We start from the raw sequence: 72,089 nt of genomic DNA on the forward strand, positions 1-72,089 counted from the left end.
ATCAGGATGCATATAAAGGGTAGAATTGGAAATAAAGTTTGAAATTAGTCTACATTTTTGAAAAAAAAATACTGGTTCATGAACCTCATAAAACTGTTGGTGAAATAAAGATAACTTGTATAACTATTAGTTAAAGCGGTACAATAGGTTGCTAATTATTAGGATAGAATAATATTGCGTGCATTTTGGTAGAAAAACAGTACAAAATGCAGATAAACTTGACAGGTTATACACAAGTCCCTTTAACAAATCTGGGCCAAAATGGGGCTACTAGGAGCACATTGGCCCGGTCCTGCCTGATTTCCTGCAGGTCACACGATGGAGACTGGGACACTGTCAATAGGCGGGCGCAGTTCAATTCAGAAAAACCCTGCTGTTGAACCAGGCCTGCAGAGGGCGCATGTGCAGGAGACCCAACAGAAAGGTCTGGGAAGCTACTGCCATCAGGCCCAGAAGTTAAATGGCAAGACACAGAACTCTGTTCCCTGAAAGGCGAACCACAGGTACTTCCTGTGCGCTGCTTTTATGAGGATGTGGAAATAGGCCCCTTTGAGGTCCACCATGTTGAACCAGTCACCTAGCCTGATTGACTGCAACAGCTGCTGCATTGTCAACATTTTGAACCTCCTTCAGCTCAGATACAGGTTGACCTGTCTGAGGTCGAGGATTAGTCTGATCATGCAAATAGCCTATTTTTGCAGCAGGGCTTCTACTTCCTGAGACACCAGAGCAGCACGCTGTGGGTCCCTGACTGATGTTGTCGTCATGACCTGAAAAGGAGGGGACCATACTTGAATTGCAGCGACTAGCCGGTTTGAACAGTGGTAAGCACCCAGATGTCTGTGGTGCACTGACACCACAATAGTCCACATGGCCCCCTGAGAAGGGGCCCTGGGCCACTGACACCACAATAGTCCACATGGCCCCCTGAGAAGGGGCCCTGGGCCTGTGGCAGCAAAATCCTAGGGCTGCTGCTTAGCCTGTGGCTTCTGTCTGTGCACAGGGTGGCGGAACCTATTACAGCCTCTGCGGCGAGGAGCCACGGGCCGGTTCTGAACATCACCTCTGGCAGCGGGCGCAGCCGGCTGTGCCAGTCTTTGAGGCTGCTGGGACTTAGGGCGCCAGTTTGCCGCTGACTTACGTACTGGAGGTGGTTGCTTAGTGGATTCCTGCACACGGTGAGAGCGCTGCGGCATGTCATCCACCGCGGGGCCGAACTCATGCCCTGGAGGTCAGGGTCGGCCTCAAGGCAAGGCGAGCGAGGCAGCCGCCTAGGGCCCCCACACTCAACTGGACTGCCGTGAGATTTAATGTTCTGCGTGATTTAGTGCTTGTTACGTGTGCTCAAAACACTTTAGCTGCAGCTCATCATGTCGGCACCTCACAAGTATGAGTCCTATGAAAATGCTGCAGTACGTGCATGAAAACATATTAGCCGACATCTTCCCCAACACCTTAACCACATTGCGTATACTTCTGATCATTCCAACGACGGTTGCTTCTGGTGAGCGCAGCTTTTCCACTTGATCAAGACATATTATTATTATTAATTAGCATACACCCTTATCCAGGGCGACTTACAATTGTTACAAGATATCACATTATTTTTAGATACAATGACATTATTTTTTACACATTATTTTTACATACAATTACCCATTTATACAGTTGGGTTTTTACTGGAGCAATCTAGGTAAAGTACCTTGTCCAAGGGTACAGCAGCAGTGTCCCCCACCTGGGATTGAACCCACGACCCTCTGGTCAAGAGTCCAGAGCCCTAACCACTACTCCACACTGCTGCCCTACAGTGGCTCTCAAAAGTATTCACCCCCCTTGGACTTTTCAATATTTTATTGTGTTACAACATGTTACAATCTAAATTGATTTAATTAGGAGTTTTTGCCACTGATCAACACAAAAAAGTCCATAATGTCAAAGTGAAAAATAAAATCTACAAATTGTTCTAAATTAATTACAAATATAAAACAGAAAATAATTGATTGTATAAGTATTCACCCCCTTTGCTATGACACACCTAAATACGCTCTGGTGCAACCAATTGTTTTTAGAAGTCATATAATTAGTTGAATGGAGTCCACCTGTGTGCAATTAAGGTGTTTCACATGATTTCAGGTTAAATACACCTGTCTCTGGGAGGTCCCTCAGTTGGTTAGTACATTTCCTAACAAAAACTACATCATAAAGATTGACTCAAAAAAAGCGAAGTTCCCAAGAACTTAGAATACTCCAATTTGATAAAGGACTTTGCTGCCGCTAAAGATAGAAAAATGTATTTGTAATTTATGTTGTTACGTAATTTAGAACGTAAAATAAAAAATAAAGAAAAAGTATTTGATAATGCCCAGGGGTTCATTTGAAAAATGTTTTTGTAAAAACTGATATTGCACACAGAGGGCCTGATTTTCAGAAGGCACATTTTTTGAGAGAAAATAGAGGTTGCAATGCATTTGCACAGCAATTTTTTTTGCCACCTAATTGTACGTCTTTATTTTCTACAGGGGCAGGTTAATTTATCCTACTCGCAAATTGCCTTTTGTGACTTCTGCTTATGACTGATTCAGTTGAAACGGCAATTGATTTTCAAGTTCCTTAACGAGCCAATTAGTGACATTTCAATAGTCTGGACTTCCATTTAAGTGGAAAACAACGAGGCAGCACACATGTCGTCTCAACAATGGGAAAAAAAGAAAGGAAAAATAAATTCTTAGCCACTCAAGTTGAGCTTTTGCACGATGAGATTTTAGCACATCAAACAGTTCTTTTTGACAAAAGGAGCCACTGCTAAATTTAAAATACAGAAGGATATAACTGAAAAAATAAATGCAACCTTTTCCTTAAAAAGGTAAAATAAAGAAGTCCAAAAAAGATTCTGGGACCTAAAGCACAGAACAGCAGTTGTGATGCAGAGTTCAACTTCTAGTCTCTGTAAGTTGCTTTGGATAAAAGCGTCTGCTAAATGACTAAACAATAATAATAATAATAATAATAATAATAATAATAATAATACAGCGTGCCAATAGAAAAAAAAAATCCTTAGTTTATTGCAATATAACAATGTATGTTTCTGTATGTTTGTGACCAATCATAATACAAATGTTAAACATTAATATGCGTTTGTTACATATGTTTTAGAATGGTCATATGTTAATTATGTATTTAATATAAAATTAGCCAGCCTCCACTTAGAAGCCCATTCGAATTTTCTGAACAAGGCACTGTTCTCCACGATAAATGAGTTGTGGCATGAGCCAGGGTACTCGGCAACTACATCAGTGATAATACATTGAGCACAGAACTTGCACAGTTAAAGAATGATGATGTTTTCTGTTTTAGAAAGCAATTAATTCCTTGAATCAGGGGATATTGCAACATGTTTAATCACCTAGCACATTTGGGAAGCCAGACAACTGATAACATTTGTGTTTGGTTCTTTTTTGTTCCACATCTCCAATTGGAAATATTATATTCTCCCTTGCCCTATGGAAAAGTGCATCTGTGACATCAGTCAGTATCTTTGACATAGAAGACTGACAGATGCCTGATCTGTCTCCAGCTGTTGTCTGGATGGCACCCTTTGCATGAAAATTAAGGGCTGTTGTAACCTTTCCAGGTACAGGTATGGTGTGACTGCGAGCTGTTTGTGATTCTAAATCAGACAGCTCATACAGCTCTGTTATTGTGCCTATATCCATTCTGTATCTATGCATTGTATTGGAGTTAGATCTAGAAATGTCTGATGGGGACGAACTATTCTGAGTTTAGGGTAGGGTCATTTTTTCCTCCTCCCTTCCCTCTCGTGGTGCAGTCTCAGTTTAAATAAGACACAAGAGGGGTTGTGTCTTAGTTAGCGAGTGTATTTTGGTGTACTATGTGGGCACATCAGCGTTTTGCTCCTTTTGAAAATAAGACGGGATTTGCAAAATAGAACTAATTACGGACTTCAATTGCTTAACAAGCTGTAATGCGAGTGCATTTTCATAGTGCACACCCTGAAATGCCATTGTCAAAAAATGATTTTTTTTGTTATTATTTTTATTTATTTATGCCATGTTATTCTTGCCACTGCCCTGTCAGAACCCACTTATAGTCGGGCATTACAGTATTTTTCAATAGTTAATACCTGGTATGTTTGAAGTAGACTGGAATTCTGAGTGCTTTGAAGTTGTGAATTATATAAAATGATTGTCTAACAAACTAACTGAAACAAGTACTATTCATTAACATTTTAATATCCTTAATATTATTTATATATAACCATATCTTAACATTTGCAATGGTGATTCTAAAAAGCTGTCACCAAAACAGCATCGAGATACTGTGCTTGTAACTGCAAGCAACAACAAACCGAAGTGAGTATCTTGGTCCTGCACAGTGCTGCTGAACACCACGTTACTGACAGGACTGCGTGCAGTATCTGTAAAAAAAAAAAAAAAAAAACACAACGAGAAAGACTTTCTCAACAAAAAACAGTAATTAAACAATTACATAAATAATATAAAACATCTTGTATTGTGCTAAAAAGCAAAAACAAGAAATAAAATAAGCTCCAGTCAGAGCTATGCAGCCCAAGGGCAGAGCACAGTCAGCCGACTTATGTTGCTGGATCCCTGGGAAGGAGCTAGTCAAGCTGCGGGCTTCACATGGAGCACAAGGCCACAGTGGGACGTAACTAGCAACAGGCTGTAGTGCACACAATACATATAGAAAATTATTATAAGGATTAGTTTAACTATCACATATAATTTGTGTAAAACACAAAAAATGCTAAACATATACAGATAGAAGTACTTATCTGAACAAGGCTCTCCAATCAGGTAAGTCTTGAAAGGAAAAGTGGCGCTGAGATCTGTGAGCACAGTCCTTTTGATACCTCGGGGGCATAAGAGCTTTGGTATACAATTTTCAGGATTCGGGTCTTTAGGAGGTAAATACCCATTCAGTAATGGTTACATTTCATACTTGAAAGAGAACCTGGATCAGTTTGTGTTCCACATAAATTTGACTTCACAATAATAATACATTTCTGTTGATAGTATTTATGTTTGTGGGTGGCATAATTTATATAAAAAAGCTACTCTGGTAACAAATGGAGCATATCATTTATTCAGTCTTGGGGATTTTTTCTGTGCCTTTTAGATGAGAAAATGTCTTCTTTCAGCCCTTTTCAACATCTCTTCATAAAGTATAAAAAGCTGTTTGGAAAATGTTTATTTTGGCAACCATGGATACCACTGTCTTCATATTTGTGTAGTCTAATCATTAATACACTCATTCTTTATTTAGCACATTTAGTGCACTTACTGATAATACTATAAATACATTACAATGTTTAAAGGGAAATATGATTTTCCAAGAAACCCTTCAAAGGCATAATGTCATAATGTAGCTAAGATTATCATTTCCAGATATTGAAGTCTTGCAAGTAAGTTAAAAGAGCAGGAATATAAACTGAAGTAAGAAGATACCGTACACACCCTGCCGAGCAGTGTTTATGCAGTATGTACCTAGTAAAAACAATAACCTTTTAACTGTTACAGCTCTCAGAAACTTCACTGCTGTATTATGTTTTTTACAAAAGTGTCATGATATCTTAGTGTGTCAATTTCAAAGAAGGCAGAGGTGGGTAAAGCAGTATTAAGGTGTTTTTTGCCACAGTTTATGATATCTTAGTTTGAATGAACTGGTTATGCACATCTGCAAATAGAATGACGTGAGATCCATACGCAGTTCAATTATTTATTTATTAGTCATTTCAGACTGTCTGCCTTCTTGGCTTTTAAGTAATCAAAGCCTGTGCACTGCCACTGATAAAGGGCTTACCACACAGTATGTAGACTAAGCAGTTTCAGATATCAGTAGTTGTTTATGGTGATCTGAAGGGTGTTTAATGTTGCTCTCTTACTTTGTCATTGTAGATTCATTATCCTCTATTGCTTGGTTTACTGATTGTAAAGGCTGAGATTATTGACTTAACTTTTACAACAATGTCCAAAATAGACAAGTGCCAGCCAAGTTACAATGATGGTGTTCTCTTGCCTGCACCTTCCAGAAGCCAGAATAGCCTATTAAAGGGGCTTATACCCCCCTTTGCCACAGAATACACAGACTTGAAAAGTCAGTGTTTCTAGTTTTGAACATTACCAAGGCTTGATGACATCATTGATGCTGCTATTATTTATTTATTTATTTATTTATTTATTTATTTTTAGTTATTAGATACCTAGTCAGCAACTAGATGCAAAATTAATTGGCTGCTGAATTGCTAAATACAACCATTGTGCTGCTTTAGTTTGTGCTGTTTAAACTGCCCACAATGTTCAATTTGATTTTACATTCTTTAATAGTTTACCCCTGCGTGCACTTTATCAGACCACTGCATCTGCCCTCAAAGAAAGTTTCAGCTGCAGTCACACAAGCCTTCACCAACCATTGTTGATGCTCTGTTACACTATTAACTAAACAGACATACTTTAGAGTATGGACGTTAAATCTAAGCTCCACTGTAGCCATTGAGACTGAAAAATGCCCACATTTTCCAAATAGTGAATTTACAATACTGTAAATGGGCCACTACTTTTTTTTTTCTTTACATTTTCTCTTTTCTTTGTACTTTTCAAGTATCCCACCCTGCTTTAAATAATTGACAATCTTGCATTTCAATTAACCCTAGCTTCTGGCAACACACTATTTATTCCATCCACACTACACCAACTAAAGAGGCATGTTATAGTATGTTAAGTATTATTTGGAAATATAGGGTTAAAATAATTTTTTTGTTGTTTCGTTTCAGGATCCTGGAGTCTGCAGTTTGAGAAATGCAGCAGTGTGCTTGTGCTCAGGAGTTTACTCTGGTGTGGTCTCACATTTTATCACATCCCAATGACCCCACAGCATGGCTATATTTACATGGGAACAGGGCTGAAGAACATAGACCTCCCATTCATGTTGTAACAGCACAATCTAGTATGGTTATTGATATCAACACTATTTACCCATTTATTTATATACTATCAAATAAAAAAAATGGCACATTGACTTTGTATGAATAAAAATATTTAATAAGTATGTTCCTATTTTTGTAAACTTGCTTAGTTTTATGTTGTGTTAAAATTGTTCTTTTTGTCTTTATGAGTGTGGTAATATTCAAGTTTTAAGTATTTTTCTACCTAGAGTAATTCATTTGAAAATATCACACATATACTACTTAAATTAGCTTTTTGTTAGGTCACTTCTGAACTCCTTTAAGCCCTTAACTGCTTTAAGACGTACCTGGCATGTCCTCAAAAACATTTTCTTTGTTTTAAATGAATGCCGGATTGCTGTTATTTCACTTCGGATTGATTGCTTATTGAGAAGCTCTTACAGATAATAAGGGGTTGTGGATCCAATTTCATTAAGTTACATGGCTAAAATACCTTAGATGTGACACATTTGTTTAGCCTAAGTTATAACCTGCTTGAATGCTAGTGCGGGTTCACGGGGCGGAGTTATGCCACCTGATAGAGTTAATTGACAGAGTTAGTAAACATATACACATGGAGAGAGGAGCGCCGCCTCTTCAAGGCCCAACATTTACTTGATCGATAGACACGATAAACAGGAGGGGGGCCACCGTCTTTGAGATGACCCGACATACGAGAGGGGCACCGTCTCTGAGGTTACCCGACATACGAAGAGGCTCGCGAACCGAAAAAGAAAAACATGAATTAGTATTGTTAACGCAAAAGAGGTTCCGGTTCTTCCTGACCCAACATATGTAAAATGACTATCCACCAACGTAGGAAATACATAGCTTTCTTAGAATGCGTACCGATTAAAATTGGTACACATAGTCATTTCTGTGCTCTAATTGGTCCATATGAGTACGTGTAGTGAATATTTGAAATGTGTACTACACAACGCGTTTTTGACCCAGATGGCCTTCCATAGGAATGCCACTGAAACAGCAATTTGTGGCATTCCACAACAAAATCACAGGCCTATTCTTCTGGGTTTTTTGTGTGTTTAGGCATTTTTGTACATTACGACACAATTTGCAATTCAGAGAAACTCATAAAATGTTTTTTTCAGTGCAATATCTCTATTATATTACAGCATAATGCATATTCACATTATTTATTAATCCTTTCACATAGAGAGGTCTTTCTTTGTTCCACAATACAACTCATCTGCCTCGTGGGCTCACAGCAAGTAGATTTATAACCTCATAGCGCACATGTATAGTACATGTGCACGCAACCACACTTATTACACATAGTAACAATGCTAAACACATGCTGAACGCAAAATGTCCGCCTGCACAGCGAACCCAGCTATATATGTTGTTTTTACCTTTAACTGGGCTTATATTCAACAGTATCGGGTGTTTTATTGTTTTTTAATGGTTAAAACTGAAAATCAGAAGTCCTACATATATTATCTGCCTATTATAAAGATATACATTTATCCTGGTTTACTCTGGTTTGCCATGGTTATTAACATGCTTTAACATACCTTGCTGGTCTTACATATGCTTTACTAGCTCTCATTTCACCAATGTGGATGATGATACAGCTTTAGCATACTTAAAACACTATTGTTACAAAAACCTGGACATTTCACAATAGATACCTAGAAAAAGGCATTACTTCATTATACAGTGCAATTTCTATTTTGTTAAGAGCTATTCCTCAACTACTATAAATTTTGTTTGGTGAAATGAGTCCTTCTGAAGTGGTCACCTATTTAGAGATGAGAATGTGCTTTCTAAAATGCTATATGTTGCTAAATCCATTTGTGTTGCTTGGATATTAATATGTTGCTGTATATGGGGAACCATGTGGGTTATATTCTGGGATGGAAGCAGAGTTTTGGCCCTTGGTACCTGTTGATAACATAAATCATACATATTCATAATATGCGTTATATGGGACATCTTATAAATCTATGGCACAACATTTGCTTTGATTTATCATTTTCTAAAGAGAATAAATCATATATAAATTACATTAGCCAAACATTATTTTTTGCTTACTGTGCTTTTCTACCCAAAATAATTTTTTCTTACTCCTGGCTGTATTTTCAAGAGCGTTCCACTGCTCTTTGATGTATGGATTTATATGCAGCACGGGTGCCAGAACTAAACTTTCTAAATCAATGCCTGCCACAGTAATATCTGCTTCCTATCCCCTTATAAGAAAACAAACCCAAACAAAGAGAATGTTTAAAGCCACTCTATTTTACATTGTGCTTTATATGTGATATTCATCACTCATGGCCAAGTGTTCAAGGCAAAACATTACAATATTTGTACATAATAACACGCCCATCGTTTCTCTCCCACTTTGAGAACCCAAGAGTTTACGGGAAAGGAATTATTATGAGGCTGATTGGAATTCTGAGCCATTTTACATTGTCTCCATAATGGCCTCAATAGAAAACTTTGGTTCCTTTTCATATTCCCATATAAAAACCTGTCAAAAAACTCTTCACATGGTACACTACATCTGCCATTCAGGGCTGTGTTTAGCCAACAAACCAATAGTGAATAAAACAGTAAATATTATATTGGGGTACTTAAGATGTAGAAAACAATGTGTTTCTAAACTCCGCTTACAGTTTCCAATGTGAATAAGTATATAGCCCGTTATATCAAAGCAGGTATTATATCTTAGAGGTCTTAAAGTAGCTGTGGCTTACAAAATAAATTCATATACATTTTATGTGATAGCTGTTCACTGAAGATTTTAGGAATGTGGCTTCTTAGGAAATCTCAGTTCTGTTTGATTAAAACAAACTCCAAAAAGGAATGAGTTAGTTTGGAGCATTCACATATTCCTTCAAGAAAACATAATCTAATTTCCCAATAAACTTACCAATGTGTGACTGGGCCCTGAAAAACACTGTTATGCCTGTTATTCACTCCCAGGTTCAAAACCAAAAATAATGTTAAAAAAAATAATTCAGAATATCTGTATGGAAATGACCTAGTCAACCCACGGAACATTTAAATGTGGAAAGTTTGGATCCAGAAAAGGCCCTTCGGTTTACAGGGTGTTGAGGATTTCAACCAGATTAATAAGGTAAATAAATACAAGATATAATACAACTGTTTTAAATAAGGGAATCCATTTTTTGTTGAAAATTTAATACAGAGTAATCAACAGAAGTATTTTTAGAGCCCTGTCAATATTTTTCCTGGAAGCTGAGTAAACAGACTTTCTTCAGGTGGACAGTGTGAGTGTCTGAAAGACTGCGGTGTCATTCACTACAGAAAACTCTTTCCTGGAGAAATACGGTAAACAGGAACTTCTGCGGCTATCCAGTTCCTGGAAAAAAAATATTTCCAATGCCATGACACACAGAAAAGTAATACGGATTTGAGAAGAATCTCTCCTCCTCTTGCTTAACTTGTCCGGTTATTATACATGTCAATTAATTTCCAACCCTACATTCAAAATACTGTCAACTGCAGTCAGTGCTAATAGAGCTTGTTTTTGTAGCTATTTAATATTACAGAGGAAATTACACTAAAATGACAATTTGATTACATAAATACAGTTTCCTTTGATTTCCATTGTGTTTATTATTTCACACAGTGCTGCCATATCATAAGGCAAATAAATTAAATGTTTTGTATGTCAGTCCTAGCATGCTGTGTCTGTCTATACTTCTGCAATTTGAATGTACTATATATATATATATATATATATATATATATATATATATATATATATATATATATATATATATATATATATTAGCTCAAAGAGCCAGCTGCCCAACATTTCGATATGTTGTACATATCTTTCTCAAGGGAGCCTGTGTTTGAATATATTGTGACATCATTTTTATTTGTATCTTTGAATCTGTATTAATTCTAATTAACATTACTTTATATAAACTTATATTTATATTATCATGCAGTGCTGGCTCTGAGGATCAGTCTTGATTTGGCCTCCCCAGCGCTTTGACTGGTGAAGTGCTGAATTAATAAAAAAACATACCATTTTATTCCCCCCTGTAATGAAATCTCCTCTTGATTCATTAAGCAGGAGAGGGTCCATAGCAGTAGAGAGTACCGTTATATTTGCATGGTATTTTTGCAGTTTTACCAGGATTTTCCTATCATACTATGGTATGCTATGAATATGCTTTACCATACCTCAGTATTCTTTCGAATGTTTACCTATGCTTTTACTATGCTTTATTACACTTTGCTATGTTTTTACTGTAGAAGATTTTAATAATGGTAGAGTTACTCCTGGAGAATAGCAGGTCAACTGGCATGGTTAGTTGAGCAATAACAATGTGATGAACAAAGCAAACAGTCCTATTGAAACCTATTCTTCTCACCTGAGAGTTCCCCCGAGCTAACCTTTACAGCCTGGCATCACATGCAGCAGTGTCATCTGGAATGAATTAACTCATGGCCTGTCGGAATTAGACATGTTTTATTTTTGTATTTTTCGACACCATAATATATATATATATATATATATATATAGTAACGTGCACGAGGGAAGGCAGCAGCAGGGCTGGTAGGTGACGTAATCACACATAGAGATATAAGCCCGATATACGCTCCTTGCAAAGGAGCCGGCTCTTTTGTACAGTGGTATTGGTGCTATGCTTTAGTGCGAGAGGTCCCAGGTTCTCGCCTGCCCTCCTCCTGTGTGTGGATTGCTTCGCCCTATGTGATGCACCTGCCTGCGTTAACCGAGATCACTACAATATATATATACCAAGACTGCTCTGGTTGTGAGGTGAGGTCAGAACCAGTGTTCATTTGTCATTATGTGCCATGTTCCAGAAGCCTAGTTATTCCAAACTATCATTCCATAATTTTTTGTGGCTATTTATTAAGGATATACCCTAGTCTGAGCACAAATGAGTATTTGTCATGAGTATGGCCCTCCCCCCAGTACAAGTAATACATAAATAATTTTGCTATTACTCGTTATTCAGAGAAAAACAACATATATGTAAAACAATTAATTAAATTAACTCCTGACTCCAATAGGGCAGTAATGATTGTCAATCTCAAGTCTAGAGATAGAGAGCCAATCCAAGGGGGATGGAGGAGGGACCAGTGTGACACAATCTCTAACATAGTGAAGCTAAGCGTGATTCTGTGATGTGTGAATGAAGTGATCAGGCGGATGGAACGTTCTGCTCAAAATCAAACTCTTTCATTATATTAAAATATACTTCAAAATTTTGAGTTGCTATTAGGTTGTCCATGTGCTCGACAGTGCAAATAATTGTATTTTCATTAAAAAAAAAAAAATAATAATAATAATAGTGTGTAATTTATTTACCCACTTTGCTGTCTAACGTAACTGTTATGTCCTAATTAACAATATGTTTTTTTTAAAAAAAATGCTGGATTGCCGCTTTTTCATGCAGGATGGATCATCGAGAAGCTTTTACAGATATGTGGTCGGTGGTTCTAATTTCATTATGTTACAATGATAAAATACCTTCGATGTGACACAGTTGTTGGACCGAATTTACAGCCTGCTTGAATGCTAGCGCTGGCCAGTGCTATGATGCACCCAGAACTGTGTTACCAGCTTGTGTTTTGTGGAATTAGCTTTGAAGTGATGCACCTGCATTTCTCTGCACTGTACTGCATTCTCTTGTGTTGAAGTGACAATACAGAAAGACCCTCCTACTTCTGAGGTTTTCATGGTGTAAGAAGCTTGGCATGTACATGGTGCAGATCTCATTGTGCAATGCCTACATAGTGTACCTAAGTACGGCACCAGAGCCTCAGCTCACATTTCTTGAATTCAGACCTCTGTGATCTCCAGCCTTTTGTTCGATACACATGCCTATCCTCAAAAAAAGTGCCGTGTATGTTCCCACAAGGGCATACGGAATGATACACGGTCCTACTGTCCACGCTGTCCCTCCCAGCCGGGCCTCTGTTTGGAGGAGTGTTTTGAAAAGTACCACACGGTACATGAGTACTGGAACTAAATAAACCTCAGGTTACAAACAATTGAAGGGAGAGGTTCTGCTACCCATTCCTAAAATCCTTATTTAAAAATGTATTCTTATGGTATCTCATACTTTGGTGGCGTACCCACTCTTAACCCTTTGCGGTCCTATGTCGGACCTGGTCCGACATCGCAATTTTCCCTTTCCGGTCCAATGTTGGACTCTGTCCGACATCATCAAAAAGACGCAAAAAACAGGTCTCTAGTCGTTTTTTCTCCTGAAAAAGCCGAGAAAACCATTCAATGGCCGAGTGAGACCGATAGGAGCCGAGAGAAGCCAAAAACAACAAAAAAAAAAGGGGCGTATCTCATGAATACTGATAGACCCGACACCACATAGATAACACGGACATAAACAAACAAGATAGCTGCTTCCGCATCCAGCGCTCAGAGAACATCACAGACATTTGCAGAGCTTTTTGAGATGTTATAGTAATAAAATAACGACTTGGATCGCATTATTGAGGAGTTTGGTGATAAAACGAGTGATCAAGAGATGATTTATCGGTATGTACTATTATTAAGAGTTATTTGAAAAATATAGCGAACAAGGGGTGGGGAGGTGCTGGAGATGCAGTACTGAGTGTCCTGTTGATATGCAGTGCCTTTTAAACCTGTTTTACTGTGAAAAAAAATACTTTTAAACAGCGCGTCTAAAATAAACTGCGTGTGTGAAAATAAATTGGACCTGACGCGCCTGACACGCGCTGAAAAAATGGACCGCAAATGGTTAATGAAATACTAGTATACACACGTATTTGGACAGGCAACAGCAACTAGTCTCTGGTTTGAATGACAAGCTGTAGAAATCAAACATCTGGATGCAGACCGATTACTTTCAGCAACTTTGTCAGTAGAGTAACACAGGTACTTCTCTAACAAAGCCAGAAGGCTTTGAATACACTTTATGAACACACTGAAGAAGTTGCTGAACAAACAGCATGATGTGCAGCACAAAACCACAAAAAACAACAAAGCAGCCATTTTTCTTGGGCTCGGGACATTTAACTGCACGAGGCAGGCCTTTCCATACGGTAAATCACTCTTCTTCAGGTTCTATTGTGTAAACAGTGCTACATTTAGAAATACTGAAAGAGACAAACATTGAGACAGGCTTGTAGTAAAAGCATCTGCCATTTAATTAATTAGAGTTGCTTTTAGCATTTCATCAAAAGTTCATTTGGGACTAATTATCATTCACTCACACACTTAATTTCTTTTTTGCTTTTTACAAAAAAGGAAAAAAAAACTGCTTAATCATTTTGTATTTCGTCAAATTTGGATGGACATTCTCAAACTGTCACATCCATACACACTTGAATGACCACTATTCTAATTGGCAGGGACTTCCATTTATAAAACCGCATCACAATCATCTTGTGAATTTATACATAACATTTGTTTACACTTGTCTGTTTAGAAAATACAATGGTAGGTGGTCTGAACAGTTGCAGTACTAAATATACAGAAACTTATTTTCAAGCTTTTTGTTCGTTTAAACACCAAAAAAACCAACTTTAAGCAATCACGTCTGCATATAAAATACACTTGTTAAAAGTATTTAATAAACATGTTAAATAAAATAAACTGGCCATTTTTAAATAAGCAATATAAACCTTAACACCTGAATCAAATTCTATCAAGTGCATCCAGACAGGTAATAAAATAAAACAGACACAGCCACTGAGTGTTTTTATTTATTCAAATGAGCCCCATATGGAAAATGTGTACAATAATAATAACAGAAAAAGTTAAACTGCCTACTTTTGATTGATATTTTAAAGTGAAAATATTTTAACAATAAACCAAACTATTTTTAAACACAAGTTTCCAAATAGATTACTGTCTGGACATTAAACATTTCACAACATGTTTTGTTAACCGCTTTATAATTTCTGTAGACTCGATATAATAAAGACTTTACAAGATTTCAAGCTTAAGTCAAAGAAAAGTTTCACACCATATATCATAGAACATTTACTTCCCACCATATACACGTGTCATTTCTAAATATATAAAGTGGATCATCTCATAAGGACTCAACTCCTCAAACCTCATTTCATATGGCTCAGTGTTTTAAATAGGAATGCTTCTTCCCATATTTAATGTTGTCTTGCAGTCTGTAATGTCCTACTGGCATTCGCACCTTACACCACTTTAGGCCCTTCTTCCAAATAGGCTTCACAGAGTCAATAGACCAGCGAGTTAAATATCTGGAAGAAAAGAAGAAAATGTTGGTGTAGCCATGGAAACAAAATGTCTTTGCCCAAACAGTCCTCAAGTATCCTACTCAATTATTCTAAACAGTTTGGGATCAAATAACTATAAACAAATGTTTAGATAATTAAAAAACAAACAAAAACAAACAAAAACATCCAAATCAAACATTTAGCCATGCACAAGTCTTGAGTGTATTTCTGTCTGTAAAACTATAACATCTTCAAAACACCATTCTGTACTTGAGATTCAGACAAACCCCCTTATTAGGAACAACAGCTGAGCCTTTAGTGGTACCAGAAAGGTGATATCGGTGCAGAAACATCGGTAGAACTTTGGGTAAAAATGAGACACTTGAGTAAAATAAATGTTAAGTAATGATTTAGTTATTTATTTTATATGTCATCATATATACCTCCGAGTTAATAAATGTAGTAAGCACAAAGGCTATAGAAAATTACCCATTGTATAAATTGAATGGGATCTTTTAATGCTTTCCTTAAACTTCAGAACTGCTCCAGAAATTGCAGCTTTTTATCATGACAGGACACTGTTAAACTACTTAGTGGTCTTCCAATTCACTAAGGAAACAGTACATCAATATGGTTTCAATACTCTGTCCCATCAATGCACTGCGAAATTCTCTCTGCAGGACACATTTAGGTGCTAGCTTCTTTGCTCTTTGAAATGCTACAGCAATTTTCTTTTCAATGTTAATGATGCTGGCCTTTTTAAAAAGTTTCAATTTCAAAGTTGACTTTAGAACACGTTTTCAAAGGGCTTATGGCTACATGGGGAGGTGGTTCAATTCTGTATTCCTCAAAACATTCTTTTGGACATTTGGTTTATTGTCACTGTAGACTGTAACGGGAATGGAGGATAAGCAGTGGCTAAGCATCCAATACAAGAACCACATCTTGTATCACAAAGATGACAGAATTATGTGCATCCAATGCGATTCAGATGTTTATCATTTCCTTTCTTTATTTTACATCCTGGAGAACTCTTCAGTGCAGTACACACTGAAATAGTAACCGTAGGTTAGGTCACATCATTTTTAAATCAGGACTGACTCTCCTGAGATTCAAGTCCTTTCATACAAGTGTTATTTTAACTTACTATCTTGGAGCATGTTATTACTTTTGTGTAAAAAGGCTAGCCTTCACATAAGGACTGGTTCCAATACCAAAATATGGATGGACAACATGAACTATAAAGCTAATTTATCTCTTAGAGGAAATCTCATTATACAGTATTTCCACATGCATTAACAATTCACTGTTTAGATAGGAAAGTGTTTTTGTTAAAAATAGCTGTTTTGGGACGAGTTCCATATACAGTGCCACCTTTGATCCAAATTAAACTTCTTCCTCATACAGAACTATATAATAGTTATATATGTGGACAATTTGTTTGGATCAAAGATGGTGTTTTTTGTGATTTATTGTAATATGGTCACACATTGACAGTACCTCTACTATCACTCTAGATAGATGCAATATAGTAAAACAAAATGTACACTTGTCATCATAGACCAGTATCCTGGTTATCATAGAGGGGATGTCCCACTCCCAAGTATCACACAGCAAGCTTTGACACATTCCTTGTAAACTGTGCTGCAGTTAAGTATTTTTCTTATCCCAGCAGACAACCACTAACCCCCAAACAAAGTTAACCTCCTGCCATGTGCAATCAACAATGCTGTATATCTAGGCAGAGTTTGGATCCCAGCTGGACAGGCACAGCCAGGATAAGTACTTACAGTTACAGACTAACACAGTAGGTCAACACATGATAGTGCCCTAGTGAGTTGAGGCAGTGTAAAATATACTGCACTTCTTTATAAATATAAGTAATGGAAGCCTGGGTTTAGAAGTCAAATGGATACAAGCATTTTATAAATTGATTTTAGCTGTATGATCATGTTGTGAAAGTGCTAGATACTTAAATATCCAACCAGAAAGTAAATCTATAGCAACATGTATTCTACATGAAGGCCTTATCCTAGAAAATACAAATTCTCAGAAAACCATGATGGTAAGGCAGAATTTTCTAGAACCATGTCTTGAATCCATCATATAAAGTATTTAGAATGCAGGAAACCGTGTGATGCTGCTTAATAAATGTAATGGGTATTTCAAGTATCAAGTACTGTACAATATGTAATGTAGTTTGAGGAAAATGAGGAACAATTTTCTGAAAACATAGTGTTACATACTTCAAGTATTATGCATTGATGAAAGAACTTAGTAAAACTAGGTATAAATCAATAATTTTGAAAGCTGCTGAATAGAAGAAATAAGCAGCATGATGTGTGGCCATGTGGAAATCGAGTGTTGCCTCTGCCAGGAAGATAATGAATACAAGGCACAGCAAATCCATGGGAAGAAGACCTATGCCTGGAATAAATCTAAACATAAAAAGGTACTTGGTTTAAAAACAACACTATCTGAGTGTCCTGTACAGTTAATCCTCACAAAGACACCACATTTTCTTAAGCAATACACGGCACTATCTTCCTTTTACCCCTAAATTTCACAAATCTGACCTTCAGTGCACTTCCCTTTGAATGTCTCGCATTCTGGGGTTGACAGAGCACACTTCATGGAGATTGAGTACTTGAGTTTTAGAAGATATCACACTTAATTGTAATTCCTACTGGGAACTAATTCGCTCTCTGTGCTTTCTGGGGTTATTTAACTGAATCATCAATATGTTCTGGGTTCAGTTTGCATTCTTATTAACCCACCAGCTGCTGAATAGAAGTCAAGGTTAGAAGCCAGTCACTGAGGCACTCCACCACAAGAAACACTACGGCCCAGATATTCAAAGCAACGCGCAATCCCCTTGCAAAATTTGTGCCTCGCAAAAATTAGTTATTTTGCACAAAAATTAGTTATTTTGCACAAAAATTAGTTATTTTCCAACACGACACAAAACAGTTGCGCGAAGTTGGAAAATACCATTTTTTTGCTCAATTCGCAAATGTGTTTGTGCCTCGCAAAACCACTTGTGCATTCAATACCAATATAACAGAAATGCACAAGAGCTACACGTGAATGTGCAGAATTGGAATACTACATGACAATGGACTGTTAACAATACCCTGCCAAGCAGCTATCATAGGTATACAGTACATACCAATATTCCTCAGACGAGTCTATACTCAAATGTAACCTGCACATGGAAAGCAGAATCAAATCTCAACACACATCGGTAGCATTGCCACCCCCGAAGTTGCATGCCCACTCCCACAAATATATAAATAAGCTACTAAATGGAGAAATGAAACAATGGACCACATAACAGTTTAGACTATTCAACGTATAACTTAAATAAAAATATATTGTAGCAACTTGCTAACTGGATAAGTGTCAACATGAAGAGGCGGACAAAATATCTCTGTAGCATCAAACGCCACTCTACAGAAACGCGCCTGTCAGCCAGAGTTCTGAGTAGCTCTGACCCGTGCTCCTTACACTACACAAACATATTTACAGAAGTGTGGACTGTAAAACAAACACACAATGCTGAAAACACTACTTTATTCGGAATCCCTAAAGACAGGAATCTCAGCATGGAGCCGGCCAAGAACGCTGCCTGTGGATGTGCATCCCTTACTCCTGCTGAAAGCCTCCAACTGCCCTCACTCACCACGCGCCCTGCTCCTACCACACCTGTATGGCATAGTCAATAGCATGGAATGCAGATCGTGGGTGTTAAGGTATACTTCCGATATCAATGACACATAAATAACAATACAGTTAAATAGGGGAAGGAAAAATATCCGAAAGAATATTTGTTTTACATGTATTCAAACACGAATTGTGCATTTTTTTATTAGCTTTTTTGCAAAGTTAAAAAAAATACATAATACATTCTGTATATACATAATGCTGGGTTTATTTTAGTAATAGGCTACTGTAATAAAATGTTAGTGTCTGCTGCGAGGTTACATTGTTGAAAACAGACGCAAATTAGCATCATGCGTGTTTGCTCTTCCGCTTCATTCAGACGTTGCAATGTGGCAAGTGGCAAAAGGCCTGTCTGACTGTGGAATTATTTTGACAAAATAAATGAACAACGTCTGTGTAAGTGCGAACAGTTGCTCTCGATCCCCGATTTAAAATGCTTAAGTTTCTTTCTGATGTCCAAAAAAAAGAAACCAAAAGTGAAATTGAGTCCAGATTACGCAAACTCAACCCACAGCTGGCAAATACTGCTCTACCTGGGGTTTGAGGTGCTGTTTTGGATTTGGGAAGCGAGACATCATCGGCATTGGCTTCCGTCAGCAACACTGAAGCAATTACCACAGAAAATACCCGCCGTGGCTAACAGAAAGCAAAACACTACAGCAGTTTATTTGGAGACATAAATGAGGAACCGGACACTGTCCCAATTTGCAAGGGAAATGTTATGCATACCGGCAACATCGACTCTGTCAGAGAGAGTTTTTCCAGCAGCCGGTAACACCGTTACAAAGAAGCAGGCCCGCCTACGTGCAGAAGTCATGGACGCCATTCTGTTTCGTAAAAAAAACTTTAACACTAGAACCCCCATCCGGGTCAATTTGGCCCATTTTGGATATAAAATGTTTATTACTCTTCCGTTGTAAATTGTATGTGTATGTCTGTTTTTGACTTTTCCTAAATATATGAATTAAATATCCAGACTGCGTTTGATAGCCAGAATCGCAAAAATTATAAAAGTTATAAACAGTTCTACCTAGAACCGCCACGTGGGTCAATGTGACCCATGCATTACAATACATGTCTTTTTTTTAATACAACGTAAGATATTCTATTTTATTTGTAAATGCAGCAAACAAGACACACCCCTTCCTCCTAGCACACGTTTTTTTTATTATTATTTATCTCAAGCCTTTCTTTGTTTGTAGACTGACTACGGGACAGAGATTGCTATGATTGTGGATTTGTCACGATGTAAACTCAGTGAAAGCATAGTTGCTTTATTTCTCAATGTACCTGTGAGACAGCAATCCTTCGTTTTGTTCCAGAAATGCAGCTGGTAATATATCAGAAGGAAATATTTAATCTTGAAAGTAGTCATTTTGATTGGAATACGGCAAGCTGCACTCAGATGCATACAGCAAACTGAAATGACAGGTAGAATTACAACTTATGTGCCTAATATGAAACGCATGTTATATATTCTTTTTTTATATTACTATTAGAAAAAAAACCATTTTGGTTTTACAGGTTTGCATGTACCAGTTTACACATGTTTACACAATAGTGTTCAATGGAACTGCGTCTGTGTTTACAACACAGCTCCTGGATGCAGGCACAGTCAGCTGGCAGACGCGTACGCTCCTCCATAGAGTACAATGCAGCCGTCATACCAGAAGTAGTGTTATATTTTCTTTTTATGTAGTACTAGAAACAATGATTTTGGTTTTATAGTTTTGTGGGTACATGTACCTGTTTACACCTGTACACGGGTATATGTACATACCCGTTTCTTTTGAAATGTGTATTTTATTATATTTTTTCAGTGTGTGTAGTCGTGCTGTATATGTATATATTTTTTAAAATTTTCTGTTGGACTGTAAAGTGAACAACGCAAGGGTGAGTTTATTTAAATTCTATAAAGGCACTTGAACACGTATTGCAAACGAAATGTTAATATATTTTAATTTCTTTATTGGTTGGTATTTGTTAGTTACGAAAAGGCCTGAAGTACTGCCATAATATCAATAGTATACGCAAGTGCTGTGTTTTTGTTGTTTTTCAGATTTCTTTGTTTAAATGTCATAGGCAATAAAAATTTTTTAAAGTTTTTCATTTAATGACTTTTTCTAAATTTCCAAACGAATATCCGAACGAATATATTTATCTTGGACGAATATCCGAACATAAAAACAAAAATGGTTAGCCCCGCCACTACAGTTAAACCTGTATTAAGAGACCACTCAAGTCTAATAGTGGCCTCTTAACACAGGTGGTCTCTTAAAAGAGGGCCCATAACTTATGAATTTTCTATTTGTCCCTGACATGCTTTCCTGTAATTATGTATGTCTTACATACACTGTAAAAGCCAGAAGATGTAATATGAACAAAATGAAGTATGTAATTTAATAACATTCATTTAGATAATGCATTTACAAAACAAAATTATTTTGTGAAAGTAATGAATGCTTGCCTATCTCAGGTCACGCAAAATGTTTTAAATCCTTTGCAAATGTCAATGCCTGTGTGTCTGCCTTTCAGGTACGTGTTGATTCATTGCATCCTGAAACCAACGCCAGCATAAGCATAAGATATTTTTTGATTACCGCGCACATTGCTTTCATACTCTAAATATGGCTGAATTTTTGGGTGTTTATTTTCCTTTTAATGGTTTGCCTTTAAGTCTTAAGCCTCTACATCTTAGATATGAGGACATTCTGATAAATTAGTGGGAAAGAACAACACAACATGAAACAGACACACTGGAAGCTACCCAGTTTCCAGGCAATTGCGAGAATGAGATGCAAGTTAAAGTAGTATCTGGGGGAAGTGATTAATGTTATTGCTTGCTCTTGTGTTCGAATAATGAAGAAGGTGAAACAGAATCAGCAAGTCAATCAGGACATCAAGGTAAAAAGAAGCAACTTTGTTTAGTAATTAACAGTTTCAGATATTGAATCGGCTCAAAACACAGTCACATGAACAAAAATAAAAACTTCAAGCCTTAGTTCTTTCCGTTTTAAAATGCTGTATCTGCGTCTTTCTAGTGCCGAATTGTTCAGCAGTTTTTCTGGCTCTTACTGTCTTTACAAGTTTAATAACTTTAATTCTGTCATCTAGGGAGGCCCTTTTGTTTCTCCACGTTTTCTCTCTTCCTTTACATGAGAGCCCTGTTGTTTTATTGATTACGGTTAAAAGACCGCTAAAATGGTTACCGTATTCCTTTGAATTTAGGACGTACCATTTGAAACCATATTTTTCTTATAAGAATAGCCCTGTGTAAGGGTGCTTAATGCAGGTTTGAGTCCGTTGCTGGGTAAGAGAATTGTGGTCGCTGGTCGGGTTAGACAGGTAGTTGCTTAATACAGTTAAATAAAAGCACAAATATCATTGGGAATAATTTAAAGTGGTCACTTAGATCAGGTAGTTGCATGAGCAGGTTTGACTACTTGTATAACAAAAAAAAAAAAAAAAAAGGTCAGGTGTGTTCCGAGTATGGAATTACCGGGTGAGTGGCATGACAAGGAAAGGGAGCCTTTGGAGAATGCAACTACAGGGATATTTTATGGATTAAGACCTTGGGCACTGCAGCCCTTTGCCAATGTTTCTGAGGATAGGGCACTTAGCTAAACGCATGTATTGGAAACAGTCTGCGCATTGCAAGCCTGTCACTTATCGCAAAACTTGACCATTTTCATTTAAATTTGGCCTTCGGAGCAATTCAAATAATTTTGTGCAAGGCATGTGCAATTTGCTTACATGTATACATTTGTATCTAATGTTTATCATTATCACAGGCATTAGCATGGCTAATTAGCTAAATATTTAAAAGGGCCATCACAGACTCTACAGAATTCAAACTGATGTATCTATGCTGTGTTGTTTGCTGGGAAGTGAAATTTTGACAGGTGTCACACAAATACGAGTACATGTTATCTATTCTAATTAATTTACATTTTGATGTTCTTGTTTTCTGTTACAGTATCAATGTTGTTTTTTTCCCCCTCTCTCAGTATTAGCCATGATCCCACTTATCAAGCCGCTATTGCTTTGTGTCTGGACTGATCTGATTTTTGTAATGTGTTTTTATGTAAGAACTGTAAGTCACCCTGGATAAGGGCTCCTGTTATAAGAAAATACATACATTAACAACAACAATATTAATAATCCACCTGGAATCACCATTTTTTTAATAGCATATAATTGCTTGACAAACCTGGGGGGCAATTAATTCAACTTAAATAAAACGGGCTGAACGGGCAGTGGAATAAGAAAGGAGCACCTTTCGTACATTTTACATTTAAAACGCCGACAAAACGTACCAATACAGTAATCAGTAGCCTAGCCTACTACTGTATAAGCAGTGTCTTTGATATTGAAATCTATGTGAATGCAAGGTAAGGAGGCGCAAACTGTTGCTTGATCGATCTAGGGTTGATATACTGCTGTCTGTGTCTATTAAAGTAAAGCTTTCCTGCATTATACAGTTGTTTACTATCTGCCAGCTCGGTCTATGTTACATACCGACGGTATGTACTATGATACTGTGATGTCCTCTTGATTCTGTTTTGGGAGTTATTCTTTCAGCACCAAGAAAGTGTGCTTGGGAAAGTGATTAGTTTTGTTTCAGTCCGAAAGAACGATCAAGATTGCAACTTCCCTGTTTATTTTTTAAACATGTATTAACACTAGTGATGCTGCTATCACAATCGTTCTTTTGAATATAATCATTATATAGATGTCAGCCACTCCCACCAAATTGCGCTATGCATATAGTGCCTTGCATAAGTATTCACCCCCCTTGGACTTTTCCACATTTTGTAGTGTTACAACCTGGAATTAAAATTGATTAATTGGGATTTTTGCCATTTGATTTACACAACATACTTAACACTTTGAAGGTGCAAAATATTTTTTATTGTGACACAAAAGTTAATTAAACAAAAAAAAAAAGACATTTGTTGGTTGCAAAAGTATTCACCCCCGAGGCAATACTTGGTAGAAGCACCTTTGGCAGCAATTACAACTGTGAGTCTTTTTGGGTAAGTCTCTACCAGCTTTGCACATCTGGATCCTGCAATTTTTGCCCATTCTTCTTGGCAAAATTGCTCAAGCTCTGTCAAGTTGGATGGGGACCGTTGGTGAACAGCAATTTTCAAGTCTTGCCACAGATTCTCAATCGGATTGAGGTCTGGGCTTTGACTGGGTCATTCTAAGACATTCAGGTTCTTGTTTTTAAACCACTCCAGTGTAGCTTTGGCTGTGTGTTTAGGGTCATTGTCCTGCTGGAAGGTGAACCTCCGCCCCAGTCCCAGGTCTCTTGCAGACTGAAAGAGGTTTTCCTCTAGAATTTCCCTGTATTTGGCTCCATCCATCTTGCCCTCAATCCTGACCAGTTTCCCAGTCCCTGCCGATGAAAAGCATCCCCATAACATGATGCTGCCACCACCATGCTTCACTGTGGGGATGGTGTTCTCAGGGTGAAGAGCAGTGTTGGCTTTGCGCCACACATAGCGTTTTGCGCTAAGGCCAAAAGTTCAATTTTGGTCTCATCAGACCAGAGAACCTTTTTCCACATGTTTGCTGTGTCTCCCACATTCCTTTTGGCAAAATCCAAACGGGATTTGATATGGGTTTTTTTCAGCAATGGCTTTCTTCTCGCCACTCTTCCATAAAGCCCAGCTTTGTGGAGCATCCGGGTTATAGTTGTCCCATGGACGGTTTCTCCCATCTCAGCTGTGGATCTCTCCAGCTCCTTCAGAGTTACCATTGGCCTCTTCGTTGCCTCCTCTGACTAATGCCCTCCTTACCCGGTCACTGAGTTTTGGTGGACGGCCTTCTCTAGGCAGAGTCGTGGTTGTGCCATATTCTTTCCATTTTTTAATAATGGATTTAACGGTGCTCCAGGGGATGTTCAAAGTTTGGGATATTTTTTTATAACCCAACCCTGATTGGTGCTTCTCCAGAACTTTATCCCAGACTTGTTTTGATAGCTCCTCGGTCTTCATGATGCTATTTGTTTAGATATGCTCTCTAACAAACTCTGGGGCCTTCCAGAAACAGGTGTATTTAATCTGAGATCATGTGACACTTTAATTGCACACAGGTGGACTCCATTCAACTAATTATGTGACTTCTGAAGGCAATTGGTTGCACCAGAGCTTATTTAGGGGTGTCGCAGCAAAGGGGGGGAATACTTATGCAATCAAGACTTTTCAGTTTTTTATTTGTAAATAATTTTGAAAAATATGTAGATTTTTTTCCCCACTTCGACATTATGGACTATTTTGTGTAGATCAGTGACAAAAAATCCTAATTAAATCCATTTTAATTCCAGGTTGTAACACTACAAAATGTGGAAAAGTCCAAGGGGGGTGAATACTTATGCAAGGCACTGTACATTATATTTGTGCACAGTCCAAAACGGATTGTGGCATGCAAAAAGTTTAGAATATGGCACATTTTGTGCATTCGCGCATCACTGCCATTTGCGACGTGCATAACCCTCTGTGCGGTGCGCTAACCTTTCAAATATCTGGGCCTACATATCTTGGATTACATGGAGATGCAATTAAAAACAGAAGATTGTGAGAAAGTTCCTTTTGAAACCGTGTCCCACAGTTAAATTACCTTTAGGCCATATTAAGTGCCTGAAATGGAATTCAGTATTTATGTTAAGTTGTTGAAGGGCACTGGTCTTAAAACCCATAAGTGAAAGAGCTGATGTAGGCCTTTATTGTATTTTTCTTTTTGCACGTGAATAAAATACATTGAACTCCGCCATTCCATTCATTTTGAGGTCCGATAAACCTCTAGGCATGAGTATATTGTAGCGATACTTGTAGAGAGGGGACAGAATCAGGATAGTGTAGGATAGTGTAGAGGGTGTGTGTGTGCAGGGGTTGCCTAGTGGTGTGTGCGCGCACGGGGGTTGCATTGGGTGTGTTTCAATTGTTTCAGTAGTGAATCGAGTTACAATGTACATTTTCAAAGACTTGACTCAATAGCTAGTCTAAATGTTAAAATGTTTCAGCCTTGGCTTTTGGGTGATGTTCTTGATGAACTATCAATGATAACACATTTTAGGCAACTTACATCAGCAGAATACTATATATATATATATATATATATATATATATATATATATATATATACACACACACACTTGAACTTTTTTCACATTTTGTTGTGTCAGTGCCTCAGAGTTTCATGCATTTAAATGAGGATTTTTTCCCACTTATCTACACACTATACTATACACTGTTAAGGGGGAAAAAGTTTTTATTGATAAAAAAAATTATATATTAAAAATACAAAACTGAAAGTTCATAATTGGATAAGTCTCCACCTCCCTGAGTTAATACTTGGTGGAAGCACCTTTGGCAGCTGTGCGTCTGTTGGGATAGGTCTCTACCAAATTTGCACACCTAGATTGGGCAATATTTGACCATTCTTCTTTACAAAACTGTTCAAGCTCTGTCAAGTTCCTTGGGGAGTGCTGATGGACAGCAATCTTCAAGTCATGCCACAAATTTGCGATTGGATTTAGGTCGGGGCTCTGACTGGGCCACTCAAGGACATTTACCTTTTTGTTCCTTAGCCACTCCAGTGTAGCTTTGGCTGTGTGCTTTGGGTCGTTGTCATGCTGAAAGGTGAACTTCTGTCCAGTTTCAGCTTTCTTGCAGAGGTCAGCAGGTTTTCCTCAAGGACTTCTCTGTACTTTGCTCCATTCATTTACCCTTCTATCCTGACAAGTGCCCTAGTCCCTGCCAATGAGAAACAACCCCATAACATGATGCTGCCACCACCATGCTTCACAATAGGGATGGTGTCCTTTGGGTGATGCGCCAAACATAAGGCCTTTGCATTTAGGCCAAAAAGTTCCATTTTAGTTTCGTTACACCACAAAACTTGGCTACAGAATCTCCTGAGTGTTTTTTTGCATACTTCAAATGGGATTCAAGGTGGGCTTTCTTGAGTAATGGCTTCCTTCTTGCCACCCTAATATACAGGCCAGATTTGTGGAGTGCTTGGGATATTGTTGTCACATGCACACTTTGACCAGTCTTGGCCATAAAAGCCTGTAGCTCTTGCAAAGTTGCCATTGGCCTCTTGGTATCCTCTCTGATCAGTCTCCTTCTTGCTCGGTCATCCAGTTTGGAGGGACTGCCTGATCTAGGCAGGGTCTTGGTGGTGCCATACACCTTCCACTTCTTAATAATCGTCTTGACCATGCTCCAAGGGATATTCAAGGCCTTTGATATTTTTTTATACCCATCCCCTCTGTGCTGTTCAACAAATTTGTGCCGGAGTTCTTTTGAAAGCGCCTTGGTGCTCATGGTTGAGTCTTTGCTTTGAAATGCACTACCCAGCAGAGGGAACCTACAGGAACTGCTGAATTTATCCTGAAATCATGTGAATCACTACAATCACTTAACACAGGTGGAGGCCACTTAACTTGGTGTGTGATTTTGAAGGCAATTGGTTACACCTGAACTAATTTAGGATTGCTATTACAAGGGGGGTGGACACCTATCCAACCAAGCTATTTCAGTTTTTATTTTTAATTAATTTTCTACAAATTTCTAGAATATTTTTTTCACTTGGAAGTTGTGGGGTAGGATGTGTAAATGAAAAAAAAAATATTTTAATGCATTTTAATTCCAGGCTATAAGGCAACAAAAGATGACCATTTTGAAAGGGGTGTAGACTTTCTATAGGCACTGTGTATGCGTGTGTGTAATATATATTCCGACATTACAATTTTCCCTTTCGGGTCCAATGTCGGACCCTGTTCGACATCATCAAAAATATGTAAAACGCAGGTCTCTAGTCGTTTTTTCTCCAGAAAAAGCCGAAAAAAACCATTCAATGGCAGAGTGAGAACGATAGTAGCGAAGAGAAGCCTTAAAAATAAATAAATAAATAAATTAAATAAATAAATAAATAAATAAATAAATAAATAAAAAAAAGGGGGGGGGGGCATATCTGAGCAATACACATAGCCCCAGCACCACAGAGATAACACGGCCATAAACAAACAAGATAGCTGCTTCCGCATCCAGCGCTCAAAGAATATCACAGACATTTGCAGAGTTTTTTTTTTTTTGATAAAATAATGACTTGGATCGCATTATTGAGGAATTTGGTGATAAAACGAGTTATCACGAGATTATGTATCAGTATGCACGACTATGAAGAGGTATGTGAAAAATACAGTGAACAAGGGGTGGGGCTGGGGATGCAGTATTGAGTACTGTTGATATGCAGTGCCTTTTAAACCTGTTTTACTGTGAAAAAAAACACTTAAACAGAGCGTGTAAAATAAACAGCGCGTGTGAAAATAAATTGGACCTGCCGCGCCTGAGACGTGCTAAATAAATGGACCGCTAAGGGTTAATTTGAAGTTACTGGTAAACTTTATGATAAGCATTTGCTGTCAATCAGTTTTAAACCCTATGGTTCACAACAGAACACAGTGGAATGATCACAGTATCATGTAATTGTAGGACAGTATTGCCACATGTGAAAACTTTAACAACATGATGCCAAAAAAATGTTTCAATTTGCATTGGAATAACTTCAGACTGGTTAATAGACACTGGTAAAATCAGCTCAGTTACGGTGCAGAACTAAAATTATTTTAACGTTTTGTTATGGACTTTACAATACCTGCATGGGTGTCTTCAGCAGTTGTATCTACAACGTATCAACAATAACAATGAAACATTTTGTTACAGTGACAGAGAGCGAATTAATCCGAGTCAACAATCTCCATCCCAACCTGTGAGGGCACGGTATAACAGGAACAGTGTGTCCCGGACTGGGTAGTGTGACAGTTCATTCCAGGGCCAGTTGGAAGTCAGCCATCCAATAAGGGGGCGAAGTCAACGCCTTACTGTGGTAGGCGGTGTGCCAGTCATGGATTGGAGGAGACGTGATTGCACTTACTACCAAAGGGGGAGTGACTGAAAGTGTATCAGGGGATGTGGCCGAGTGATCTGTTCCTCTGTTATGGTTACGGACTGACAGAGAGGAGTAAAAGAAACTGAGTGTTTAGTGTTGTATTGTCTGTCTCACTAACTGCTGTTATTTGTCATTGTAGACAGCTAAATATCCTTGTGTATAGTCAGTCTTATTAGTTGAAAGCAGTTAATAAAGCTTCGTCTTCACCATTGGAACTGTTGTTACTAAGCACTACAAACCACTTTGCCACAAGACTAACAAGTCTGGCATAAACAATTTTGGCTGTTAATTAAAAACACACAAAAATGCTTAACATAAAACAGAACAGACCTACAGCAGCAGGCACAGTTTACAGTGCCTCTGGGTTTCTGATCGCATCAGATGTTCAGATCATTTCCAGATTTTTGAAATCCTTTGATGGAAATGTCCGGTCTACTTTTAACATTTTCAAGCAAATTGGAAGCCACTCTCATATCCACTTTGACATTTGACACATTATTTCCCTTGCCCAGCGCTTCTTTAACCTGTTCTGCATACCAGTCTGCCAGAGGGCAGGATCGCTATGAGTACTGTATTCACCCGTTTGATTGATGGAAGTATTATTGGCAAGCCAAGTAAATTAAGGGTGCATTACATGTGGACCGCCTTAAGCAACCTGATTTAAATAAACAGTAACATTAAAAGAGCAGGCTTTATGTCGCATAAAAATATTCATGGAGATCATTCTCTGCAGAATCTGAACAATTTAGCCAATGGGTGCGTTCACAGAGGTCATTCATAGAAGATCATTGGCTAAATTGGAAAAAAACATCAACTCAGTCAAATTTTATTTAAATCAGGTTGCTTAAGGCGCAGAATGATCTCCGTGAACACACCCAGAGTCAACTCACCAGCCTCGTAAAAGGACGCAGCTGTCATGCATTCGTACTGGAGAACTATTCATGGTAAACGGCGATGAGTGCAGTTGGTGGTTGCATTTGCATCACTCCTAAAAAGTCTGCGTTGCAGTCAGAAGTCTGCGCCTGACGTCACAGTCTGTGTAGACGGAGCTAGGACAGCTGTGGGAGGTTTCCCAGCACAGTCGACTGAGCAAACATGGAGACCGACTTGATTGATTTTCTGATTGCAGTAGACTATAGTTTTTTTTTTCTCTTCCCACTGTTCCCATACAGCTCTATCATAGCTAGACAAATACGAGAAGTAAAGCCTTCATGCAATAAAAGCGTGTTTCCACAAGCATTTTTTATGTAGTTGCTGCATATCATTTTTTTTTTGTTTTTCACTTGTTGCAGAATGATGTTCAGTACATGTTTTGATATATATGTATATGATTACTCCTCCACAGGACATCCGGGATTGGGGACCGATACAAGGACGGGTTTGTATTTTTTTTTTTTAAATGTATATTGTGTACAGATTTGTTTTTGAAATAAAGAGTTTAACTTATATTGTTGTCCTTGCTTCTCTGCCCTGTCCTATCCCTACTGAACCCACTGTTTTCTTTCTAGCATGACGCTTTTATCTAGAGCGAGTTCACTTTTGTTGTTTGAAATTTAAATGTTGTAGTCAGATAATTCCCCTTTATGGGCACATAGTTTTATTATTACTATTATATATATATATATATATATATATATATATATATATATATATATATATATATATTGTTTCTAGTACTACTGCTAATCAGTGTCTGTAAACTATTTCTAATAAAAGGGTCTATTAAAAGACCTTTACAAATACATTAGAGATATTTACATCTGCTAATATTTTTTAATTGTCAAAAGGCACAAGCTTGATCCAATTCTTCCAGTGACAGCGTGAGACTTGCAGCTCTTCCCCATTCCCCTGTATCTGAGTTCTGGGCAGAAGCTTTTATTTTTATTATTATTATTATTATTATTTAATTGTGCATTCATATCTTTGAGTGAGTCTTCCACCCTCAAGGGCTCAGTGTATATATTGCAATTGGCCAATGTCCACAGTTGTTTGTCAAAAGTATCCCAATGTATGCTTCTGTTACACACATTAAATGGTGATTTCTTGCATTTATTTTGACGTCTGTATCATTTATATTAAATGATTTTTGATATTTTAAAATTGACTAGTCGCACGGATCGCATGAGAAAAAAAAACAAACAAACAACAACTTTGAAGACTCCAGGGAGTTTATCCACACATATGTACATTACAGGACATCCGAGTTTAATGACAAATAACTTGTTTTGTCAACATGGAAATATACTAGGGAACACACTTATTGTGATGTCTACATCATTTATAGTAAATGATTTATTTCGGTTTTAAAATGAAACATTTGCCTGCAGAAAATATAAAAAAAAGCCTGGCATGCGTGGGATTTAAAACTATAACCTTCAGTTTGTAAGCGTGTTGTGTTACTGTCAATGCTACACGATTAGTTGAGAAAACAAGCAGCATTTTGAAAGATTTAGTCAGCCAGCTGAGAATTCTTGGGACTTAGTTATTTTTTTACATTTTAGAGATTTTTTCAAGTCATCATCTCATCATTCTGAGATTCTGACCTTGATCTCTGAAAAATGCTGGTTTCCTGTCAGTGTAACTCTCATTGTGGTCCCTATTGGCACAAGGAAGTACGGTTCCTCTCGATACTGGTTGAGAGTAACGCTATTTGTGGTCCCCCCTGGAAAAAATGAGGGCTCGACGGTGATTATGGCGTCCCAGCATCACCCCCCTCCGTCCCCCACTCAACTCGGCCCAGCTTACTTACCTGTACATCAGCGTTTCTTTCTATTGTGCTGGAGATCCCCAGCCAGAATCTTTCCGTCTCAACCACAGCCAGTTGCTGCTCCTCTCTGCTGCTTCAGATAAGTTCTTCACTGTGCGACGCAACTCTTGGTCACTGAATCCGACGTCTCTGAGAAACCAGGTTGTAGAGTGTGCCACAAATCCTCGACAACCTACTTCCACTGGGTAAACCCGGACTCTCCATCCTCGCTGTTCCGCTTCAGTGGCTAGTTAAGCATAACGCAGTTTCTTCCTCTCATACGCCTCATCTACAGCATCCTCCCATGGCACTGTTAACTCTATCAGGTGAACAAGGCGTGCTGATCAAGACCACAAGACAATATCTGGTCGAAGGTTAGTGGTGGCAATCTCAGGTGGAAAAATAAGCCTGCCAGCATTTTCCAGTCTCTAGCAGCTTCCAGTTGTCCTGGACGAGGATTGATTTTAACACCTTTTCTTGGTGGTTGCTCTCCTGGGCAGAGGAATGTTGTCTTTTGTGTGTAATGTTTTGATGGAACAGGTGGCAACTTATTGGTCATGTTACGATTGTCTTCCAATGCTAAGGCCAAACATTGCAGCACCTGGTCATGGCGCCAAGTAAACCGTCCTTGGCTAAGAGCCACCTTACATCCTGTCAAAATGTGCCTTAATGTTGCAGGTGATGAACACAAAGGACATGAGGGATCCTCTCCTACCCAGAGGTTTAGGTTCTGTGGTGATGGGAGAACATCATATGTTGACCTGATGAGGAAACTTATCCTACTCTGTTCCACTGATCATAGGTCTTGCCAGCCAATCTTGCGTTGTTCCACACTTTCCCATCTCATCCATTCTCCCTGCTTGGCCTGGGAAATAGCCTTTATACACCTCATCCTCTCCTCCTGCTTTTGCACCTCGTTGACTACCAGCTTCCTCTTTTGAGCTGGGGCTGCTTTCTTTGCCGCCCACTTTCTTCCAGTTTTCAACAAAGGTGCTGCCTCCCTTACGCATTTGTCGCGTGACTCTACTAATGTCATTTCCAGTCTGACCTTGGCGCACTTAAACTCCTCGGTTAGAGCGGAGACTGGTAGCTGCAGTATTCCTTTACCATAAAGTCCCACTCTGCTGAGGCAGCGTGGAACTCCCAACCATTTCCTGATGTATGAACTGATTAAAGCTTCCAGCTTCTCTATTGTTGTCAAAGAAACCTCGTACACAGTCAGTGGCCACAGCAACCTCGGAAGTAGACCAAACTGAAAGCACCAGAGTTTTAGTTTGCCTGGTAGAGCGCAGCTGTCTATGCTCTTCAACCTTTCCACTGCTTGTTGTCTAACTTCTCCCACATTAACTGTGTCCTTTAGATCCCTGTCGTACCATCTCCCAAGACTCTTCACTGGCTTCACAGACACTGTTGGTATTGCCTCACCATTAATGAAGAATGTTTTATCTACTACTTTGCCTTTAATTATAGAGATGCTCCTTGATTTAGTGGGCTTGCATTGCATTCGTGCCCATTCAATGTTATTGGTTAATTTGCCCAATAACCAATTAGTGCAGGCTACTGTTGTAGTCATGGTTGTCATGTCATCTATGTATGCTCGAATTGGTGGTAGTCGCATTCCAGAAGCCAAGCGCTCTCCTCCTACTACCCATTTTGATGCCCTAATGATTACTTCCATTGCCATGGTAAAAGCCAGTGGAGAAATGGTGCATCCTGCCATTATTCCAACCTCTAGGCATTGCCATGTAGTGCTGAATTCTGAAGTTTAAAAACCTGGAATGCCCGCTTTTTGTATTGAAGTTTCAATGAAGCAGTTCTTTAATAGGTAAGTTGACAATCTCTGAGCAATAATGCTGAAGAAAATCTTGCCTTCTACGTTTAATAGGGAAATGGGACGAAACTGACTGATGCTTGTAGAATCTTTTTCTTTAGGTATGAAGACTCCACCTGCTCGGCGCCATGCTCTTGGTACAACCTGTTTTTCCCATGCCACTTTCATCAATTTCCACAGAATTCGTAGAACTCCTGAAGCACTCTTGTACACTCTGTACGGAATTCTATTAGGCCCTGGAGATGATGAAGCCCTTGCTTTTTTCACAGCTTGCTCTACTTCTTTCCACTTAGGTGCACAGTCCTCCATTTGGTATTCTGGTGGATTGATAGGTGGGATGTCTGACGGAATTGACATAGGCTCCTGCCTTTTTGAATTTGTATGTGTTTCTTCCAAATATCTCTCCAGCTCAACCTTAGATGCTTTTAGTGTGCCATTCTTCTCACTGGTGAATAACTTCTTTACAAATTTGAATGGGTCTTTATAAAAGTTAGCTCTCGCACGCTCCTTCTTTTTGTAGCGTTTCCATAGGCGCTCAGCTCTACGCAATGTTGCAAACTTATCTTTTATGACCCTTTGTAAGAGATTGAGTCCCTCCTTCTGACTTTGTTCTGCTCTTCTCCATTGCTTCCTCAGCTGTCTCCTTTCTCTAACTAAGCGTTCAATCTCCTGCTGCTGTCTAGACTTTCCAGGAATAGTTTGTACTTTTTCCTTCCTTTTTTCAACTCCAAACCTCTCACTTCCATATGCGTAGATGATGTCCCCAAATTTATCCAGCTTCTTTTCAACTGTTCCACTTAATCTTTCCAATGCAAAGCAGAGATCTGTGTTTACTGTGTCCCATGCAGTTTTCTCACAAGCTCTTGGCCATTTAACTCCAGGCTTGTGCCCGTTGAGGTTCTTTTCTCTCTTATGCTGGTTTGTCTGACCGGGTTCACAAGGATCATTAGGTTCATCACTAACTGTGTCCATGCAAGTCCTCCTCACGTCTATGACAGGGGTGCTGATATCCTGCGAACTGTGGTTTGCTTCCTGTCGCTGGATTTCATTCGACTGACTTCGTAAGAAGTACTGATCAATGTGAGGCCCTTGTCCCTTCTCCCTCAAGCAATTCATTCTCCCTTGATGAATCTTCAAACCGCTGACCGTTGTCGCCTTGCTCCAGCCGCAGACACAAACCTGGAGTTCCATGTCTTTGCTAACTGCAGATCTTGAACTAGTCTTTTGTGAAGTACTCTCCATACACATATCCGTTTCTGTTCCTAAGTCATTAACCGTGTTGTCCAACGTTGAGTCATCTTCCGCCCCCGCTCTCGCAGACTCTAGGAGTATTTTTCTCTTTAATTTCTTAGAAGCCTTGGGCGGGTGTCTCCAGCATCCTGTAAACACAGAGCTGGATACTGCCAACAAGGGTAGCTAACCCTTACCAGCCCCAATGGGGTCTTTTTCCTCCTGTCAGCTGTCTCTCCAGGCTGTCACAAGGTCTTTCCCTTGTTGCCAGCTGCACTATTCACAGCAGTCACTGGACGTATCCAGATCTTCATGATTTCCATTACACGAGAATAGATGTTAAAACTTCATGCTGATTTGAACTTGGCTCTCGCCAAGAAAAGCACCAACTAAGACGTAGCTTTACAGTAAACTAATGTAATCCATATGTGTCTCCATCCATTTACGTTTCCTTCCATATGATGATGTAGATATCCTTCTGTCTGGTGTTAATGGCTGAAGTGTAATGCTGGCTCCAGGGATCAGCTTATTTTGCCTCCCTGGCGCATCAGCACACACAATGGCTGCGATGCTGGCTCTGGGGATCAACCAGTGCGGCCTCCCCAGCGCATAAGCATGACAACCGTCTGAATTGAGTTAAGTAGGGTACATCTCTGGGGTCTTCAAGTGGGCACCTTCCATCCTCGGTGTTTCGTCGACTAGCCCACGACACCTCAAGAGGGCTCGACGGTAAACATTGAAATAAATGAATACATAAATCAATACATGACATTTATTTCATTATCTATCTTGATATGTATTTATTTTTCAATATCAGATATAAAACACTTCCATTTACTACTGTATGAAACAAAAACAAATATTCAACAGTTCTTGTTCAATTGTATATTAGTGAAGATTTTTGTGCGTAAAGGTTGTCATGCTTTCATATATTTTTACTTTCAAATTAAAAAAATATATTGTAACGACCCAGACAATTGCTTTGTTGCAGGACTTGTTGTCTGTTCAGTTCGTCTCGTCTGTCTTTTATGTTACATGTATTGTAAGGGGAACGGGTCACGCCATTACTTAGCCTGGGAAGGGTGAGTGAGTGAATGAGTGAATGAGTGGGGAGAATGTGTGCTGCTGTTTTCGGGGGTTGCAGAGCATGACCAGTTGATGAGCCGGACAGAGGTGGGAAACGACAGGAGGTTATACAAGGGGGTGCATGAGCCTGGGGACTCGAGACAGTCCAGCGCTGAAAGTGAATGAGAAACTGCGGGTGCGACTGAGCGAGCATGTGAGCTGTGACCAGAGAGAATATGCAGTGAAAGTGCCAGAGTTATTATTTTGGTGTCGTGAATTCCGGCTCCCTGTCTCCCCGAGTACTACTTCCTAAACATGAAAAACGTTACAATATATTTTACACACACACACACTGCTGTGCAAAAGTTTTAGACATGTTATATTTTTCTACTCCGATGCATTATGAGCATCAACAATATACTCAAAGCTCCACTAGTGTTTTCTACTATTATAACAGCCTTGAGTTGATAAGGAAGGAAAATCATTGAGTGAAATATCTTGCATCACTTGATTTTCACGGTGTGGTATCCCAAGCATAATCAACAAGTACACAGAAACTTCACCTGTAATTAACCAACCCAGGACTGGAAGACCCAAAAAGCTGTCTAACTATAAAGGCAGGATTTGAACCTAAACTAGTCATACTTTCACTCCAACTACATAACCGCTGCGCTACACAGATTCACATCTTAACCCTTTAAATAGACTTGGCTTCTATTTACATATACCCTATTCCAAACAGCAATACATTTCCTCAATATAGGTTGAACAATTTTACTATTCCCATAATGTGTGTGTGTGTGTTTTAAGTGAAAAAAGAAGTGTTGTCAGGCTGGGCCTCACCATAAACGATGCAAAGAGTCGGCTTACACCAGTGCAGTGCACCACGTATCTGGGGCTCCGGCTGGACTCCACTACAATGCGCGCATACCTGTCGGACGACAGAGTTGCAGCTATACGGGGTTCCCTCTCCCTGTTTCGAAAGGGATCGCAGGTCACCCTCAGGTTGTGCCAGAAACTATTGGGTCTGATGGCCACAGCTACAGCAGCCATTCAGCTGGGTCTGCTTCGCATGCACCCGCTACAAGCGTGGCTCAATGCGTTTCACCTCAATGCCAAACGCTACAGGCACCGTCGGCTGACCGTGTCTTATGCGTGCTCAGCAGCCCTACGCTGGTGGAGGGTCCCCTCTCATCTGCGTAAAGGTGCGCAAATGGGAGTAGTACTGAACCGCCAGGTGGTGATGACAGACGCTTCCAACCTGGGTTGGTGAGCGGTCTGGGAAGGCATCCCTGCACGTGAACATGCTGGAGTTGCAAGCGGTATTCCTTGCTCTCCAGCACTTCCTCACAGTGCTGAGCGGCACACATGTGTTGATCCGGATGGACAGCACAACAGTGGTAGCGTATGTCAACCACCAGGGAGGCTTACGGTCCCCGGGGGTTGCATCGTATAGCTTTCAAACTATTGATATGGGCTCAGAGGAACCTGCTGTCCCTGCGGGCCACGCACATTCCGGGAGTGGTGAATTGGGCAGCGCACCTCCTCTCCAGGAGCGGCCCGAATCCGTCACAGTGGCGACTCCACCCTCAGACGGTGAAGCGCGTTTGGGAACGGTTCGGGAAGGCGCAGATCGATCTCTTCGCTTTGGCAGATGACTCATTGCCCCCTATGATACGCCCTCCACCACTTAGGCGGTCCACTCGGTGTAGATGCCCTAGTGCACAAATGGCCCAAAGCGTTTTTGTACGCTTTCCCACCTATACCGTTGCTCCCGGCTTTTCTGGAGAAAGTCCGGTTAGAGAAAGTGTCAGGTCTCCTAGTGGCTCCCAAATGGCCCAGGAGAATATGGTTTTCGACCCTGTGCCAGCTGTTGCATGGCCAGCCCTGGGAGATTCCACTTCGTTTGGATCTTCTCAGTCAGGTGAAGGGCTCTCTTTGACACCTTTGGTTCCAGTTATGGGTCTGGCCCCTGAAAGGGACCGTTGGCTAGCTCTAGGGCTATCGTAAGCGGTTGCGAGTACGATTCAGAGTGCTAGGGCGGACTCCACTAGGTCTTTATATACCTATAAGTGGAAGTTTTTTCAAGCTTGGTGTCTAGCTAGAAACCATGACCCCATTACTTGCCCTATGCCAGTCATTTTGCAGTTCCTGCAAGAACTGTTTGATGCTGGGAGATCACCTTCCACCACGCCACCGTAGATTCTATGTCTCCGGGTGCGCATTTTTTGGCTACCCGTTTCCTTAAAGGCGCACAGCAATTATGCCCTCCGAGGAGGGCTGTTCTCCCCAAATGGAGCCTTAATACTAGAGGTATTATATACTAGAGGCTCTTATAAAGGCCCTGTTTGAGCCCTTACACTCCATATAGTACCTACCTGTCTATGAAGACAGCCTTCCACTTAGCTATCACCTCTGCTAAGCAGATCAGTGAGCTCCTGCATGTGTATTTGGGAGGATGGCAGCAGGGTGTCGCTGCGCACCAACCCCGCTTTTCTCCCGAAGGTTATTACAGCTTTCCACATTAACCAGTCTGTGGAACTGGAGTCTTTTCATCCACCTCTGTTTGCTTCAACGGAGGATGAGAGATTGAATTTCCTCTGCTCAGTGCGGACATTGAGATGCTACGTGCTTAGGACAAGAGCTCTGCGTCAATCTGACCAGCTTTTCATCCGTCACGGAACATGGACCCTAGGACAGCCCCTCTCTAAGCAGCGTCTGTCACACTGGATTGTGGACACAGTCTCGACTGCGTACGATGGTGCTGGCTTGCCCCCACCTGGTAGGGTAGCCGCACACTCAACTAGATGGTTGGCTACATCTTGGGCCCTTTTCAAAGGTGCCTCAATGTCTGACATTTGTACTGCGGCTAGCTGGGCTACGCTGCATACTTTCTCCAGGTTCTACCGTATTAATGTCCTTTCTTTCCTGTTGGTGTTAACCGAAGGTTAGTCAGTGCAAATCTGTTTGGAAGATTTACATGTCGAGTCTATAATAAAATATATTTGTAACTCTTTAAAAGGCTAGAATTAACCAGTATACATTTAAATTTACCTTGGTAAATGGAGCCACATAAGTTATTCATTATTGTCCCTGGGTCATTTTCTCTATTATTTTACAATAAATTGGGGGACCATGGAGGGAAGCGAAATAAATATCTGCCAAAAATGCCAGACTATAGTCTTACAGGCTCTTTCCTATTAAAACACAAAAGGCCATGCTAAGGTTCTCTGTATTTTGTATATTAATAACATACTGTTATGTATTTGATCAAATGTATTGAAAGAAAGAAAGAAAGAAAAATACATTTAGTTTGTGAAGCATGCCCTTTCAGTGTGGAAAATGTCAATGGTCTTCTCAATAAAACTCCAGAAACACTGTTAAATGACAACGTTATGTTTAATTACTCATCAGGGAAAATTGAACATCTGCTGATAGAAGACATCCTATAGTTTAGGCCCTTATAAGGACAGTTGAAGGTCTATAACGTCCTGGAGAAACTGCAGCACATGCCCATTACTTAATGAAGCACATGATACATTAGAAGATTTTGTATCCCAAGTTTGCGGTTCATTCTGGTGAAGTGTTCACATCTCGTCTTACCGTCCATGTACAGGGTCCATTCATCAGGTGAATGACACTTAAGGCTTCGGGAATAAAGGGGCTAAAAATTGCCTAGCTAACAAAATGACTACATTTTACAAGTTCTTTCAGGAATTACTTACTTTACTTAAGCACTAGTAAAAGTGTTGCAGGAGGTCAATTACCTAACTAGCACAGCCAAGATAATCTTTGCCAAAAGCTAATGGAAAGTGTAAGAGGGGAAGTAATGAGTCTGTGTAAAACAAGCCAAGTTTTGAGAAGCTTGTAAAAGGTTAGCATGAGTTGCATCAGATAATAATTGAGGAAGTTAAGAACAGCAAAACTGATTGGAAAGGATCTGAAAACTGGCCTGCGGATGTGCATTGGTTTTCTGTCTGTGCTGCTTGTAATGTGGTGGCTGACATGACTGTGTGCCACTTAATAAGCCTCTGTTGACATTTGAACACATGAAAAACACTGCCAAAGCTCATGGTGTTTGATGGAATGATGAGACCAAATTAGTAAGTTTCCATTTGTTGGATGGCAATATGCAGAATTTTATATGAAAATAAACAAATGGTTATTGTAACGGGATGACAACTATATTCACATCACATGCTGTTTTATGAGATTTTATGCATAAATATTGTGGTCGATTTTTTGTATACATGTTTTTATTACAATAATGAAATCTATATACAGTTGGTGTACAGCGTGCCTACGTGGTGAATACAAGAGTCACAATAAAAAAAAAATGGAACTACCATCTTATAATTTGGTTTGACCATTGTATTATATATTACAATTGTATTTATTAGTCTTCATAAACATTCATACAATTAAAGGCAATTCTTTTCCTAAACTGAGTCACTTATTCCCTCCAAGTATCACACAACCGTTATAATGCTTTTCTTAATTAAATGTTTGATCATGTAGGATAAATGGTGCTGTGGATTTAATCCACTGCTCCTTCAGATGAGAAAGCTCAATGTGAATCCATGTCAGCTCCAAAGGGGCCAACATTAATCAGTCTCGACAGCTGGGCCGGTCCCATGCAGGATGAGTATGGTGGTCTTAGTCTCAGCCCTTGTGTTTGAAAGAACAACTAACCAAACTGCCAATTCATGGAACAAATGGCTTAAATTACTATTTTGTCTCATTGGATTGTGGTGCTTCCAGGTCAAGTCGGAGTATAGTCTGGCTGTAACTAAGCAACGCTTATTTTTCTTATTTCAGGTTATTAGAGCGGCTAAGTTTTCGAAGACATTGAATAGGAACTAAATTAATATAGATTTGCATGCCAATGAAGAAAATAGATACAGTGGACATACACAACATATTTTTTAATTTAAAGCTGACTATTTTAAACCATTACCTTTCTTTAAACAGTTATATAAAACACAGAAAACAGAAGACAGACTCTTGGACAGAAAATTTGTACATGTAATCAGTCCTGCGAATTCAAGCAAATATTTAGTGTTGTTTCTCAAGAGCCAATTCTTTTACAAAGCACACAGATAGTGGTGCTAATTGTCTTATTCTATTCTGGTAATTGGATATAACCTACTTTTAGTCTCATGTAATTAAACAGTAACCTCAATGTTATTTAAACCATTGAATGGTTATTGTACCTGACCTAGTTTAATGATTTGTTTTATACTTGACTGAATGTAGGTGCTGCTATCCAATACTTGAAAGAGGGTGCTTCCCCAAATATCCTATTTCATGCCCAAGCTAGTCTTGCACCTTTCTTTTTAAAAGAATGGACGACTGATAAAGACTACGGAAAAAAAATATCAAATCATATTTTATAAACAGCTTCCTTTACAGCCTCTGTGCTGCAACTGTTGCACAGTTGCACCTTGATATAGCTCCAGAATCTTATACTTCTGTACATTTTTATAATATTATAGATTTTCTAATATCAGATCTTGAGAAAATTGGTTCTCCTTTATCATAACCAACTGGTTATTCACTGTATTTAGAAAATGATTCAGTATCATTAGCCAATCAGCTTCCAGATCAACTGGCTTCTATTTTGCATTGATGCCCGCTGGAACATTGAAGTGCTTAACTAATCTGATAACATAAAAGGCTACTTAAACCTTGACACCATGAATGCCAATTTTGATTTATTCAGAAACATATCAATACTGGAGTGGGTAAATTTGCCATCCTCACTGACTACAAACAATCCAGCTGCTGAACATCTGCAACAACAAATCCCTAGCACTAAAACTAATAAAGAAAGGACATATCAACGTACAGGAACATGAGCTTCAAACTTGGAACTGCAAAAAAATGAATTAAGAACAAGACAATAAACTAAATGGTCAGTATGACTGTATATAAGAGCAATTACTGATCAGAGACGAGGGAAATCATGTCTGTGACAGGACACCATAATGAAGGCTCAATTCGCAGCTACTAGACGTCAAAGGAAAGACATGATTGGTCCACAATTCTGTCATCAGCTGGATCCAAACAACACCCTCCCTCAAAACCAGCCAGTCAAACTGCCAACCCTGTTTCAGTTCTTTCAACACCAGCCAATCCACTCCCTGCCAGCATGAATGATGCCCCGCCTCCAACAACAAGTTTCGAGTCCGACTCAATACTACACGGACTATTCAACAATTGTACAGTTAATTTATCTGGCAATGTCCAGATAAATTATAATAAGAAAGAGTAAGACCACAATAAATAAATATGTTAGCCAAATAATAATAATAAAAACCATTTTCTCTATGTGTATGTCGTTTTTCTATTCTAATTATGTTAGGGACTATTTTCCTTAGCAGAAGGATACCCGGCGAAATCTCAGAAGTTTAAGGTAAATATAGGTGTGTTTTTTTTTTTTTTTTTAAAAAAGAGAAGAAAAATAAAGAAATCGTTTTCCAATAGCGATAGAGCCCTCTCCGAGTGCTCTACCATGTGGTAGATGACTTTGACTTTCGTTAACGCCTTCGTCTACTGCTCGGGACACAACTCCAGTCGGGGTCATCTACCACATGGTAGAGCCCGCATCGACGAGTCTATCGCTTAATTAGAAATCAATTCAGTACCATCAGCCAATCAGCTTCCAGCTCTAACGAGCTCCAATAGACGGTAGATGCCCGCTGGAAAGTCTGAGCACCAACTGTGAATCAAATTTAAAATCAATCCACGAAGTGCTGTCTTTTTCTTTTTGACTTGCTGTATTTTTCAGCGTAGTTCACATCTATTGGACAGTAAATACTAAACAAAGACACAACTGGTCCAAATAAATTTTATTATCCACTAAACCAACCAATCAATACTTTGCATTGACGAAAGCAACCAATCCTGTACCTGCAACTGCCGAGAGCCAACCGCATACTGTCACCTCGACTGGAGCGCAAACACAGCATCTTTCAACAACAAAGCAAGACGCGGAAAGTTCAGTAATATTGCTCCATTCATATATAGATTCAGCAGAGAAAGGCTTTGACTGAAGGTAGAAACATGGTGAGTTAGTAGGCATTTTAGAGTGAGATTTAATGAGAGATTGTATTGGTAGTTCAGACTCCATCGGCTCGGGGTGCATAACTCCCGTAACGGTCAACTAACAGACGGTAGAGCCATCATCGACTGGCACTGTTGCTTAAGTAGATGTCCGCTGGAACGTTACTGAATCAACTGGGAATCAAATTTAAAATCAATCTTCACAAGTACCGGCTTTTTCATTTTGACTTGCTAATCACAACCTGTGAGCTCAACTGAAGCTCAGACAGCATCTTTCAACAACAAACCAAGACACGGACAGTTCAGTAATATTGCCTTATTCAGATATCTGGCACGGTTCAGACAAACTATAAGTAGCTCTGACAAGTAAAAAAGTTATTGGTTTAATAAAGTTTTTTTTTTTTTTTTTTCTAATTGTGTGTGATCGTTTATGAACATTTTTGGGACTTTTTTCCTAAAACTTAAGCAGGGGTGGGAAAAATATCTGAATATCTGAACAAATTTGTTTACATGTATTTCGAACACGAAAATAACATATTTGTATTTGTCAGAAATGCATATTGTGTGTTTTTTTATTATTGTTGTTTTTGCAAAGTAAAAAGTACATAATACATTGTGTATGTACATAATGCGATGTTTATTTTAGTAATAGGCTACTGTAATAAAATGTTAGTGTCTGCTGCGAGGTTACATTGTTGAAAACAGCCAGAAATAAGCAATATGTTTGTTTGCTCTTCCGTTTCATTCAGATGTTGCAATGTGGCAAGTGGCAAAAGGCCTCAGTCTGACGTGTGGAATTATTTTGACAAAATAAAACGAACAACGAAATGCTGTACAATGCAAGCTTTGCAAAAAATGAATGAGTTCCCATGGTGGTACGAGAACTATTAAAACGGGTGAATGCTGTACTTTACAAAGAAGATCCAGATGAAGCCGGAGGCCAGACGACCATCAAAGAAACCAACTTCGCTAACACAATCGCGTAAAAATGAAATAACAAGCAAGGTGGTCAACTTCTTGGTACAGGGAATGTGTCCACTCAGCATTGTTGAAGACAAACCTTTCATCGAGTTGCTACATTGCCTTGAAACACAGTACAAGGTGTCATGTCACAAAACCGTACGGGAACTGATTAAACAGCAACACAATGATGGAAAAAAAACAATGGAAAATGTGAGTTCTCTTGCCCTGACAACAGATACATAACTGTAACTTGCCACTACATGGACAGTGAGTGGAATTTACAAACTAAAATTGTTCGTTCTCGCCCTCGCCATCAGCTTGGGACGCATAACTCCAGTCACGGTTAACTAACACACGGTAGAGCCTTCATCGACGTGCTATATCGCTTACATAATGGTGATGTACTATATATAGACTGGCTTGTCCGACACCTTTATCAATGTGAAGATTGAAACATTGGTATACAATTGTTACAAGGCTATCTTGGGTGAACTCCCACACTATCCTAAGTTTCCTCTAGTAGTATCTGCAATCTCTTACCACCTTAGACCTAAGCTTCATAGTCCTGGAATAAACTTGACAACTTTTGTAATAGTTGTGGTTTGGTTTGCCTCCATCTTGACCAGGTCTTCTTTGAAAAACAGATTGCTCAAAAGGACCGTCTCGTTAAATAAATAATAAATAAATAAAAAAAATGAAAATGCTAAAGAATGTTCCTAGCGGTTTAAGATGCATGTAAAAATAATTATTAAACCTTAAGGATCGCCTCAGCTAATCAGGTTTTAAGTGGAGTTACCCCCACTGGTAGATACTCACTATAGCTTGCATTATACATATATTTAAAAAAAAAAAAAAGTGTTTCCTCCACACTGACCATTGCCAACCAGATTATTGACCTTGTCTTCCGTTAAGCAACTTGGCCTTTGGCTCTGAACCACAGAACTTTCATCACTGTAAATTATTTAGCTGCATTGGGTATTACTACTTAGAATTAGCCAATCCTTCAGCATGTACACTGTGTTCCAATCCCAGAAAACACAAAGTGAAAACTGTCGAGGGCTCTTTCCACACCTGCCTTTTCTGTTGTTTTGGATTGTTAATCTTGGACCTCAAGGGCTTCACAAACTTTAGATACAGTAAAAAATGTGCCATCATTCAGAAAACCTTATTTTACTGTGCGCTTGTACAATACATTTATTTCCACCAAACACTGCAGCGGAGTGCAAGTGTAGGCTTGCTGTAGTGGTTGTGCATCATAGGCTCAGTACATTGCTGTGAAGGACTGGCTGGAAATATCTTCAGTTAAAGTCTGGGAATCAGTCAGACAAGTCTCCAGTTCCAGGAGATTGCATGCACACAGAAGTGGCTGGTTGGTTCCCCTCCAAGAGGAAGAAATTCAATTACTAATAACAAAGTTCCTTCGCCACTAAGTGCACAGCTGGTCAGGAGGAACAGCTAATGGCTGTTGATTCTGTGGTTAATCCAGCTCCACAGATCCCAGCAGGGGTCACTGTGGAGCAAAGCCAAGACTGCCTTGCAGGGACAGTGACAGGGAGAGAGAAAATAGGAACTGTTTAATTAGCCAGCGGTTTAAGAAATGATTTAGCCAGGATAGTCCAGAGATACAACATCTGGTGTACAGCAGGTTCTGGCTTCCAACACATTTTACAGCTGCTGGAGGTAACTCTGAAGCACAAGGTGGTCAAATGTAATTTGCCTAAAGTAACACAGCGAGTCAATGATTAAAATGGAACTAAAGCTCAGTGTCTCCAGGCTATACTTCTGTTTTAATTGCTAGGCCACATGCTGTCTGTTAAACAGGAGCATGGCTCAAGTAGGTTACTAGTCTTCCTATTCATTTTTGCCTGAGGATGATCACCTCATTTCTCAAACATAATGTACAGATCAAACCATTGCTTTACCATGAGCACAACAATATATACCTGATTTAGGATGAATACTGGATACACCAAAAGAAGAATCTCACCTGTTTAGCTGGGGTTTTTGTTTCTTTGCAACATGACCTTCTGGCAACGCTGGCTTGTGGTCTGGCAGCAGGCCTTTAAAAGCAATTAGCAACCCAGTGATTACAACAGCAGCAATTGCTTTTCTTCAATAGCCTGTAAGAGGTCTGATGTAATCTATAGTAGTTTCCACACTGCAGGGTAGCCTAAGAGAATTACTGTACAAAAGTATCTGAATTTAGTGTTTTATACATCAACTAGAAATGTTGCAGAAATTATGGCAATTACATACTTTCATAGATTTGTGCTACTTCACCAAATGTATGGAGGCTTGCCTTAATGGGATTATAACATATTATACAAATAATTTTGCTTATCAAGCCTCTTCTTGCTTTTCCGTGGATATTCTTGCTCTCCAGGCTTTATCATCATGCAAGAATAAGTTTAAATTCCTCTCCCCATTTACTTCCTGTGTTACAGTTAACAGTTACCAGTGTGTAGCATATAACAATAACCAAGTAAGAGAAAAACAAACAAGGACCAGCCCACTGGCTTAAGCCCCTTGAAACAAGTGCTGCAAAGCTACACTAAAGGAAGTAGCATATAGGATGGACTCACCAGCTCGGTGAGACATTTTCACACAGATTTCAATCTTCCTGTGCTCCTCATTGCAAAGCCCTGTAACACGGCGAGGCAGCATCCCTCCATCAGACCTGATAAACTGGCTAAGCAGCAACACATCCTGAAATTAAAAGGAAAAGAAAGGAAAGAACTGTGGGTCTATTTAATCAAATGTTAGTTACAAGCTGTAATGCCGTACACATTTCATTAGTATTGTAATTTTCACCAGAAATCAGACCTTATTTACATTTCTATTTGTTTATATTTCCAAGGTAACTTTCTCCTGCTCCAGGAAAACAAGATTCTACACCACTAGAACCCAAACAGTAATACTACTGTAGCAGCAGAAAGTTATGAAAGTTAAGCAGAACAACAAAGTGACTAAAAAGAAAAGGCAAGATACTTGGAGTTGGAAAGGAGTTATTTTTTACTTCTGGACTGCAGTTCAATGTAAAACATCTACTGTTGACTTTCTGTGAATGAATGGAGTAACATCAACATTTGCACTGACCATTAAAAGCACAACCAGGTATCCTTGTTTTGAATTATTTACAGGTTATTGAATAAACAAAGTAACTTGACTTAGATTCATCTGATGTCAGTACTTGATGGCTAGTTGTAATTAGTAATGTTAAACTATTGTAATGTTGGAATGTATTTTCTACTGTTCTATTTACACTATTAAGATTTATTTTATAAATATTATTTGTTAGAATTAAACAGATGTAGAATATTTAGGTTGCTATATGACAGGGGTTATTTTATTCTGAATTACAGCAAAAATTATTTGGTGGTTTGCTCAATATTATGCTACTGTTGCTTTAGTTGGAAGAGAGATGCGCTGTGACGTTGTTGCTCATTGAGTTTTGTATTTGAATTCAGTAAACAAAAGGAAAAACTTGTGCCTAAGGAAACAGGGTATTGAACGAAGAAATCTCATCTTGGACATTGTTTGTACACTTTGTGAACCCGGTTAAACTTTACCTGCTTACACTGTTATGCTGTCTGCTGTACACACGCATTTGCCTTTTATTCTTGGGAGCATAAGGGACCAGAGTTCGGGTAATCGGATACACAAAAATGTTGCACCCTGTGTATTCAAATAGGAAACTATTCGAAATTCCCATTCCTAATCCTAATAATAAACACTATTAAAACAATATTCATAATACAAAATAACAACAATCCTTCTCAGAGCATTGTTGCTTGTGTAGCTTCTCCCAAGTCAGCACCAATCTTGTTGAGTGATACCAAAAAAAATATTGAATTCACAACAAAGCCGTTGCTTTATCTGCAAGTCTGGGAAACTGATGCCAAACAAGGCAGAACATTACTTTTCTTCACTGTCATAATGAAGCCAGATGAAGTGTCCACTCTAAAAGTTAATCTTCATTTTTTTTCCTTAATTATTTTTTTATGATTAATTGATTTCAGCACTTTCCTTTTGGCTTATTGGTTGCTTAGTTGTAGAAAACCCAATTTGTAAAAGATTTGCCATGTCGTGGGAACGAGTACCACCAACACAGCACTTCGGTACGCAGTCTCAGAGTCTGACTGTACAACAAATATGACGTGCGGCGGGAAAGTTAGGATCAGTTCGTAGTTATGTTTTTAAAAAATGGTTTGTAAATTAATTTTCAGCTTTTTGGCACACTGGCCCATTTTCCTGGATTCATGAAACAGAAGCAATGGGCACTATACACTGAGTGTACAAAACATTAGGAACACCTTCCTAATATTGAGTTGCACCCCTTTTTGCCCTCAGAACAGCCTCAATTTGTTGGGCATGGACTCGACAAGGTATCGAAAGCGTTTCCCATGTCGACTCCAATGCTTCCCACAGTTATGTCAAGTTGGCTGGTAGTAGATCTCTACTCCGAATAGCTCGTTCCTTCTCATCCCACAGATGCTCATTTTGATTGAGATCTGGTTACTGGGCAGGCCACTGCAGTAAGCTGAATTCACCGTCATGTTCGTGGAACCATTCCTGGACAATCCTAGCCTTGTGGCATGGGGCATTATCCTGCTGAAAAAATCCATTAGCAGATGGATACACTACTGCCATAAAGGGATGCACCTGATTGGCAATGATGTTCAGATATCCTGGGGCATTCAAACGTTGCTCCACATTTATCAAGGGGCCCAATGTGTGCCATGAAAACACACCCCACACAATCACACCACCACCACCTGCCTGCAATGTTGACACGCAGCATGATGGATGCATGTACTCAAGTGGTTTTCCCCATACCCTAGTCCTCCTATTAGCATGAAACAGCAGGAACCGGGATTCATCGGACCAGGCAATGTTTTCGTTCCTTAGCCCACTGCAACCACAGTTTCTTGTGTTTTGCTGAAAGAAGTGGAACTCTGTTAGGTCATCGGCTGCCATACCCCATTCGTGTCAAGGTACGACGACTTGTGCATTCTTTTATGGGTCTTTCGGCACCAATGTTGTACTGGACTGTCAGTTGACTAACTGTAGCCCATCTGTTGCTCTGCACAATTCGTAACAGCCACCTTTGGCCTCTTTCATCTATGAGCCGTTTTTGACCACTTGCCTGCCGTTGGCTGGATGTCCTTTGGGTGGTGGACCAATCTTGATACACACGGGAAACTGTTGGGCGTGAAAAACCCAGCAGCGTTGCAGTTCTTGACACACTCAAAACGGCACTCCTGGCACCTACTACCATACCCCGTTCAAAGGCACTTAAATCTTTTGTCTTGCCCATTTACCCTCTGAATGGCACACATACAGTACACAATCCATGTCTCAAATGTGTCAAGGCTTAAAAATCCTTCTTTAACCTGTCTCCCCTTCATCTACACTGACTGAAGTGGATTTAACAGGTTACATCAATAAGGGATCATAGCTTTCACCTGGATTCACCTCTTCAAAGTTTGTGGGGAATAATAGCCATTTTCAATAACACTTACTACCCAGGAACCAAAAAAAAAAAAAAAAAAAAAAATTGTTACACGGTGTAATCAATGTTGAGCTTAAAACATAATTTTCTATATATATTTGGTTTAAAGAAAATGTTGGGAAGTCATGGTGCCCACATAGCTGATGGAGAATCCCACTTGGTAGCATAGACGTGTATGTGTGTGCGTGTGACTGTGTGTGTGTTTGAGAGAGCATGCTTGCGTGTACGTCATATATAATTTAGTGTGTGTAAAGAAAAACGGTTTTCTCATTTGCACTAAACCCTGTTTTTAACATTTTGTTTTTCAAAGTCAGCATAACGCTATACAACACAGTCCGTTTAATTACTGTATGGGCAGCAGTGTGGAGTAGTAGTTAGGGCTCTGGATTCTTGACTGGAGGGTTGTGGGTTCAATCCCCAGTGGGGGACACTGCTGCTGTACCCTTGAGCAAGGTACTTTACCTAGATTGCTCCAGTAAAAACCCAACTGTATAAATGGGTAATTGTATGTAAAAAAAATAAAATAAATAATAATGTAATTGTATGTAAAAATAATGTGATATCTTGTAACAATTGTAAGTCGCCCTGGATAAGGGCGTCTGCTAAGAAATAAATAATAATAATAATAATGAACATAGCATACAAGTTTTAAATGTTTACAAAACTCGACAATGTTTTCAAATTTGTCATTCAAACTTGTTTAGTTTTAATCAGTTTTGTCTGCTTGTTACTTTTTTTCAGCCAACACATTTAAATGACCCTTGTTACATTTTAAAAGATTGTTTTAAACGTTACAATGTAAATGTTGACTCAGTAGCTACCATTAAATGTTTCAACCTCGGTGACTTTCTTTGATGCGCTATTAATTTCAGGCAACTTGCAATACATGAAACTTGTACTTTTTATATAGGTATATAAATGTCCATTGCTGTCGATAAACGCATCAGCCAAATCAATTAATATGACATGTATTTTTCTAGCTTGCTATTTATTAATTCATTTATACATTTATAATATAAACATGTATTCATTTCTACATTTATTTATTTAAAAATATTTATTTCTAAATGTATTTATTCCAGACATGTGCTGTTTTAAAACATAAATAATTTGTTTAATATAAATGGTGTGGATATCAAACTGCTTGCATACCCTGGTTTGTTTTGACGTTGACCAACATGTGGAATCACATGATTGGTAGATGTCTAGTTATTTTGTTTTTCTGTTTGAATAGTCGCTACACACCCTTAAAAAGTAGATGGAAGAAGAATAATTTTATCTTAGTTTGACGACTTATATCTCATTGTGTATAAGAGGTATGTATGTTTTTTTTTTCATTTGAGGTAAGAAAGTTTCAGACTTTTGATACTGGTACAGATGGTAATTCTAAGTGATTTAGTTTTGCTGCTGCAACATGGTAAAAACAGCTAATCTCTTTGAGCTGTATAGAGACTCTCGGTAGTTTCAAATAAGTTTTTCTAACTTGTATGAGGAACTACCATTCCTCTCAATACTAGTTAAATGTAACCGGACCTGAATGCGATGGGTATGAAAGCAAGACGAGCATTAATTACTTTCAGACCATTGGGCCTATTTCCGATTAAATGTCAGTATGTAATAATTTCGATAAAATTGAATCATTTATCTCAGTGTATGTGATGTAGCTACAACATTTCCCCAAATATTAGTAATTTAGCTAAACACCAAATACATCACATTACGTAGGGGGTGGGGAGGAGAGGCAAGGCGTGGCTAGGCGAGGCTCCGCAGGAGTCTCGCAGAGCCTGTTCCGCTAAAACAAACCTGAAAACTAACTTCACACACGCAATTATGATTTTTTTTCCCCCAATTTTGTAGGCCCGGCAGCTGCCTTTTTTGACCTGGAGGGCAGCTGGGCCTGTAGAATGGTGTGTGTGTAATTATATATATTATATATATCTGTATATATATATATATATATATATATATATATATATATATATATATATATATATATATATATATATATATATACAGACGTGCTCAAATTTGTTGGTACCCTTACAGCTCATTGAAATAATGCTTCATTCCTCCTGAAAAGTGATGAAATTAAAAGCTATTTTAATTGTATACTTGCATGCCTTTGGTATGTCATAGAATAAAGCAAAGAAGCTGTGAAAATAGATGAATTATTGCTTATTCTACAAAGATATTCTAAAATGGCCTGGACACATTTGTTGGTACCCCTTAGAAAAGATAATAAATAATTGGATTATAGTGATATTTCAAACTAATTAGTTTCTTTAATTAGTATCACACATGTCTCCAATCTTGTAATCAGTCATTCAGCCTATTTAAATGGAGAAAAGTAGTCACTGTGCTGTTTGGTATCATTGTGTGCACCACACTGAACATGGACCAGAGAAAGCAAAGGAGAGAGTTGTCTGAGGAGATCAGAAAGAAAATAATAGACAAGCATGGTAAAGGTAAAGGCTACAAGACCATCTCCAAGCAGCTTGATGTTCCTGTGACAACAGTTGCAAATATTATTAAGAAGTTTAAGGTCCATGGAACTGTAGCCAACCTCCCTGGGCGCGGCCACAAGAGGAAAATCGACCCCAGATTGAACAGAAGGATAGTGCGAATGGTAGAAAAAGAACCAAGGATAACTGCCAAAGAGATACAAGCTGAACTCCAAGGTGAAGGTACGTCAGTTTCTGATCGCACCATCCGTCGCTTTTTGAGCGAAAGTGGGCTCCATGGAAGAAGACCCAGGAGGACTCCACTTTTGAAAGAAAAACATAAAAAAGCCAGACTGGAATTTGCTAAAATGCATATTGACAAGCCACAATCCTTCTGGGAGAATGTCCTTTGGACAGATGAGTCAAAACTGGAGCTTTTTGGCAAGTCACATCAGCTCTATGTTCACAGACGAAAAAATGAAGCTTTCAAAGAAAAGAACACCATACCTACAGTGAAACATGGAGGAGGCTCGGTTATGTTTTGGGGCTGCTTTGCTGCGCCTGGCACAGGGTGCCTTGAATCTGTGCAGGGCACAATGAAATCTCAAGACTATCAAGGCATTCTGGAGCGAAACATACTGCCCAGTGTCAGAAAGCTCTGTCTCAGTCGCAGGTCATGGGTCCTCCAACAGGATAATGACCCAAAACACACTAAAAGCACCCACGAATGGATAAGAACAAAACATTGGACTATTCTGAAGTGGCCTTCGATGAGTCCTGATCTGAATTCTATCGAACATCTATGGAAAGAGCTGAAACTTGAAGTCTGGAGAAGGCACCCATCAAACCTGAGACAGCTGGAGCAGTTTGCTCAGGAAAAGTGGGCCAAACTACCTGTTAACAGGTGCAGAAGTCTCATTGAGAGCTACAGAAAACGTTTGATTGCAGTGATTGCCTCTAAAGGTTGTGCAACAAAATATTAGGTTAGCGGTCCCATCATTTTTGTCCATGCCATTTTCATTTGTTTTATTATTTACAATATTATGTTGAATAAAAAATCAAAAGCAAAGTCTGATTTCTATGAAATATGGAATAAACAATGGTGGATGCCAATTACTTTTGTCAGTTTCAAGTTATTTCAGAGAAAATTGTGCATTCTTCGTTTTTTGTGGAGGGGTACCAACAAATTTGAGCACGTCTGTATATATATTTATATAAAATTTATATATATATATATATATATTATATATATATATATATATATATATATATATATATATATATATATATATATATATATATATATATATATATATAAATTTTAATTTGTATGTGCACAACTTCCGCAGTTTAGAGTTCTCAGGACCTTGCGTGACTCCCTAGAATTCTACAGGAGTTTTTTTTTCAGAACATTGTGACAAAAGAACAAAAAAGTACTTGTCCAACAGGCAATGTATAATGGTAAAACGTATTGTTCCAAACAGAAATCTTGTTGCACACCCGTTTGCCCTGACAAAGTTTTGAAATAAATCAGCTACTAGTAACCAGGCAACGGGCTTTGATGGGCCAAATGGCCTGCTCTCGATCATATATTTTTTTATGTTCTTAGTAAAGAGGGTTAAGAAAGCCTTGACATTTTTCTACTTGAATGCTAATGTAAATTCTAATACAAATCCAAAGAAAAGGAAATATCCTGACAGCAGTCCCAAACATCATTAACAGCAAGTAAATGGAAACAATTACAATATTAAACTGACAGACAATGTTACTATTTTAACTAAAATATAGTAACACTTACTGTGTCTTCACTTCCATACTACAAACACTGGCATGCAGATACAAGTCAGACTTTGAGTTAAGGATCTTGTCATAATAGGCTCTTCTATTTAAACCAACGGCTATTGATATATTCTGTAATTATGCTTTTCATGTATGTGTTCCCAAAACACAATCTAGATTAGGTACCATTTATTTTAGTAACAGATCTTCCAATGGCACTACTAAATGCACCCAGCCTTCTTTATGTATAAATCAGATTTGAATGTGCAGTGACATATCCAGATAGATCACACTGGCTATTGGGTTATCCCTGCTCAAGTGGACCACAGGGGTTACTCGACCTCTCACATTCAATTATTTATGTATTGTTGGAAAGTCTTTGAAACAATCTTTTTAAATTATACTTAAGCTTTTTTCAAGGTCATCCACCACGTGGAAAAATTTGACACTTTCTCACCATGTAGGGCATGAGTAACAGTTCTAGTTGTGGAAGCACACACCACCTGCCCTGGCATAACCCTTTTCCACTGCAGACTGATTGTATGCAATTGGATGGTACTGTACAGTTTAATGCCACCTTAACAGGCTTCACTAGGATATTTTTTTCATAAATACATAAACCAAAGTAAACACTGAACAGGCAAAGAGATTGTCAAGTTGTTATTTTCTGCTGTGGAAACAAAGCATGAAAAACTTAATACTTACAGTGTAATTATACTTGTGTTTCAGATTCCACCTGCAGATTGGGCACTGTCCAGAGGGATTTGGGGGTTCAAGCTCTGATTTAACACCTACTAATTTCCCTTCAATCTGAAACCATCAAAAAGTAAAAGCATTAAAGTCAGTAAATATTAGGGGGTGCATTGTTGGGTTCACAAGAATGTGATACATACCTTGGGACATGGGTTACTATATGGTACATATCATAATACATTTAATACAGTGAAAATAGTTTTGTTATTGTGAACTTGAAAAATAAATTCTAAGTATAAGTCCCCATTGGAACCTATTCACAGCAACAACACTTATTTTGCTGAGAGCAGACCCACTCAGAATGTCAATGGCAAAGCATTCTAAATGTTTAAACCACAACATGTTCTATAAAAAACAGATTAACTTTAATATACATGTTTTGTGTGTTTTTTATTTAGATTTAATGATTTCTAATATGTCTAGAATTGTACAGTGGCTACCTGTTATCAAGTTTCCAGTATTTCTCGTGCACTCTGCTGTGTCAGGCCTCTAAGTGAAGCGAGTGCAAGAGATAGTACATGCGAAATCGGATAAGGAAACGTAGAATGAAAAAGTGTTTTTTTTTTTTGGTTTGTGTTAGACACAGAAAAGAATACATATTTACCAATTTTGAAATCCATGAGCCAATTAATTACAGAATTATAATCCTTTTGCGAGACAGTGAGAAAGACTATCATAACATTTTTAACCAGTGCTCAATATAGGATACAATAAACCATTCAAAAGTGCTTACTTTCACAATAGTGTGTAATTACATTTTGAAAACACAGGGCCTGCTTCTGATGTCAGCACTTTAAGTACACTTTTGGGGGGGTCTTGAAAAAAGAGCACACTGTATACCGAATACAACTGAACTGCAAATACGGGCCATACTTGTCTGTCCTCCGAATCGCTGCACTTTATGTTTGTCTTTTTCCAGCGTGCAGACTGACACAATGTAATGATGAAAATCATTAAACCCGTCCCTGGTCCTGCTTGGCTCCGCAACTGATTTAGATGTGTTGTGAGGCCAGAGTTACACATCCGTACCATGAGGAACTGGAGTCCTCACGGCTCGGAAGTGCCAGTGGAAGAGGCTATTAGGGAAGAGGATATTAGTCCAGCAAATCCTTGCAGATCTGCGACAAAGTCTGTTCTTGACAACAGTCTGTGTGACAAAGACACTTGGTTATTCTTGACATTTACCAGTAAATGTCCAAAGTAAAGCATTATCAAGTTTATTTCAGGACATTTACCGCTTTACTTGATAAATGTCAACTTTTATTTGCCAGTATTCAGACTTTTACCTAACACGTCAATTAAACCGAACCCTAAGAGTCTGTAGCAGTGAATCGTTACACCCCAAGCAACTATCAGAATATAAATCTTGCGATTTATAAAAAGCATGCAGTGTGGCATTCTGTTTTACAGTAGTCTCTGCATATAGGAACACCTCCTAAGAGAACACTTCGCCAAGAGAACACCCTTGTGGTGAAACTGATTTTTCCCCATTGTAAATGTTAAAAGAACACCTTTTTGGCACTGCTAGTGATTTGATCACAACTGATACGGTGCTGTTTTATAACCTGATAACTCATCATCATCAAACTTAAATTCAAATGGTTTATTCAATCATTTCAAATGTGACTTGTCATCATGAAGGTGTCTTGAGGCACACTGATTGGTTTATTAAATCTTTCCAGAACAGCCGTCATATCATTGCCTAGTTTTGTATTCTGATTTCCACAAGTGCACCTCATTGCTACAAAATGGCATGTAAACAAATGGCAAAATGCGCCGTTATTTCTCTTGCTACAAAAAGTTGGAAATTGTTCGAGCACAATTTGGTGTTTTCTGTTCTGACGAGTTGCTTCACCATTCTGTTAAATACTTTTGTGCATGTCTTAAATTGCTCCTGTACAGGTATTCATAATTAATCTAGTGCTGTGTTAATTTAGTTTGACAGTTAGTTTATTAAAGTTAGTTTGTCTGTTATTTTATTATTGTAGTTTGTTGCTTTTCTCTTACTTCTGTTAATTTCACGTGTTGATGCAGACGCGTCATGACATAAGCAATAAATGCATTTGTATTTATTGATTAATATCGTGATTGGCCTTGGCATATTACGTCCTGTGCTGTGGTCAACTTAAAGAACACTTTGCTTGTTCTCTTAGCCGCAGACTACTGCATTTAAAGTTAATGGGAATTATACACAGGACTTAAACAAACTATCGTCTTAAATAATAATCAAAATTTTTTTATTGCAGTACGATTTAACGTCACTTACGGTTGTTATCTTGCCATCTTTGTTCTCCACAACTAAAACAAAACAAATAAAAAAGTTGTCAGTAGCATACACATATTTTACATGTTGGCAACAGATCGACTCTTTCTAACCTAAAATTATTTTTCAGTATTGTTCCAGCAAATATTACTTAAGAAAAAATGAAACACTATGCAAATCTGAAATAATGTGATAGGTACATGAACAATATAGTAACGTTATGCATGCTTTTGTTACCATCCCAGTATGGCTGGTCTGTCTGTCTGGCTGGCTGGCTGTGTGAGTACACTGAGTTGACAGACATGTGTAGCCTAGCTTAAAGATACTACCTAGACTAATGCCTCTATAAACATAAAACAAATAAGTTACGACTCCCATTGTTTATATTTCATAATAATAACAATCCTTTAAGTCACTAAATATTTCTGTTTTGAATTGAAATGCATGTTTCGTTAATTAGAATCACTGCCGATACTTCACTGCTGCCCTGTGTCCGTTTCCACCTCTGAATCATTGCAATAAAACTCACCCTCCCTTATCCCCCTGATTTGAGTAGTTCCAAGCACAGGCCATGTCGGTGCTTTAGCGACTTTCTGAAAAATCTGCCGGTTGTAACTTGCAGTGACTGACCGAAATCCACCGGCAGAAAGACAGATGGACCTCAACAAGCTGTGCGCAGCCATTTTGAAGTTGACCTCTGTTGTCAACGCAGCAACAATCGTTTCCGTTTCCAGGGCAAGTTTTTTTTTTTTAAAAAAGGTCGGTGGATGGGTGGGGGGAGCTTATCATGGTAGAAATACTACTGGTGAAAGAATGAGTCATTCACTTTCCCAAGCCAGATACGTTTGTTAGATATCAAATATCTGTCAATAGCTGACATCAGTAAAACAGCCACTTACCAGGGACTGGGTAAAACCCAGAACGGCAGAACAGCTAACTCAGAATAAAAGTTTATAATTTTATTACAAAAACAAAATCTTGTCTTCTTATTTTCATTTTATATCATGAATCCTTTAAAACAATATTTTTACCCATCAAAATGTGCCAGAAGACTAATTACACAAAGTTGGTATATAAACCAGGTTTATAGCATTACAACCCCAAGTGTTCAGAGGCTTTTGCCCCACCTTATAAAATCAATACCCCCAAACAACTTCACTTTACCTTAATAGGACTAAGTGTCCCCTATTAAATTGCAGTAGTTTTGTCCTGGGGCATAATTCCTGAAAATAGAAAATGCCAATCAAAGTACCTCCCCTAAATGTTCATTTTTTCCATTGACAATAGATGTTAGTGTTCTGAGGACTTTGCCCCAGTATAAAAAAATCAAGTCCCCAAAACAATTACACCTCATGTTGGTAGGACAAAGTGACCCTGTGAATGGAAGAGAATGAATCTGCTGTAAGATTTATAACTGTTTTTTCTCATCTTACTCATCATTGTGATCTTTATATTATGGTTGAATCGCCTTCATTGCACACTAGGCGATTGGATCATTGGCTTAAGTTAGTTTATAGAACCCTGATGGGGAAAACCACACTATATCTGCGCAACCTATTACAGTTCTCTGCTTCAGTTTACAATTTAAGATCAGATTCATTTATTAGATTGGTTCTTCCCAGAGGGTCCACTGTTTTTGGGTGTAATTCATTTCAGTTTGCAGCTGCTTATGACTGGAATGAATTTCAAATAAAATTTAAACTACAGAGTTTTGTTTCAGAGGATGTTTTTAATCAAAATCTGAATTCACTATTGTCTGATGCATTTGTATGTACTTGTTAATGTGTTATTTATTTTTTCTATGTTATATTTGTTTGCTTTGTGCTGCTGTGATGTTTGCCTCTTGACTAGATCACTAAATCTCCCTCCCGACCTGGAAGGGCGCTAAGTAAGGTTGGTGGTACTCCTTCACAGGGATAGGCCGGCTCGATGGTAGGCCGGAACATGAAGTCAGTCATCTTGGGAAAAGGGCGTAGCTGCGGGGCTGCTAAACGGCTTTATAGCGTGGTGCCACACTGATCACAGGGAGGAGTTTAGCAGTACAAAGGGGACACAGCTACGGGAGTACAGCCCCTTACGCTGAAACATGACCCAGCCGGAGCGCGTTTAGCGGGACATGCAGGCTCTGTTGGTGACCTCCGTCCCGGTCTGCTACCATTGCCATGAGGCCAGCTATGTCACCAGGAACTGCTCCACAGCCATGGCCTCCTGATTCCCAACACCAATAAGCAGGTAAGTCTCAGGGAAATGGCTGGGAGGGACCTTATATTGTTGAGGGTCGGTGAAGTGAATATCCATGCATTAGTGGACTCGGGATGCGGGCAGACTTTAATTAGCACTGCTCTTATGTTGGGAGTGTCTTGTGGCATAGGGAACTGTGGCTATCTCCTAAGGAAACTATCCATAAGGAAACTAAGACATACCCCAATATTTGTGGCTGTCGGAAATCAGACAGGCCGCATAACCGTGGCTGTCGCAGGGAAGTTACCGTATCTGGTAATTCTGGGTCAAGAATGGCCATGATCAAGAGAGTAGTGCCAGTCTCACATAGGACTATTGGAGCAGCGGCGGATTCTATGGGCCGAATTTTCCTGTTGCAGGCCAATTTGTTGTAATTAATTTAAATGATTGAAGCTTCTGTGCTGGTTTAAGTCGCTCCGTAAACAGAGCTAACATAACCCGCAATGTTAGCCTTGAGTGACCAAGAATTTAAAAATGTCAATCATGCATCTTTGTTGATAATGAAAAAGATACAGAAAAGGAGGCAAAGACAAAGCTCACTATCCACGCATTACTAGTGCTGACCTGGAGAAGCTAATACACAAATTATTACACGTTATTGGCATTTTTAAATGCTTGGTCACTAACTCATTGCGGTTTATGTCAGCATTGTTTAAGGAGTGACTGAGACCAGCACGGAGGCTAACATAACAACATTCAGTACTCTTGACTAGCCGAATTACGCACTGAAACATAGAATTACCGTACAAGACCGTTTACATTTTTAAGACAAACTGTTTTTTAAGTCAATTACCAATTCTTTATGTTTCATCCAATCAACAAAAACACCAGCTGCCCAAAAATGTTATTTTCTTTAAGTTGTTGACTTGTTAAATCTTTGTGTCTCTTGCTTTTTATTTTTTTCTTCTAATTCTAGCCACTTGTCCACTCTCATGCCTCCGAAGAGATCAAATGTGACGAAAGGACTGTCACTCATTTTTAAAAACTTTAAAAGACCCCTCACAACAATGTGTATATTTACTGCGAGTTTAATATATTGTGTGTTGATAATTTATTAACTGAACTGCGCTTCGACAAAAATAAGTTCAGCCATGCATTGTACAGTACTATAGAACTCCACGGTATTAAATCCTCAACAGCCAATCAGTGTGCAGCATCCAACATTCTGTTTTATAAATAAAGATTATAGCTGGAGATTTGTAGCTCTGACTGTTCTGGTAATTCATGGATGTATTGTACAGTAACTTCACAGATTATTAATTCACACAAATCAATGTCTGATGTAATTATCAATTTAAAAATAAAACATAGAGTATAAAGTATCCCAAGCCCTGGGCACAGGACAGCCTGTATCCCAATTATTGGTTCCAAAGTCTTTCCAGGCCGAAGTCATGCGGTTGGCCCACATGTCAGGATGTGAGTGGTGCAGGAGTAATCAATGTCCACAAATAGAGTGTAGTTCCAAAAACAACCGTCCTTTATTTTATAAATGAGTTACCCCCACTACCAACAATGGTATTAGGGATTAGGGGAGCACAGATGGTGGGATTGCAGTTCCCAAACAAAAGAAGACGGTTTCAAATAATAAACAATAATCACAGTCACACACGGGTTGATGTGGTGGGAAAGTGCAGGTGCTCCACTGGAAAGTCCAGGTGGCAGTGCTGTGGCAGTGCAGGTGCTCTGGGAGGTTGTGCTGGCTTGGTAGCTTCGGCTCCCATTGTCTCCGTCTGCCAAAACACAACAAAACCAAACAAAGCAACACTTTGACTGGGTCACGTTTCAGCGTAAAGGGCTGTACTCATGTAGCTGCGTCCCCTTTGTACTGCTAAACTCCTTCCTGTGATCAGTGTGGCGCCACACTTTATCCAATTGCTGCACGCAGCACAGCTGATCACAATAGAGGCGTTCAGCAGTCCTTTCCCCAAGTTGGCCGACTTATGGTCCCATCCTACCATATAGGGGAGGTACTTTGATTGGCATTTCCTACTTTCAGGAATTATTCCCCAGAACAAAACTACTGCAGTTTAATAGGGGACACTTAGTCCTATCAAGGTAAAGTGAAGTTGTTTTGGGGAATTGATTTTATATTTTTGGGCAAAAGCCTCTTAACACTTTTATTTTATATACCAATGTGACAGGATGGCTGAGTAGTGACGTCAGGCCAGATGCAGGAAGGGAAAACACTGACACCAGGCAGTACTGCAGTTCAAAGACGCGGCGCGCAGTTTATTCAAATACAAAAATAAAATAAAAGGTTTAAACAAAAACACTGTGCTCACAGAGGAAAATAAAACGGTTAAACAAAACAAAATCACGAACACCAAAATAAACAAAACCCAGGTCAGGCTGAGCAAACGCCTTCACTGATCCTATAGGTTTGATTTTTAGTTTCGTTTCTCTTCTCTCCTCTCGCTCCCCAGTTCCTCCTCCGAACACCCACTCGGAACGGAGAGCGCTGCAGATTTATATGCAGGTGACTTAGAAACAAATTAATCACTTAATTAATTCGGGAGATGGCCACCTTCTGCATGAGGTTTTTATAATAGTGGATGGGGCTTCCCATCCACACTACCAAACAGTATGAAACAAAAACAAACATTCGGCTATGCCGTCAAATTTATAATATGATAAACCATAACAATAACACACAGGGCACATGGCTCTCGCCATCGTATTTACACAATAACTCAATCATAATAATAATCATAATAATAATAAACCACAAATACAAAATAATAAACTGCACAGGGGCGGAGGGGGAGACCCTGTTCTAAAAATAAATAAACAAAACACTGTTCAGGGCTCCTTGCCCTGTTACAACCAACTTTGGTTTATATACCAACTTTGTGTAACTGAAATGAATTACACCCAAAAACAGTGGACCCTCTGGGAAGAACCAATCTAATAAATGAATCTGATCTTAAATTGTAAACTGAAGCAGAGAACTGTAATAGGTTGCGCAGATATAGTGGGGTTTTCCCAATCAGGGTTCTAGAAACTAAACTAAGCCAATGATCCAATCGCCTAGTGTGCAATAATGAGAAGCACCAGTTATAAATCTTATAGCAGATTCATTCTCTCCCATTCACAGGGTCACGTTGTCCCACCAACATGAGGTGTAATTGTTTTGGGGACTTGAATTTTTATAAGTCCTCAGAACACTAACATCTATTGAGAATGGAACAAAAATGAACATTTAGGGGAGGTACTTTGATTGGCATTTTCTATTTTCAGGAATTATGCCCCAGGACAAAACTATTACTGTTTAATAGGGGACACTTAGCCCTATCAAGGTAAAGTGAAGTTGTTTTGGGGTATTGATCTTATATGGTGGGGCAAAAGCCTCTGAACACTTACGGTTGTAATGCTATAAACTTGGTTTATATACCAACTTTGTGTAATTAGATAGTCTTCTGGCACATTTTGATGTGTAAAAATATTATTTTAAAGGATTCATAATTTAAAAAGAAAATATGAAGATGAAGATTTTGTTATTGTAATAAAATTACAAACTTTTATTGTGAGTTCCGCCATTCCACCGTTTTTTACCAGGTTTTACCCAGTCCCCACTTACCATTGTTACTTTTAGGCAATGCAATATTGTGAATGTTATATTTATTACATTTTTAAATGTTCTTGTTTTGTAATACAAAAAAAGCAAAACTGAAAAGTACTGTTTGCTTGTTGGCTCCACGTGGAGTGCAGGATGCGCCCTACAGCCTGGACGTCACCAGTTCGAGTCCAGGCTATTCTGCTGCAGACCGTGGACGGGAGCTCCCAGGGGGCAGCGCCCAATTGGCTGAGCGCTGCCCGGGGGGGGCTTAGGTCGGCCACGGTGTCCTTGGCTCACCGCGCACCAGCGACCCCTATAGTCTGGCCGGGCGCCTGCGGGCTTGCCTGTAAGCTGCCCAGAGCTCCGTTGTCCTCCGACGCTGTAGCTCTGGGCTGGCTGCATGGCAGGCCTGCAAGGTAAAAAGAAGCAGTCGGCTGACGGCACACACTTTGGAGGACAAAGTCCGCGCAGGGGTGGTAGTGGTGAGCTGAACCTAAATACAATTGGACAGTCCAAATTCCTTTTTTGAACTTCTTGAATGGGTGTTAATAACAAAATTTTGAACCTTGGACTATTGTGCCTGCTAGCAGCTATGAACTTCATCTCTCTTTCAACTATAGCTAGGATGGCCAGATGTCCCAGTTTTCTATTAAAGGTGTCCCAACATGTTTCTCAAAATCTTAAAAAAGTTCAGTTTTTTAGCCACTTCCTTTAGAGCGACTCACTCTAAATAGCTTTTGTCAAAATAACATGAACGGCATCTTATATAACTGGCAAGTTGAAAACTAAATAATGGAAAAACTACTTGGGTACTCAAGAACATTATTTATATAAAATGATTAACACAGGCATCCACATACATGCTTATTGCCATGCGGTTTCATTTAGTTTATATTAAATTATCCTACAATTACATGCAATGCCTGCAGGATTTAGCTAAGACAGTAAAGATAGTAGCTATACGTATATAACACAATATTGGTAGTGAAATTAGCCACAAATATACTCGGGAGTGTACTGAAATTGTGTGGCGTGAGAAAGCTGTTAAAAATAAATAAAATAAAAAAATACATTATTAAAACGAGGATGGCTATTTAAATAACTATTAAAAAAAAAAAAACTATATATAAATCTTATAACTAGTCTCATGAATTATTTAGCCATCTTTTTAAGTTTAAGTGGCAGGCCTTGAAATTACTGAACCTACAAATATGTATTTCATTATAGTTACTGGCACTCAACTTATTTTAAAGAAAACTAGATTATTGCAGGTTTAGTTAGGCTACATCCAAGTGTTTCTCCTACAGCTAAACCAGTGACTAACATATCATTAAGACAACTGTGTTTTTTTATGTACCCACACTGCATTTAACAAATGTAAACCCATCGAAATGGAGGACAATTCCTATCACATCCAAAACACAATGGGATCAATTCAGTTGATTGGTGGCGGACCTTAATATCACCATCATTATTATTTTTTTTAAAAGACCTACTTCCTATTTTTGTATATGTTCATGTGCACTGTTAAGATATGTTTCTTGTCATAAAACAATAATTTATGAAGGATTTCAATAATACCGATATTAATATCTGTCACTTGAATTCACACCTTTTGAGAGGATGTTTTATTGTAGTTGGAATATACGTAAACTTCTTGATACTTATTAAAAAAAGAGGGGGGGGGGGAGGTCACCAGGTATAACAGTTCCTTCTCTGGTCGTATTTAAATAATGTGATAGGTACATGAATAAACCAGATATGCCATTGTTTTTTATTATAATTAGAATCGACAAATTGAACCACTGGACCAACTGAAAGTAATATAATCTGTTTTAGATTAAAGATGAGGAGGAAAACAGTTAATCCATTGTTGTATTGCAAGGAATTAAGTGTTGACTTCTAAGGAAGAGAAATGAAATAAAATTAATACAATATCTGTACCAACTTTGCCCAAGGTCAGCTGCAATAGGAATAGCTTCCTTTAGATTGTAGAGTGCATTAAAGCCTTAAACCTTTTGATTGTTTTACCTAAATGTGATTAATTGACAGGGATGTTTAATAAATGAGGGGGTTAATGGGCAAGACATGCTTGCCACTGCTCTTGTATGACAGCTTGCTTACTAAAATTATTTTGACATCTGAAGAGTGGGTATTTACGGATATATTTAGCACCACAAATGGTTAAATACTTTTCACTTTAAGTGATCAAGTTTAACTTTGTGCTAATTGCTATGAGAAGTCTGCTTGAGAGAAGACCAGGACTAAATGTTAGGAAGTGTTCTGGTCATAATTGAGGTTTTAAAGTTAACATACCACAGACTGTAGCAAGTACTTTTAGTATCACACTAATACTTACACAATCAATAGACTATTCATTTACTTGAATACAGCCATTCGGTCACATTCTAGAGTTGGGTATTTTACTTGGTATAGGATTTATAAATCTTTTTCTGTACAAATGTTTTTAAAAAAATGTGCTTGCTTTGCTAATTATGGCAGATTTAAACCAGATATCCAATACAAAGGAATTTGTTTAGGAAGGTCATTTGTTTCTTGCCCTGTAATATCCATCTTAGTTGTTTGACGCAGAGGAGTGTAAAAGATTTAATACAAACATTGATCTCCTTTTTTGTGATCGCCAGATAAAGGGTTATATTATTCTAGCATAGCATTTTGCCAGTATAATTGACACAAATGTTAGGATAGGGTGTTTCAGATGATTGAAGAGGGTAGCTGCTTTAAAAAATCAACAGTCACTAAGATTGATTAAGAAGTCTGCTTCATTTCAGAATATTAACATAGTCTAAATCGAAAACCTTTTACACAGTACTGAGATAATGCTCTTTCTCATTTTGTTAACATCTGTCAGGGATGACTACAGCTAGTTTATCATGCTTGTTTAATCCATTATATATATATATATATATATATATATATATATATATATATATTTGCAAAAATGTAGTTAAAAAACATAGTTAATGCATCAGTAAGGGTTAAAACGACAAAAGTAGGGAGATGTGATGTTAAGCATTTCACCCTAACTCTGCAACCCCCCGTCCCCCGTCCCCCTGTCCCCCGTCCCCCCTACGTTGCCCCGCCACTGCTTGTAAGTGAAGGGGGAGGGGGGGATGCAGAGTTAGGAGTTGAAAACAACAAAAGACATGGAATTCCAATTTCTTTTTTTGTCAGAATATTTTTTGTATCGCGAGCACGACACAACCTCACGAAAGAATAATTCTTCTTTCGCCATAGTACTTCTTCTTTCATGAGAAGAATTGGTTGTTCATGAGATTAGTGACGAAGAAAGATTGTAAACAGATTTCCGACTCATAAAAAGGAAAGATAATGTTACAGTCAGTCATATGGAGTCCCAATTACCGGTGTATAGTTAAGGTGACCAAATTTTCAAGTCCTTAAATTGGGACAGTATAAAAATACTTCCAAGCTACAGGGAAGCTCTAGAGTTTTTGTTTTCACTTTGGCAATGTTTGATCTAATATCATATTGAAAGTGAACGCAGAGGGGCTCCCGAGTGGCGCATCCAGTAAAGGCGCTCCGCGCGGAGTGCAGGATGTGCCCTATAGCCTGGAGATCGCAGGTTCGAATCCAGGCTATGTCACAGCCGACGGTGACCGGGAGTTCCTAGGGGGCGGCGCACAATTGGCTGAGCGCTGCCCGGGTAGGGAGGGCTTAGGTCGGCAGGGGAATCCACGGCTCACCGCGCATCAGCGACCCCTGTGGCCGATAGGGCGCCTGTGGTTCTACAGTGGAGCCGCCAAATCTGTGTTGTCCTCCGGCACTATAGGTATGGTGGCATTGCTGTGGATCTGCAGTGCGAAAAATGACTGCTTGGCAGGAGCACGTTTCGGAGGACGCGTGTTCCAGCCGCAGTTTCCCGAGTCGGCGGAGGGGTTGCGAGCGGTGAGCCGAGGATACAGATAATAATTGGGCATGCTAAATTGGTGAGAAAACCGGGGTAAAAAAAATTTATAAAAAAAAAAAGAAAAAAAAAAAGAAAGTGAACGCAGAGACTCATGGTGATATTCAGATTTGAATCTTTTACTTTTAAAAACATTTGTGAATAAATTATCTTATTGTTATTACATTACAACATTGGTAGTGGTGAGCTCAGCTTACAAAATAATTGGCCATTCTAAATTGCGAGAAAATAATAAAAACCCAGACCCAGGACACAGGAATGGATTTTTCAGCGCCGACGCTCTATTTTTTTAATAAACAAAATAAACACAACCAAAACAAACACCTAGCTCCTTCGGAGCACTAACTACACAGTCAGGATCACCCTAACTACCAAACCGGACAGCTAAGCTGTTTACCGGCAGACATAAACACACAGAACCGTACACACAGTACTTACAATGGAAACTGCTCGGAAACAGAGCACACCGCCTTCTGCTTCCCTCTACTCAGCAGTCTCAAGCAGACTGACTGCTTCTCTTAAATACCCTGCACCTGGTTCTAATTTACAATTACTATCAGGTGCAGGGGATAATTTCACAATAAAACAATTAACAATTAAACAGAATGTGCATACGCACATGTTTTATGCAGGGAGGATAATACCCCCTCCCTGCTGTCTAACAATACTTAAAGAAATAAAAAACAAATTCACAAATTATTTTGTATTATTCACTAACATACATTTCTTAGAGGGAACCTGTGGTGAAAGTGAGAATAAATAGACTTATTTAAATAGAAAATATGTTTCCAAATACTTTTGTCACATTTTACAGCCCTTATTATTGTTGTGATGGGCTTTTTTAATGCACAAAGTGTTCAAACCACGACAAGCTTCAGTGCACTGCGTTGTATGTAAACATGGCACGGTGACATGACATGACAGCGTTCATTTCCGCAGTTGTCGCCCATAGCTACACACGAAGCAAAGTCGTTTGCACGCAGACATACAAATATCATAGATGAAGAGAATAATTCCAACACAATACAATGCTACCTGTATGAGCCATTAACGTTAGACTACCCTTGTCTGACCTCTTCAGGCAGCGAGTGGGATTATTCAGATGAGGATAGCCGCCAGTTTGTTAGCAACAGTCGGTGGATAAACCCACCCTCAATTCTCTGTGATTAGTTGCAGTATAAATGTTGACTCTTCAGTAATTCTCCAGATTTGCACGCCGCTATACATCCGCTTTTTAATGCTACTGGTCGTTCAACCTTCCCTTTAGTCACATCAAGTGTCATTGTATTGTTATAAGTTAGATATGGTAGTAACACGGCAGCCTTCATGAAAATACAATAAAATACAATATTCTGTTACCGATGCTCCGGTACAAAAATGGGACGAAATCAGCAACCCAAGAAAAGTTCTGGGGATACTGGGACCAGTGTTCCAGAAGTGGGACTGTCCAATCCAAAATGGGATGTCTGGTCACTTTATATATCGAGATATGTCATGGTTTACTAAAGATATATGATTTTAAGGCCGTTTCGATTATTGAATTTTTTTATTGAAAAAAAGATGGTCGTCTCAAGAAAAATAATCTTTTGTCATGAGGCCAATTCTGCTTTTGTGATAAAACATCTAACTTGAAGAGCTGTACAATTTCCATATAACTCATGAACAGATTTATATTTTTTCACCAAACCAGTGAAAGGCACTATTCTGGGCCAGTTCCTCTGTACGCTGACAACCGTGCTGGAGAGTGGCAAAAAAACAGTAAAAAACTAATTGGAATCTGCACATCCAAACAGAACAAAATGGCCCAAATCAAGAAATCCATTGAATATATACAGTCGCAGACAAAGGTATTTAGGCAGTTTAAAAAAAAATTAGAAAAACCACAAAGAAAGTGATTTCTATAATTTCTAATTATTCTATTGAAAGATATAAATTGAAGTAGAGATTCAGCTTTATAACAACATATCACATTATTACTTAACATGCAAAACATGAAAAATAACATGCAAAGAAGATGGCAGTTTATTCCACAATCTGGGAGCATTGTAACAGAAAGCTATTTCACCTTTCCATCTTGTATTAAACAGTAGAAGTGTTAACAGCAAGTTTAAGACCAACAACAATGTCTTCGTGTCACTGACAGTCATGAAATGACAATGCCAAACACCAACTCTGTATTACTGCAGGAATCTGAAGCACTTTCACCAGACACCGTGGTTGGATTGGTATGCAAGGTCTGGTTTGATCTTCAGCTTAACCTGGCACGACGTGGGCGTGTGTGTGTCTGCCAACTGATAAAAACATCTTTTGTGCCTCGCAAATAAAAAGCTGAGAGTGACCCCCGTTGTCTTGTGGAGCTGCCTCCTTCCTCAGTTTCATTTGAAACTCTGCCTAGCTATGCACATCATCAGCTTGTGCTCCTCCCTGTACTTTTGACTTTCAATGCAGAACACAATAAATGGAAATGTGCAATTTATTTTTAACATGTGAAACTTAAAATTAACTCTAGAATAGCAATGAAAGGTTAAGTCCTTTGGGACTATATAATACTGTGGATGTAATAGCAAGATATTTTAGTTTTTTATTTTTCTTAAAAATATTTCCCAACATAAAACCAATGTCACCTTACAATAATTGATTTTGAGTTTCAGTGTTTTAAAATAAAATATCAAACAGAACAAAATTTCAATGTATCATTTGTAATTCAGTAATATGAGAGAATTGGTCAGGGGTCTGAATACTTTTGCAAGGCACTGTATATATATATATATAGGGCTGGTAATGGAACATGAAACAAGCAATGCGATTAGTCGCGCGAGGTTCTAGTACGTATATTTAATGGATACGGAGTTGGAGCCTTGCCACACATTCTAAATCATAGCGCTGCCTCACAGAATTTAAAAGTATCGGACGGTAGCCATCTTGCTTTTACAGTTATAGATGTATAGCTGTAACTATGAAACTGAGTGACCAATTACCTGCAAAAAATCCCAATGTAGTAATATGCTGATTTGGATGAGGAACAATTAAATGAACTGGAAGACAGCAAAAAAAAAAAGAAAATACAGCATTTTTTTTATATAATAAATAAAATTGCTGTCTTTTACTGTCACACCCAAAATAATGTATTTTTTAGTGGTTTGTAAATACTACAGAAAAATACAAAAGACACTTCTGCAACATTATCGACCCCTCTCAGACACATATCTTGAAAAATTTCTGAAATCCGAGAGGTCGTTGTATTTATTTTTATTCCTCCCGTCTGTTCTGCTCATTGTCAGTGACAGGGAAAAGAAAATAACTGTCTCAACTCCCCCCCTGGTGTATCTTTTCAATGGCAATGTCCACAATATCACAAATACAGATGTACTTCCTTTTGCATGTTCCAATAAAATTAATTTACTCAGTTTAACTTAGTCTGTAGTTCAAAATTATAAAACTACTTGGCATCACAATGTTTTGCCCTAAACATGCATGCTTTTTTTTCTTCAAATCCACAGTTTGACCTGGATTATAAATGCAATAAGGCCCTTCAGGGCATCTGTATACGTTGAATATACAGACGTGGTCTCATGCCTCACAACGCCCTGAGGCATTTGTATATTCGACATATACGGACGGCCTGCCAGGCCTTATTGCATACTTATAATCCAGGGCTGGCAATGGAACATGAAAGAAGCAATGTGATTGGTCGAGCAAGGTTCCATCTTATATATATATACATATCTGTATATATATTGAGGAATTGCAAAAAGCTATGTTTGCCATGCCTCATGGAAAATCCCATGGCCAGGATGGATTCCCAATCAAATCTTACAAACACTTCTGGTCTCTCTTGTCTTTTTAAAATGGTCATTCATTTATATACTTCCAACTTCATGTCATAGTCTATGAATACAGCCTTAATTAGTCTTCTGTTGAAAAGGAATAAAGACCCTTCACTGTGTGCCAATTACCATCTATTATCATTAATACATACTGATATTATAATAAGTAAAGCTATTGCATTAAGGTTAGAAAGTGTCCTTCCATGTCTGATTCATTAAGACCAAACTGGGTTTATGAAAAACAGGCACTCATCAGATAATACTAGACATATTTTTAATATCATGCACCTGGACAGTAAAAGTAGCAATCCTACTGTGGTAGCCTCCTTAGATGCAGAAAAGGCTTTCAATAGGGTTAATTGGTCTTTTTTATTTGTGGATTTAGAAAAAATTGGATTTGGCAAATATATTCTCAATTGGATTAAGATTTTATATAGTTCCCCCCATGCCTTGGTTATTACAAATGGGATTACTTCCCAGTCCTTTAAACTCTTCAGAGGTACCAGACAGGGCTGCCCACTCACTGCTGTTATTTTCTCTTTTTATTGAACTCCTTGCCATTGCCATATGTCAGGATACCCGCATCTCAGGAGTTTCATTTAGAAATATACATCATAAAATAAGTTTGTATGCGGATGATATTTTACTATTCATACAGCACCCTCATAAAACATTGCCACCTGTTCTTGAGCTCATTAATGACTATGGATCATTAGATTATAGGCTATAAGATTAATTGGTCTAAATCTGAAGTATTACCCCTAAATCGGTTTAAGTGGGATGCTTTAGCCTCAACTCTCCCGTTCAGATGGTCTCAATGGTATTAAATATCTCGGGATCGACATATCTCCCCAATTTGACAAACTGTTTAATCGTAATCATGTTCCCCTCGTAAAATCCATAATTGAAGCTCTTGGAAGATGGAATTCCCTTCCTCTTACACTAATGGGGTGGGTGGTGGCAGTGCAGATGAATAAATAACTATTTTTGTGTCAATGGTTCCAGTTTACCCCATTAATACATGTTATTGGAAACATAAAAAACCCAGGATTAAACCATCTACACTTCAAAGTCCCAAGTCCAAAGGTGGTTTAGGAGCCCCTGAATTTTTTAAATACTTCATTGCTTTCCAGTTTAAAATATTAGCAAAATGTCTAGATCCCCAAGATGGCGCTTCCCCAGCTTGGGTAGATCTGGAGGATTCAGCCTGTGGATTAGGGAGTTGCCCCAAGTAAGCGAAGAGATTAAAAAACATTCCTGTTTCAGTCACCCATGTATCTCTGATACACTTAAGCATGGTTAAGAGCCATACAATTACTAAACTCAGCCTGCACCCATTTCAATGCTTTCCCATTTGGCACAATCCTGATTTTCGGATTGCAGGTAAACTGTTTGAGTTTATGTCCTGGAGGCAAAAGGGTATTTCCCATCTAAAACACCTTTTTGAAAATGGGCAATTTTTTATCATTTGAGAGGCTGCAAGAAAACTGTTGCCTTCATAAAAACTGAAGGGGAGATTATTGCCCCCATTGATAAGTGGGTGAGGGTGAGGGATCTTAAATTGTCATATGATTCTGTTTTCTGGGGTACAATATGCAGCAATTCTATTTCAGTTTCTAGGAATGCTAAAGTGAACCTTATCCAATTAAGGTTCTTCACAGAGCACACCTTTCCAACAGAAGGTTGTTTCTGATGGGTCTTTCTAACACCAAAACATGCCGCTACTGTTCAGAAGATGAGATAGACAGCTATGTCCATGCACTATGGTACTATCCAATAATAGAATTGTGGTACTGAGCACTCTATCTTCTATCCTTGGCTGTGACATCCCTGCTTCACCTGCACTATGTTTACTGGGTGACCTTTCATACTTTGACCTTCTTTAAAATATATATATATATATTACTATCTCTTACAATTGCTAAAAAAAAGTAATTTTACTAAACTGGAAACACAGAACTAACATATCAATCCCCCAGTGGCTAAATATAATGT

At 38.7% G+C, this 72,089-nt stretch overlaps 2 protein-coding genes across 2 annotated transcripts in view; one reads left to right on the forward strand and one right to left on the reverse strand.

Moving 5' to 3' along the window:
• Window positions 1-7,091, forward strand: part of rsph9 (radial spoke head component 9) — a 14,241-nt gene extending 7,150 nt beyond the window's left edge. Inside the window, exon 5 of the mRNA XM_034017407.3 lies at window positions 6,812-7,091. Within this exon, the coding sequence (XP_033873298.1) occupies window positions 6,812-6,972 (161 nt within the window). The 3' untranslated portion in view covers window positions 6,973-7,091. The remainder of the gene's footprint in view (window positions 1-6,811) is intronic.
• A 7,590-nt stretch (window positions 7,092-14,681) lies between these two features.
• mrps18a (mitochondrial ribosomal protein S18A) lies at window positions 14,682-57,246 on the reverse strand. Its single transcript, XM_034017683.3, has 6 exons — window positions 57,054-57,246; window positions 56,528-56,559; window positions 54,214-54,318; window positions 46,359-46,482; window positions 45,764-45,836; window positions 14,682-15,217 (listed from the first exon to the last, which is right to left on the reverse strand). The coding sequence occupies exons 1-6, from the start codon at window positions 57,205-57,207 to the stop codon at window positions 15,073-15,075; spliced, it is 633 nt and encodes a 210-aa protein (XP_033873574.3). The 5' UTR covers window positions 57,208-57,246; the 3' UTR covers window positions 14,682-15,072.
• Window positions 57,247-72,089: the final 14,843 nt, after the last annotated feature.

Source organism: Acipenser ruthenus, chromosome 6 (genome assembly GCF_902713425.1).
Source record: "Acipenser ruthenus chromosome 6, fAciRut3.2 maternal haplotype, whole genome shotgun sequence".
Taxonomy (NCBI): domain Eukaryota; kingdom Metazoa; phylum Chordata; class Actinopteri; order Acipenseriformes; family Acipenseridae; genus Acipenser; species Acipenser ruthenus.

What these genes read in the sequence shown, in the direction of transcription:
- mrps18a (XM_034017683.3), bottom strand. Translation starts at nt 57,207, where the DNA reads ATGGCTGCGCACAGCTTGTTGAGGTCCATCTGTCTTTCTGCCGGTGGA. An exon ending in AACACAAGTATAATTACACT is followed by an intron (nt 46,483 to 54,213) that starts GTAAGTATTAAG and finishes TTTTAATTTCAG; the next exon opens with GATGTGTTGCTGCTTAGCCA. An exon ending in GAAAATGTCTCACCGAGCTG is followed by an intron (nt 45,837 to 46,358) that starts GTGAGTCCATCC and finishes TTGCTTTTAAAG; the next exon opens with GCCTGCTGCCAGACCACAAG.